This window comes from Castanea sativa, chromosome 2, assembly GCF_040712315.1.
Source record: "Castanea sativa cultivar Marrone di Chiusa Pesio chromosome 2, ASM4071231v1".
Classification (NCBI taxonomy): Eukaryota; Viridiplantae; Streptophyta; class Magnoliopsida; order Fagales; family Fagaceae; genus Castanea; species Castanea sativa.
The window spans coordinates 26,510,583-26,577,863 of record NC_134014.1 but is presented as its reverse complement, the minus strand read 5'-3'; the positions used below and the strand labels follow the sequence as shown (position 1 = coordinate 26,577,863).

General features: G+C 36.0%; 4 protein-coding genes across 9 annotated transcripts; all 4 read right to left on the bottom strand.

Moving 5' to 3' along the window:
- Positions 1-1,559: 1,559 nt before the first annotated feature.
- LOC142623912 (putative magnesium transporter NIPA2) lies at positions 1,560-12,916 on the bottom strand. Its single transcript, XM_075797392.1, has 9 exons — positions 12,628-12,916; positions 12,234-12,412; positions 11,916-11,972; positions 7,477-7,567; positions 7,168-7,328; positions 6,512-6,639; positions 6,285-6,422; positions 3,429-3,521; positions 1,560-2,097 (listed from the first exon to the last, which is right to left on the bottom strand). Exons 2-9 carry the CDS (start codon positions 12,358-12,360, stop codon positions 1,930-1,932), a joined length of 963 nt encoding a protein of 320 aa, XP_075653507.1. The 5' UTR covers positions 12,361-12,412; positions 12,628-12,916; the 3' UTR covers positions 1,560-1,929.
- A 14,941-nt stretch (positions 12,917-27,857) lies between these two features.
- On the bottom strand, positions 27,858-44,067 carry LOC142623671 (uncharacterized). 6 transcript variants are annotated; one of them, XR_012842184.1, is made up of 9 exons: positions 43,922-44,067; positions 43,130-43,820; positions 42,175-42,615; positions 41,455-41,974; positions 32,636-34,173; positions 31,987-32,531; positions 31,439-31,535; positions 31,025-31,190; positions 27,858-28,080 (listed from the first exon to the last, which is right to left on the bottom strand). XR_012842184.1 is itself a non-coding variant. In XM_075797113.1 (6 exons), exons 2-6 carry the CDS (start codon positions 43,671-43,673, stop codon positions 32,308-32,310), a joined length of 3,267 nt encoding a protein of 1,088 aa, XP_075653228.1. In that variant the 5' UTR covers positions 43,674-43,820; positions 43,922-44,067; the 3' UTR covers positions 31,871-32,307. The 6 variants fall into 6 exon arrangements, 1 of the variants encoding a protein (XP_075653228.1); XR_012842182.1 differs by lacking the exon at positions 27,858-28,080 and adding an exon at positions 30,833-30,918; XR_012842183.1 differs by lacking the exon at positions 27,858-28,080 and adding an exon at positions 30,833-30,918 and having other exon boundaries at positions 31,439-31,530.
- Positions 44,068-52,060: 7,993 nt separating this feature from the next.
- On the bottom strand, positions 52,061-53,405 carry LOC142625135 (uncharacterized). Its single transcript, XM_075798836.1, has 2 exons — positions 52,797-53,405; positions 52,061-52,507 (listed from the first exon to the last, which is right to left on the bottom strand). Exons 1-2 carry the CDS (start codon positions 53,403-53,405, stop codon positions 52,061-52,063), a joined length of 1,056 nt encoding a protein of 351 aa, XP_075654951.1.
- Positions 53,406-66,009: 12,604 nt separating this feature from the next.
- LOC142625134 (uncharacterized) lies at positions 66,010-66,570 on the bottom strand. The gene has a single exon (XM_075798835.1). The coding sequence runs from the start codon at positions 66,568-66,570 to the stop codon at positions 66,010-66,012; it is 561 nt and encodes a 186-aa protein (XP_075654950.1).
- Between the last annotated feature and the right edge of the window lie 711 nt (positions 66,571-67,281).

The following is a 67,281-nucleotide window of genomic DNA, read 5'->3' as shown; positions in this document are numbered from 1 at the left end:
CATCCACTATTTCACATTTCTTTTTTCACAACCACTTTTTGATGTTGCAATGATGACATTCCTGCATCCATTATGGATACTAATGTGTAGCATCATGCATATGCACGAGAATAATTAAAAATAATTACAATTATACATTTTTTTAGAAGATGTTCAAATTATACATGGTATTAGTTTATACTATTTTAAGCCATACATTTTTAAAATTAGGGTTATACACGGTGCGATGCGGCCAGTTTTGGGAGGCTTTTTTGCACCGCACCTACAAGGGCGGTTTTCCCTCATCCCTGACCGCACCTCATCTATGGAGGGTTGGGAACCGGTCTACACAAGGTGCGATGTAAGATACTAGTTCGGTGCTGTTAGTTCGTTAATTTCTCATATAAACAAAAAAAAAACGAAAGAAAACTACAAACAAATTCACAATCTTTTCTCAAACATAACCCATTTCCAATCACAAAAAACCCAAATAAAAAACTAAACCAAACCCATTAAAGATCAAACAAACACCATTGAAAATAAATTACATAAACAAACTTGGTAGAAAGCTTTGCATTTGTAAGGAGAAGAATCTGAACTTTGAAGTCAGAATATCACTAGAAACTGATGGAAGCTGAGGCGAGAGAGAGAGGAGTTGTGAAGATTTTGTTGTTGGGATTGGGAATTTGAGAGAGGGAGACTAACGAGAGTGAGGGAGAGAAAGAGAGGAGATGGGTAAATAACCCTAGGGTTTAAAATTAAAACGTCGTCGTTAGTGGCTTACAATAGTTTTATTTTTTATTTTTTATAATCTGATGATAAAACAACGTTGTTTTGGAGTTGGTATTAAAATTTAATATCAGACACAAAAACGACGTTGTTTTAGTGCCAGATTATATATATATAAAACCTAACTTTTTTTCTTAACTTACCTAGCACTGTTTCCTTGTTCTTCTTCTACCTTGCTCCTTTATCTTTCATGTCTGCTTTCAATTTTCATCTCTTTACACTGATACATATTTTAAATCATAGTGTGTGTGTGTGTGTATATATACCGGTGCAATGTAGTGCAATTTCTCGTTGGAGTGCAAAATAGCCACCGCTTGTCACATCGGTCGTCTTCGGTTTGCCCATATCATCGCCGATCACCGCGCCGGACACCTACGATGAGGCTTGGAAGCAGTTAGATCGGTTCGGCACCAGCTGGTTTCATCGGCATCGGTCAGATCTTGAATAGGCCTATCTAAAATATGTAATGATTTTTTATATTATATTATATTACATTATATATATATATATATATATATATAGAGAGAGAGAGAGAGAGAGAGAGAGAGAGAGATGTGTGTGAAATAGTGGATGTGAAAAACTATGAAATAATATTTCTCGTTACTGAAAATCGTATAACATACCTACACATATAGACATGCACAAACACAAACGCACATATGGTCAAGTAAAATGGAAAAGACAATTGCATTCTAAATTTTCAATGATCTACCTGTATAATTTTGTAAAAGCTCACCCTAGAAGAATTATAATCTTTGGCGAACATATTCACATGCTAAAAGTTTATTCAGAGAAAGTAAAGAAAAATGATTTTTTTTTTTTTTCTCTTCAGTGTAACTATGGTAGAATCCCTAAAAATTTTAAGAAAAAATTCAAATCTTCGCAAGAATTATGTTTTCCTTTTCCTTCCACAACCGCCTGCCCCCCACCCCCCCCCACCCCCAACCCCCTCTTTTTTCCCACCCCTCATTTCCCCCCAAAAACCAATGTTGCCATGTCACAAGCTTTACAATTAAGAAGTATCTTCTACTAAAAGCTTGTCCCCTGATTTTCCCTTCTCTGCATGCCATCAAGCTTCTTTCAATTTCAAATACCTTTTGCCAAGGGGATACAGCAGAAAGATGTCCGTGGGCTGCTTGAATTTGAAAACAAAAAATGTTTTTATGCAGAATTTGAACTGCGGTGGCTTGGGCTTGAAAAAACAGGGGGTTCCATATGTGTAATATTACCCATATCCTTGGTTTTATGAAGGAGAAATGTCCCTGATAATATTGTGACAAAGCCACACAACTCAGTTGCAATTTGTGATGCATTTTGTGAGTCCCAATCCTGTAATTGTAACAAAACAGAGGAGAAATCAGAGTAATAACAATTTTTTAAAAAAATTATTGGTAAGTTACACATGCACCCTAGTGCATCTTGAATCAAAGATCTCACCCTCCACCTGGCACTTACAAGGGGAGGAGGTGCCAGTTGAGCAAGAGTTCATTGGCCAAAGTAAGAATAGTAAAATATTATTTATATGTGTCTGTGTGCAAGTGCATACGCTTGCGTGCCCAACTATTGATCAACTTCACATTGAGTGAAAGAAAAATCCATTACCATCAATACTCTAAATATTGCAAAATCATTGACAAAAACTTCCAAAATTTTTCAAATGTTTCTAGATTTTTTTTATTAGTCCGTGTCACACAAACCCAATAGGTTTTTAATTTAGAATCTCACTTTCCACTCATTCTTATAGAAGAAGGAGCCTCCACTTGAGCATGAATTACAGTATAACCTTCTTTTCCCCTAACACACATCTGCATTAAAGTTTCTCCAATGCAATTTTTTTTTATCAATAAATAAAAAAGGGATACAGCAAAAGAAAACAGTTACCCAGGTACACAGGGAGCAGAAAAAGTATTAGAAATGAAGTTTTAATCACGCAAGCTTAAATAAAGACAGATTGAATCTCTTATTTTTTTGCTAACAAGGTTATCTGGAACTTTTCGATCACCTGACTATTCCCCCAAGTGTGCAAGTTCCCCCCCCCCCCCCCAAGGTCCCACAAACACTACATAATTGCATGGAGAGGAATCCTTGAGGTGGCTCCAAGATTCTGGTTAGGGGTTTTGAACCCAGGACCTTGTGGATTTCATGAGGCCTTATAAACCATTAGACCAACCCCTTGGGGTTCAAAGAGTGAATAACTTGCATGACAGTAATTGGCCACAACAATTTGCCAGAATACAAGAAGATCGCATTTTAAGGGTTCCCCGTGCAAGGATGTAATCATGTAAAGTGAATCCAAGAATGTCGTTCTTCTTCTTTTTTTGGGTATTATCTGTATGACTTATTATATTTACATGTAATCATTGACCAAATCTAAAGCCAGAGAAATTTTATATGATTAGTACTAATTATGGTTATAAATCATGAGGACCACTATCTGGATGATAAATTTTGACCGTCATACATTGAACAAAACCATAGTGGCACCAGTTTTTTTCTATAGAACTACCAGAAGCGTTCTGAGATTTTATATCATCTAAGGACAACAGTATTCTTTTGACATAAAGAAGCATAAAGTTCAAAACATAAATGAATGGAATGTATTGAATCACCATAAACACGATCAATTCTTTTTTTCTTTTTTTTTTTCTTTTTTTAATCACCTTAAACATAATCATGCTGGCAAGAATGGTGAGAGATGTAAACATGACATAGTAAACTGGAGATACGACAGCAGTGTTGAAGGTATCCAAGGCCTGCAAAGATGGCATCTGATTAAGATTAAACATTCTACTGATTCACAATTAGAGAAGCTTTAAATAGACTAAAGATTGAACATCAGACACAAAATAATAAATTTTCCAATTTTCGTATACTTTGTAATGTAAAATTTCATTTAGAAGAGTGACAGCATGAGAATAATCCCAGCCAACATATAATTGGGATAAAAACAAATTAACCAAGTTAGAACCATATCAAATTAAACCCTAGAAGGATATCTTTGAACATGAACCATAAGCAAGTTACACAGCTTACCCAGTACACCAAATGCATGATAGACTCACAATGCCTTTGTTCAGAAAATATTAAAATTCCTGAATCCTTTATGCAAGTTACACAACTTACCCAGTCCTTGGTCTTGCTTAACAGTTAGATACAAAAACCCCACCCAACCATACAGCACAAAATGGAATGATTTAAAATGTGTAGTTCAGTGTTAAATATTTCTATTTAAAATGGTTTACAACATATGTACTTCTTAACATGTAAATAAGATATCTTCAAAATCCTGATCTCAGCAACTATCATGAAATTTGGGTCAGCTTAGTTCTGGCTATACCAAATCACAAAACATGAAGGAATGCATTTATGCCATACAACTTATATGAGTTGATTACTAAGAATCTAGGACAAAATAATGGAATTGAACATAACACTGATCTCCATCTCATTTGGAAAAATATAAACATCATCACATGTAATCAAGTTGTTGCTTTATTTTGGGAAGAACCATTTCTATAAACTTGATCATATAGTGAAGAATTTTCATTTTATTTTATTTTTGATAAATCATGCAGCGATTCAAAACTACTCTCTCTCTCTCATCAATGATTTTTTTTATACAAGTACCAAAAAATTTTATTTAAAAACAAAGCAAACCCAAGTAAACTGGGAATGTACTATGGGCACAAAACAATCAAGATCCCAAATTACAATGATCAAACCAATTATGAAGGGAAAAACATGAATATGTCTGTACAATTAAACTCCACTCGAGGAAATTATAAAAGAAAAAAGACTTAAATCTCGAGAGTAGACTATTCACATCCATCAAAGCTTCTAGCATTATGTTCTTGCCAAATACACCAAATTATGCAATGTGACAAAAACCTCCAAATAGCTATGTTGCCCTCTTGTGCCAAAAACTATTTATCATACTATCAAGCTATTATCTCAATACTATTGTACACTAGGAAAATGGAATACAAGGTCAGAATTAAAGAAAAGAGGGGGGGGGGGGAATTCTTAAACAAAAGATTATCTTTCTTATTTGCCAAAGAGCCCTAGCTTAAATGGAACCTCCTCCCATTGTGTGAGTAAGGTGGAGGGTAAAGTCATGGGTTCAAAACCTAGTGGGTGTGTGTGTGTAAGGCGTATAAAAATAAATCTTTCTAATTATCCTATGCAGGGTGCAGGCCCTTTGTACACCACAATATGTTTTAGCATTTTAGTCTAGAGAGAGAGATAAGGAATCCTAAGGTGTGATGTCCTTAATTGACAGTTGTTTAGCTGTTTTATCTGAAAGTAGATTCTAAAGTATCTATTTGGGAACAACAGGGACACATAAATCCACCCACCACAATTTTCAGAAAAAAAGATACCTGAAAATGGCATTATGAAAACCCAAAAAGTAAATTCTTAAACCAAGAGCATTGAACACCATTCAAAGTTTCAAACAAAAATTGATTTTTTTTTTCAATATGTGGGATGCAACTTTGAGGAAAGGGTGGACAGAGTGAGCTTATTTTATGTGATAAAAATATCAACGATGGCTAACAAATCACTAAGATATGCAGCTGCATCCATGGGAGCATATTCATTGCAGATTCCATATCCCATAGAGACATATGGATGATTTCCAGATATCCTGAGCATGGATGCAGATAGTGCACAATAACAACAAAACCTTAGTCCCAAATTTTTGGGGTCGGCTATGGATCCTCAACGGATTAGTTATAGTTGGCTTACATGTATTCGTTTCCTTCATTCTACTTTACCTGAAGTTAAACTCTCTTTTACTTCCCTAATTGATATGTCATTTTTTTTTATTACTTCTACTAACGTTATTTTTAGTCTTTCTCTTTCATTTTTTCATTCCCTCAACTTGGATAACTCACTCTTTCTTACAGGTGCATTAATCACTCTCCTCTAATAATGACCAAATCATCTCAAGTGACTCCCTCATCTTTTCATCAATAGGGGCTAATCCTATCTTTAAGGATATTTTCTCATGAACCCAGCTATATTTTTTATGATTTAGATAGTGCACAACTCAGCAGTTTTCCTTACGAGGGGAGGAGGTGCCATTTGAGGTAGAGTACAATGGCTACAAATCTGCAAGTTGAATGTCTTCTAGGCTACTCAGGGGAAAAAAAAAGTCTTTTAGGCTATGTTGACCTAGGAAGAAAAAAAAAGTAAAAGGGAAAAATGGTGTTTGACTAACCATTTCTTGCAGAGAAATCTTGGTGTTTCATAACTTATACACCAAACACACAAAAAGACTTTTACCAGACTTGCATGTTTCATATATTAGTATAATTCAACAATATCAGAAGTATAAAAAATAAATAAATAAATAAAAAGCAAATGGGAGGAGCAGACAGATGACAGCTAATATCAGGTTTTGGCAATCAAGCATTATTTCTCAAGAAAACAAAGAGAGTATTATATAATATATAGCCAAGACCACATCAAAATCAGTTGTATATGCATTGAAATTAAAAAGGTTGAAAGTTTACCTTGTTTAAGTAGTTGATCTGCAGAAGACAACAAACTGCTACAACCACCGTGAAAAACCATGTCTGGAAGTATATAAATTGATTCATTCCAGAAAATGTAAGCTTCAAACCAATCCCTAGTGCTTTCACACTCATAACCTATGGATGAAAAGTAAGAACATTAGAACTACAGGAAGTAGAATCAAAAGAGAATAACATGTAAGAACTTCAAAAGAGAATAAACAGACCGTAAGAGAGCCCATAAGAGAACAAATTCCAATGTAGACCACCATATGGGTTTGCCCATAGCGCGGCACATACCGAAACATGAGGACAGCAGCCAGAATCACAACTATGCAAGCATAGACAATGAATCCTGTTGATAACAAAAAATTATTGTTTGTTTAGTCAATCCACAGCTGTCATACATCAGATGATACACATTCTCTGAATTATTATGTAATTCCATTTTATTTGAACTAGACTCATCAACTGAATAACATTCTACATCTAGCAATACCATATACATACTAGTAACACATAATTTTATTCCAATGTAATTTATTATAAATCAACATCTCCAACATTAATCAATAAAAAAATATTGATTTTCAAATCACAGTGTGCAAAGGCTCATGTACATAGGTCCTACCACTTTTTAATAAATACAAGTCAGACTAATTTCCTGGTCCATTAAATCAAGAATAGCAAAAAGAAGCTTAAGATCTTCCTTTAAATTAAAAAGCCACCACCAGAAACCAAGCAGAAATATGAATATTTATATACTTCCTAAAAGTCATTTAGGGTTTTTTTTTTTTTTTTTTGGGTGGGGTGGGGTGGGGGTGGGCGGCGGGGTATAAGAAAATATAGAAACCGAGCAACTAAATTATAACTTCTCAAATACCTGGCTCTGTAGCTAGTTGCCACACTTCCTTAACAGAATGTATATTTCTCTCTTGAGGAGCATGCAAAACAATAGTTGTCGAGCCAACCACACAGAGAACACATCCAAGCACACCAAAGATATGCAATTTCTCCTCCAAAATAAAATGAGCTAGCACTGCACTGATTAGAGACATTTTCTTAGTTATATGCATGCACAGACCCACAAAGAATGAGCGGTTGCACAGAAAACAGACACATAATACAATAAAATATAAAAAGAATCAAAGGGATGTTGAATTCACTGAATACAATGCTATCATAAACATACCTGAAGATAATACTTAAAGCTCCCAAGGGAGTTACAAGAATTGCAGGAGCATATGCATAAGCAGCGAAATTTGCTATCTCCCCAACAATCACTGTAAAAGAATAACAAATCATCATTAAAATGCATCAAATCTAAAAAAATAATTTCCTCAAGGACCCAAATACTAAAATGTAACAGGAAGAACATTACTTGAACCCAAATTTTATGATTCTGTAATGTCATTCAAAAGAAGATCCTAATGTTGTGGACTGTAGTACAGACATACAAACCCTGGGTGATGGCTTTTTCATAGCCAGCATCATTTTAGATAGCATACCAGAACCTTATAATTAAAAGTTATTATATCACCTAAGCCAGTGCACTTTTACAGTCTGTTACAGTCCTATAGTAAACATTTTCTTTTAATTGAAAAAATCTTATTAAAGAAATAAGAAAGAATCAGGTATACCATAGTGTATTACAACATTATAATTTGCAATCTAAAGTTCACAAGGTAAGAAAATACAACAAAAAGGAAGAAGATTGAGACTTCCTAAAGCAGTATCCAATTATACAAGACCAAACCTCCACTCAAACCTTTTATGCAACGCTAGTCCAGTTGGTTCAATAATACTTGTCAGCTCACAGTAAGAGCACGTAATGTCTCTATATTTAATTTTTCCTCATTCCCTTATACTGCCCTTGCACTTCAGGGTAACATACTGCACCTGTATTCTTAGGGTATTTTTGGTACATTAGGATGGTGATTATGAAAGGACTATGAATCAGTATTACTAGAATTTAAGAATTTTCCATGGAGTTACTATTCCTATCATCTTTTTGGCGGTGGTAACATTCAAATAGAACACTGAACATGTATAAGGAATGATTGACTTTTTCAATTTTCAGTTATGGGGAGGCAGAGAAGCAGCTAAAAGGCATGTGTCAAGTGTAAATGAGAGAGAGAGAGAGAGAGGTGACTTTGGTAGGTTGAGGAGGAGGATACTTAAATAAACTATTATAGCTATTATGTAGGTTGAGGAAGAGGTGACTTTGGTAAATTGGAAAAGATATTATGAAATGACTGAGTCGCTATTCAAAAAGAATAATAGCTCTTCCATTATGGAAAAAAAATCTTTTCCATTCACTTTGAAATAGATAGCAGCCATTGCATGATGAAGATTTACATTTTAGAAATCTAAAGTTATACATGGTTCTGTCATTTAAAATCTTTATGAAATAAGGAATGGTAACTGATTCTAAATGAAATGGCACCATATTCTCTAGATTCCTGAAATTAATACCAATCTTCACAATGGTCCATTTCAAAGCAAAAAAAATGATCCTGATCTAGGTTGTATTCCTGAGTTCTGAACACCCCCCCCCCCCCCTTAAAACTAGATCTTTTAGCCATCCAAGAACTCCCAGTAATTACCGTACCAAAAGTCAATTTCAAATATTAGAGCTCATCAAGACAAACACCCCCCCCCCCCCAATTCATCATAAAAGGAGGGGCAAAAGTAAAATAACCGCAAGTATACACAGTATCATAATGTCTAGCAGATCATAAATTCCCTCACAAGTATCATTCTAATGCCAATCCAAACATTGGACATCGCAATTCTTCTCATTCAAAAGATAGAACAGGGCTTTATCAAAACCCTATTTGCTATTTCTCTCATATTCCACAAAATGAGGAATGGCCACTTGAAAATCCCTAACTGCCTTGCAGCAAAGTAAACCATCAAAAGATCAAGGACAAAATAATTTAAAGCATATATTTTTTTTGATAGGTAAAAATATGTGCATTCAAAAAAACACTACCTTATGCAAAAGACATAAGGCAGAGAGATAAGTACACAGGGAAGAGAAAAAGAAAAAAGAAAAAAGAGGAGAAAAAACTAAGAACACATAAGAGAACTAAGAAACGTAGGGAGAGATTCACTAGAGGTGAGTCCCCAAGCCCTAGACCAATCAAACAGAGTGCCACTAAGAGAGGCCAAAAGCTGGTCGTCTGAGCTTTCCATGTCCTCAAACGTCCTCCTATTGCGTTCCCTCCAGAGACACCACATCAAGCATAAAGGAGCTAAATTCCAATATTTGACTACAATATTTCTTCTTACCTTGAAACCTATTTTTCCTTATGCTTTTAATATTAAAGAAGGGTATGAGATCATATGTGCCACCTTGACCTCTTATTTTTTTTTTTTATTTTTTTATTTATAAGACCTTGACCTCTTATTCAATGCTTATGAAAATAAGATCAGCAATCTTCTATTCCTAAACCAAACTTCATAATCTACACACCCCTCAGAGAGTTTCTTTCTGTGTGGCTTGGGGAAAAAATCTCACTTATGAATAGGGGAGTCCATGGGTCAGTTAGGGAAGCAGGCGGTTTGGATTTGAACAAATGTGGCAGGTAGGTCAGGTTTCTAGGTGGCTTGGACACCCCTACCTATGAGAATCTCATCAAGAAAGGATTTTCTATGGTGAGCTGGTGTTGTATGTGCTGTTGTAGAGTGGAGACTATGGATCACCTCTTGATTCCCTATAGCATGGATTTCGAGTTATGAAGCTTTCTTTGTAGGATGTTTGGGTTCAGTTGGTTTTACTGGAGAAGGTTCTTGATTTGTTATATAGGTGGCAATGTTGTGGACCAAATTTGCATATCTGGAATCTAGTTCCTTCATCTTTGATGTGGACTATATGGAGGGAATGAAATTAGCATATTTTTGAAAATGTGGAGTGCACGTGATCTCAATTGCAAGCATCTTTCATTAGTTCTCTTCATGAGTGGTCTTTTGCATGTAGATATTTTTCCCATTGAAATTTGTTAGGCCACTTCATATTTATTTTCACAACATAGTCCCGTTTCAATAATACTGTTTTTACCTTCAAAGAAAAAAATAATAATATCTTCACATTGATCCTCAACAAAAAGGTTTCGAGCAAGTTTCACTGTGGATTATTTATTTCTTGACTTCTAAATATGCCAATGTTGTATGCTCAGTGAAACAGACATCTAGTGTCAGGCAAAAAGAGTAACTAAAATGAATGAGCATATGTTGCAAACTTCAGTAAAATGTCACAACCCAACTGGGGAGAAATGTAGGAAAGTCTTATAAGGTTCAACCAAAATACCTTATAAAACTTCAACGAGAATGTTTCAACTCTCTTAATTGAAATAATGAATGTGCTCAAAAAGTACTAAATGACTTTTTGCATGAAGGCAAGCTCATTTCTTCTCAAAGCCTTTGCACAATTTTAAGACAAAAACTAACCTTGAATCAAAAGACTAAGCTTGAGTGTAGACTTCAGCTTGAGTATCACATCATACTATAGGCAATTGTAGTTCTTGGATTCAAGCTTGAGATGCTAACTAGGACTCAAAAGAGAATAAAATACTTACATCTTTGAAACCGTTGCAATAAAAAGGACGAAATAGCAAGATGAAACCTACATCTCAACCACTTGAGATCAGATACACTTAACTCTGTTCATCATTCAGCTCTTTCTAGCTTCATGCCCTAATGTTACATCATTAAGAATGCCTTCTAATATAAAATTGCAAATTTGTTTGGTATTCATATTCATACTAGTATAAAGGTTTTAACGATTACTAGCTTCCTTCATACTCTTAAAGTGCAAAAGGTTTTAATGATTACTAGCTTCCTCAAAAAATTAAAATTAAAATTACAAAATAATAATAATAATAATAATAATAATAATAATAATAATATCCTTACTTGGAGAGAGGGAAGAATTGATCAAATTTCAAACACTAAACATGAAATAAATTGGCTTGTTAACTTCAACACAGAAGCAAAAAGATTATAGTGAATACTACAAAGAAGTGAAGAGCCATGTGAATGGCTTATCCAAAATGCGATATTTAATTAATCCCCCCATCCTATTTTATTTTGCTATCCTACAGAATCTCTTCTCAAAGAAAAAGCATATGTATTGTCTTTGAAATAAAAGGTTGCCATTTCCAAAATTATCCTTCTCAATTTAAATACAAATAAAACAAAAGGTAAATGAGTATTAACTTTCAAATAAAATAGATGGTAGGTGAGCTAGTTCCCAAAAAAAAAAAAGGTAGGTCAATATTTTTTTTTAAATTGGTAAATTAGTAAATTATTCATGCACTTGGTTCGTTTTAAACCCACAACCTCACTCTCCACCTTGCTCTAATTAGGGGATGCGGTGCAATTTGATCTAAAGCTCATTGGCTATGACAATTGTGTGCATTAACTTTTCAAAATGGAGAATATTTTAGGACATCCTGAAATGGAAGAGTGAATAGATAAAATGGTACTGAAGGAGCATAACTCAATAGTAAAAAATAACAACAGAATACCCAAGAAATAAATTTTAAAAAATAAAAAAAATAAAAACATAAGGTCCAAAAGTGAAAATTACACAAGGCTCATTGAAATACAAGTGTAAGAATTACTTACTAGTTAACATTCCAGCCCACCACCAAGGTTCATACAAGTACGAATACCCTCCCGATCCTGATTATGTTAGAGCCAAGCATTCAGTAATCAAAAGTAATACTTATCAACTAATAATCTAATTACTATAAAACAACAACAGTACTGATTCAATAGGCAGTACAAATGATAGTTATAATTGAAAAAAATAGCCAAATTTACACATACATAAATGCATACATTTGTACGTGCTTATATATATATATATATATATTCAAATTTAATTTTTGGGGTAATCAAAATAAAAATGAAAGGAATTAGAAGAGGAGGAAGAAGGAGAACCTGCTCTGGTTCCTGTAGTTCCTGCCTTTTTAAGACCTTTCTTCTTGATTATAAAACTAGACCCAATGAAAACGCTTGATGAGACGGCCAAAACAAGTCCGTGAACATTGTCAGATGATATCCCCATTGATCAGAAAAGAGCAGCTAATTTAGAGGGCCAAGAAATCAAATCCAAGTTCCTACAATCATCAAATCCGATAAAAAGCCAATCACAAACTCAATTCTAAATACTAAAAAAGATAACCACATACCTGTACATGTACATGTATAAATGTCATATAGATTAATATGAAATAAGTAATCAGATTAGACTTTTTTATATATACATTTAGCCAAAAATAAAAATTAAAAGGACAAAAAAAAATGTGAATCCAGATAGAAGAACCAGACATACCTTCTTGGCCCACTGCTAAATGGGGATGAGGCTAAAATCTCACGAGACCATCATTTAAAGAAAATATTAATTTAGTTGCTTTGATTCAAGAGAGAGAATTGTTTGTTTGATTTCTGGGACAGGGTGCAGATGATGATGATGACGTTAGTAAAGTAATATAATGTTTGGTTTTAGGATGCGTTGATGTACAGAGAGAAAGAGTTGTGTGTGTGTGTGTGTGTGCGTTTGTTCACTGTTTGGGGATTGGAGGCGCAGAGATGCAACGGTAAGTCCGTTACATTTACGTCTCAGAAACGAATGGAAAACAGCACCCACAATTTAAGATGGCCTCCGCATCCCGCGTTCTCTCTTTATTCTTCAACCCTCTAAATAAATTAAATATCATTACTATTACTGTTAGAGTAATGCTAGAGCCAAGTTTCAAAAAAAATAATAATAATAATAATAATACTATAGCCACAAACTATTTTACAACATTTTTACAAAATGTTAATATAGCCATTCTCTCATTAGTTTTCCTCTAGATCTACCATTAATACCACTTTTTATTTACAAATAATTACTTACCACATCAACAATTTGTAAAATAATTTGTATCTTTAGCATTATTCTTACTATGCATTTTTACCCCTCTTTTTTTCCCATATTTCCCATTATGCCTATTTAAATTTCCTCTCATCAATTATTATTTTCTGTGAAAAAGTTATACAACTATTAAATTTAACACATTACAATTTACACTTTTAAAAAGAATTTACAAAGTATTTAAATATTTTTTAATAAATAACTTTTTTTAATAGTTTCAATCTATGGCGTCCGCTCCTGATGATAACTTTTTATCATCAAACCAAAACACCAATCAATTTTTGGCGTAGGAGGGAATTGAACTCCAAATCTCTTATTTATCTACCAAAGAATTTACTAGTTGAGCAAACTAGAACTCATTTTTAATAAATAACTTCATTGAAGAAGAAAGGGGGAAATTTTTTTCTTAAATTAAGTCCACAAAATTGTGGATTTGCCCCATCTCATTCCTAAAGGCAAAAGCGAGAGTTTAAGACAAAAAAGAAGGGGATCAAACCCTCTCACCATAACAATAGGGCCTAGCAATGTTATGGATAACAAAATCAATTTCTCAAAATGTATGACCAATAAACCACTCAAAAAATATATTAAGGATTGACATTGGAGTGTCTCAAGCCCAATCTAATGCTAAGTCAACCTAGACGTATTTTTTGAAGTCCAATAATAAGCCCATTATTTTTGAACGAAATTCAGAAGTTATTTAAGTTATTATGTCTAAGAAGTCAAATAGTCTTTAATCAGTAATTATTAGGGAATTTATCAGACTTTATGTTTTAGTTCACATAGGCAAACCAATTCTGTTTCTAGTTCCCATGAGTCTTGTTTAACTTTGTTCTAGAAATTTAAAGTTCTATTTGCTAATTTCGTTTTCCCATGCTTAGAGGGTTGTTCTAAGCTTGTACAGTCACTATAGACACCTCATTTTGTACTTTTTACGACTCGAGCTCTCGTTCCCCAATGACGATAACACTAGAAGGTCTAGGGCTAGTTATGGAAACTCTGTAGTTGAAAGATGCTTTTGGAAAAAAATAAAACTTGGCAAGAACCCTAAGGGTGTGTACGCGGCCTTGAGCCTGCATACGCATCCTTAACCTCATGCATAAGCAGCCACGAGCATGTGTTCGCAACTAGGGTTTTAGGATTTCTGTAAGGAAAGTTTTTTACTCAAAATTGAGGCAAAGGCAGTCCCACATTGCTTGGATTTGCCTCCACCCCTTCTCTTTGAACACTATAAAAAGGCCCCATGACCCTTTTCCCAAAAACACACAGAATCGACTCCAAAAAAGTGATTCAAGAGAAGCTTTTTACTTTGAAAAGCCTCCTAAACTAAAAGTTTCTTGCCTTGGACTTATTTTAGTCAAAAACCTTCTAGTTAAACTTACTAATCCTCTAGGTATTTTGTTTTGTAGATTGATGGAAGGGAACAATCAAAATCAAGCTTTAGAAGATTTTGTGTGAGGTACTTATTCTTGCTTTTATCTCTTTCCATTATTGTTTTTATACTTTAATTTTCTCTGTGTTGCAAGATACAGATGTTAACAATTGACAAGATGATAGTTTGCAAGATGAAGATATAGATACAGTTTATAGAGCGTGTGGTTTTCTTTAAGCCTAAATAATGTGGATGAAGATAATTGCAAGAATAAGAAGTACATGAGCTACAAATAAAAGAAAAAGAAAACTAACCTTAAGAAGCTTCCAAGGCCCCACCAGTTGGTGCAGAGTCCCTCAGCTGAGCGTGTCCAAGGAAGAGCGTAGACAAGACATGCTAACCCCCGGTTGGCCTCTTGAGCCTCCCCGAAGTAGCGGAAGAGGGCTAGCCACCTCAGAGATACCATCTGCCCTCCATTGGCGAAGAGATATAACCCTAGAAGGTACAATAAGAAGGCCCTAGCCATCCAGGCGTAGTCATCGGTCGTCACCTATGGGAGAGGCCTGTAATCCACCTCAATGTTGAAATAGTGGACCGTCTCGATGGTGTACCTTCTCCCGAGCAAGTCTATGCCTAGCTGAGTGCCTAACTCACCCTCCAAGTTTATGAGATCCCCATCGCACCAGTCATGAAATGGAAGTCATGAGGAGTCACAGTCATCTCCCTATCAGCAATGTGGAAGGTGAGGGTAGTGTCCCACCACCTCTCAATTAGACTGCACCAAAATGGCATTGGCTAACCTCCCCAGTAGTAAATGAATGATCGGCTCAAAGCTCGTTGCACGAATATGGGCCCTTGTTTCCACAGTAAGGACCTTGTATCATGTCACCACACAATTAGTGCTTCCCCTACCTGAAAATGGGGGCAAAGTCCACAAGAGGATGAAAAGAGGGTATTAGACTTGCATTTGGAAAAGAAACAAATGAAACAGGAGTTAAAATAGGGTTTCTGCCAGGCGACGCGAGCATGCAGGCCTATATCTACACACGCAGGCCCGTGTTTGCGTACGCAGGCACTAGGTACGTGTACGCAAGTTAGAAATCCCGTCCATAGAAACTCAAGAACAAATATGCGTACGCATGAACAAGCCCGTGTATGCATAATGACTAGCTGCATACACATGAATACAAGTCACATACGTAGGCTCGAATCCGCGTACGCATAAACACAGACAGAGAGTTGTTCTTCGATACTTTCAAACACATTTCGATCAAAGCTCATCCTAAACATGTTCCTACCCCTCCTAAGGTGTCAGGTTTTCATCTAAACCATCCCACAGCAAAACCCAAGCATTTGCATTTCCAAAAACATATTAAAATGGAAGATTAAAGAAGAACTCGAAAATGAGAAAAGTTTGAAAAACTTATCAATCTAGTGTTCACACCCTATAAGAGATGATCTTGTGGCCTGTATGTCAATGGAAGGGACTTGTTTAGCCTTATCACTCCATTCCAATGCGTGAGGTTGAAGGCATCACTAGAGAGCACGTAGGAAGTTTTCTTGGACTTGGGTGCCGTGGAGAAGATGAGAGAGTTTCAGATAAGAAATTTGAGAGAAGAATCAGATTATGAGAAGAAGTTAGAGAGGAGCAAGGTTTTTAAAGAGAAAGAGGGAAGTGAGGAGTTAGAGAGTATGTGAAGAGATGAGAGAGATAAAGAGAATGAGGAGAAAAGAAGAAACACTAGGTAACCGTTGAAGAAAAATGAAGAGGCGGGAAGGCATCTGATGGCAGAACTACATGTAGTTTATGCCCCCACTAAACTACGTGTAGTTTAGTAAAAAAACATTCATTTCTTGAAATATCCATAGTGGGTTCCTAAAAGGTAGGAAATACAACCAAAAAAAAAAATCAAGAATGCATCGAAAATTACTGAAATACCCTAAGTTGGATAAAAGACACAAAGACCCTCATAGCATCTCCAGTGGATCAAAAACATCAAGAATATCCCTTAGCGAATCAAAAGTCGCCAAGGAAGCTCCCCTATGAGTTCAAATCATCAACCAAATCCCTAGTAAAGTACATTATCATGGAAGGACTTCTCCACAGGTCCAAGGCATAAAGGTAACCCCCTCGTGAGTTGTGAAGACCAACTTCCCCAAAGAGTTGATAAAACCCCCTCATGGGAAGAATTAACACAAGTTCCACAGTGAGCCATGAAGAAAAAGAAAAATCTTCCCCAGTGAACTATATACCAAGAAGACTCCCTTGTGAGCTGAGTACACACCTTTAGGTTTTCTACTAGGTTTTTCTTTCTTACAAAAGCATCTTTCAACTAAATAGTTTCCATAGCTAGGCCCTAGATTAGTCTTAAACCTTCTAATGTTCTCGTCATTGGGGAATGGGGGCTCAACTTGTAAGGGGTACAACATGAGATGTCTACAATTTTTTCTTGCTTTCCTTTATATTTAAATGCATGTTTTAGCTCCTATTTAAATAGATTTTTCTAATTAGGTCTTAGAACCGTAGAAATAACATGTTTTACTTGCTTTAGCTTAGATTACATGATTAGGGTTTTAAGCTTGATGAACACTATCAACATGCATATGAAAATGAATATGCATTGATGCATAGGTGCTATAGTGCAATGAGGTAGGTCATGCATGCGAATATGAACATGCATTTAATTGTTTAACATGAGTTGTTGGATGTGATAGGCCAAGAATGAATTGACTCGTGATGAATTAACCAATTAATTAGCCAAGTGAATTAATTAGGTTCAATTACATGCAATGAGCGTAGTAGTACAAACAAATCACCAAATAAAGTATAATGCAACGGAAATTAAATTTTACGAATGGGGAAAACCTTCGAGGCAAAAACCCTACCGGGTGATTTTAAGGCCACCATTCCCGAGAATTCACTATTATCACAACAAGTGGTTACAAATAAAGGAATCTCAGTACCTTATACCAACCTACAGTTGAGCCTTTACCCCAATACCCAATTGGACTTGTTCTGTAGTGATAATCTCTCCTTTTCAATGCACGGCTCCCAGTACGTGACTAACCAATCAATGCACAAATTCCAGTACGCGGCTTCCTCCTTTGCACGAATCCCCGTACGTGACTAACACCACAACAACCCTTTGATTGTTGTAGTTGATTTCCAGTAGGTTTACATAAAAACACCAATAAGATCTTCAATGTTGGTGCAAGAGACTTTACTTTGATTACAGAACCCAAAGGCATACAAGAAACACAGCAAGAACTCTTTCTTTTGTAGGAGGAGGTTAGGGTTTCAAAAAGAAAACCTTATAAAGTTCTCTAGGGTTAGGTTTTTCTTTTTCCACCTCCTTTAAATAGGAGCTTAATGGGCTCTCCTATTCCAAATAGGTTTACACAAACCTTGGGCTTTCCTAGTCCAATAAGGATTATACAAACCCACAAACTTTGGGTTTTCCTAAGCCTATAAGGAGTATACAAACTTATAAATAAATAGCCTTTTAGAATAAAAATGTTGCTAGCTATAGACTGAATCTTGTAAGCTCGATAAATCGAGACATCTGTCGAGCTTTAATGAACCTTGACAGATCGAGCTTCTGTCGAGGAGGTATCGAGACTTGCAGATTGCACTTTTCTTGAGCAGTCCTTGAGTAATCTTCATGTCTTCAATTTAATCACTTGTAATGATCCTCTTGAACCTACTTAGATTTACCCAAATACAAGTAAAGTGCATTTTGTCAAAAGATATGCTAATTACATAAAAATGTCCCTAACAATCTCCCCATTTGGCAATTTGTGACAAAACCACAAGAGTACATTGAATGTCCTAGAATACATTCTACTCAAGATTACAGAATAAATAAGTCTAGTCTAAAAGATCTCAGACCTTGGAAGTTGCTGCAAGAAGAAGGTTCGGAATCTTAACTTGGCTTTAACTTGTTTTTCCTGAAAGGCACTAAACAAAACACATCAAGGTACCATGTGGAAAATAATAACAAGTCAAATAAACAAGAAACATGTGTATAAAGAGAGAAAAGAAACAACACATGTGAGATAAAGAATGAAACACATACATCATCATCAAATATAGAAACAACACATGATGTATGTAAATGGTTACAAAACCAAAAGATACACAACACAGAATTATATCAATATCAATGTGTATCAAATTAACTCTCCTCCTAAGTTAGTTACAACAGAAATTTTCTTCCCTTTAACATGAAGTTCTCCCCCTAATTCTATTACTCCCCCTGAGGAATGACATTCAATTCTGAAATTTCTCCCCCCTTTTTTACACAATTGTCAAAAGGCATAAAAAGCCAAAAGACTTGACCGGAGATAGATAGAAAATTGATAGAGAGGGAACGAGGACAACAAGAAACCATAGACCTACATGAAGAACAAGATGCTATGGACACAAAGGAAAAAAAAATGCAAAACAAGGAAAAATGAAATGCATGCAAGGGTATCTCCATTGATTGAGAGGTGTCGAGAATCTCTCGAGAAGAAGCCAACCTCAATGGATCGAGAAGTTATCGAGCATCAATCGAGGAGACATAAACTTTCTTGATGGATCGAGAAGCTGTCGAGAAGCTATCAAGATTGCGATAAAAAGAAGCTGAAGAGCTCGATAGATAGCCTAGTTGTCGAGAGGTGTCGAAGAGCTGTTGAGATTGCTTAAAAACAGTTTTTCAAAGAAGAGAAAAACACAGACATGAATGCAATCAAACATGCAACTCAACCAAGGATCCAACCAGCATTTTAAGCTCTCAAAATCATCTCTCTCAAAAAAAAAAAATGTAAGCACATAGATCCAAGACACACACACACACACACACTAAACAAGTCTAACCAATTTTATATTTCAAAAACAAGTTAAGACAGTTTAGTGAGTATACATTAACACATGTAATCCTTGTGATGACCAAATCACATTGTACCTGCACATGTATCATAAGTAGCAAAGAATATTGCGTGTTGTATGTGAAAAACATTCCAAGATCGCATAAATGTCTACATGTTATGACGATTTGAGATATGAGTAAATCAATTTAACTCATACAAGATCATAACTGCTTGATGGAGACTATCACCTTCGATGTACATCCTATAACTCCCACATCTCCTAGAATACAAGCTTGCAATCATGTTTTAAAGCATTTTGATTTATTTGCTTTAATTTTCTTTGCATATTTTTCTTTTATTAAGCATATCATGCATGGGCATACAAGAGAGAGAAAAGAAATACCCAATTATGTTAAACTTTTTGACTTTGCACTTTTGCTATGTCGAAGCATACTAATGTCATTTCATGATTAGCAGGCAACAATGGTGAGATAGTTATTTATGCCTTTCTCTTAGGATTTTTTAGTCTTTTCCATCAAAAAGAGTGATACAAGTGTTAAGTACAAGAGATAACTTAATCTTACTTATCACAAACAAAGAGCCAGAAAGCTCACTTGCTTAGTTGTGCATAGAGATACTTATCAAAGTTACAAGAGATACAAAGTTTAGAAAACTTTGTTTTATTGGCCATTCAAGGTACACAAGTACCAATGTACACAAAACACAAATTGTTTTTGTATTTTTCTGATTTTTCAAAAAAAAATTATTTTTATTTTTGAAAACAAAACAAAATAAAAACTAAACAACCAAACAAAAACAGACAAACAACATGAAAGCATGAAAGAAAGATGCAGATGCATGAAAGTATGATTCCAAGAACAGATAAGAAATTAAGCAAAGAAAGTCATACTTTAGATAGAAAGAATTAATGCAGAGGACAATAGAAAAGTCAATTAAGTCTTAGGCTTCTTTCTCAGCCACACAACACGAGTCTTCGGCCGTAAAGATGAAAAGGCACGTGTCCTAGTATGTCTACTAAAGGACATAGAAGAATTAAGATTCTCCCGAAATTGAGTTCAAAAACTCAAAATTTTTAATAACTTACCATGAATAGGTACAGAGCCTTTAGTCAAAGGATGAGACTTATTTGACACTCGCTTATAAGAAAACAACTTGAAACAATTAGGCCGAGTGTGACCAGAAACACCACAATGGTGACAAACATGAGCAGTTTTAGAGCTAATTGGCTTCCTAGAAGGAGGTCTAACCTTTGAGATTGACAGAGACCTCAACTTAGGACAGTTTGGCCTAATATGACCAACAATATGACCATGATAACAAGTGGGGACAAATTCAAAAAATTTATTCAACCTAGGAGGGTTTTAGACATAGGTTTAGAAACTTCAACGTTAACATCAGATTGCTTACCTTTGTCTACCCTAGCAATATTAGCCTTCAACTCTTCATTATTCCTTTTAAATGGAGGAATATAAAAACTATTTTCTTTTGAGTTAGACTCAACAACAAGTTTGGCACTAGTTAATTTTTCAACTTCAGTTTTAAATTCAGCTAGTTGCTCTTCCAAACTCTTAATTTTGTCCACCTAAGATGAAATTTGATTTTTAAATTTCTCGTTCAAATTATTTGCTTCATCCGATTTTGCAATCAATTCATCTCTTTCAAGTTTGACCTTTTTAAAATTAGCTTTTAATTTTGTAGAACATTCAAGAGATTTCATACAAAAATTATAAAGCTTATAATAGTCATCTTGAATATCATCATCATCATTCAACATAAGATCATGCAAATCAAAACAATCAAGAGTTTCCATGACAACGAGGGTCAATAGATCACACAGCAAAGATTAAAATCTAATTAGAGTGTGCCCGCTCTGATACCATTTAATAGGCCAAGAATGTATTGACCCCTTATGATTAATTAACCAATTAATTAGCCAAGTGAATTAATTAGGTTCAATTACATGCAATGAGCGTGGTAGCACATACAAATCACTAAATAAAGTATAATGTAGCGGAAATTAAATTTGACACGGTGATTTGTTTACGAATGGGGAAAACCTCCGAGGCAAAAACCCCATCAGATGATTCTAAGGTCATCACTCTCAAGAATTCACTATTATCACAACAAGCGGTTACAAGTAAATGAATCTCAGTACCTTATACCAACCTACAATTTAACCCTTACCCCAATACCCAATTAGACTTGTTCTGTAGTGAGAATCTCTCATTTTCAATGCACGGCTCCTTGTATGTGACTAACTAATCGATGTACAGATCCCAATACGCGGCTTACTCCTTTGCACGAATCCCGGTACGTGACTAACACCCCAGCAACCCTTTGATTGTTGTATTTGATTTGCAACAGCTTCACATAGAAACACCAATAAGATCTTCAATGTTGGTGCAAGAGACTTTGCTTCGTTATGGAACCCAAAGGCATACAAGAAATGCATTAAGAACTCTTTCTTCTGTAGGAGGAGGCTAGGGTTTCAAAAAGAAAACCTTATGAAGCTCTCTAGGGTTAGTTTTTTCTTTTTTCACCTCCTTTAAATAGGAGCTTAATGGGCTCTCTTATTCCAAATAGGTTTACACAAACCTTGGGTTTTCCTAGTCCTATAAGGAGTATACAAACTCATAAACAAATAGCATTTTAGAATAAAAACGTTGCTGGTTATAGACTGAATCGCTGTAAGCTCGATAGATCGAGACATTTGTCGAGCTTTAATGAATCTCGACAAATCGAGCTTCTATCGAGGAGGTATCGAGACCTACAGATTGCACTTTTCTTAAGCAATTCTTGAGTAATCTTCATATCTTCAATTTAACCACTTGTAATGATCATCTTGAACCTACTTAAATTTACCCAAATATAAGTAAAGAGCGTTTTGTCAAAAGATATGTCAATTACATAAAAGTATGTCCCTAACATGATGAATATGAAGAATATGTTTAATGGATGCCATGCTTGAATACTTGACTGTTTGTGTTAATGCTTTTTTGATCCTACAATATTGTGATGTGCCTGCTGCCCTTGAATAAATGAATATATGAATGCCACATAGATGAATGCTAGGTTCTTGGGATGATATGTCATGCTGTGTGTTTAGATGCATGTTTGTGTGTGTGTGTGTGTGTGTATGAGAGAGAGAGAGAGAGAGAGAGTTTAGAATAACTTGTTAGAACCCTCTGAGGGGATTAGGATTTGGATAACAATGAATGGAGGCCGATCTACAGGTCGGATGAGGTTGGGTGCCTAACACATTCACATCCCCATACCTAAATTTCGGACACGTGCTCTGGTAAAAATCAATCATTCTACAACGACACTATATGTATGGTTCCTAGACCTAATCTAGGTGGCACCCCATTTTCACACTCCACCTAGTCCACCCTAGGTCAAGACGTACTTCTCACAAGGAGACAAACTCATCACCGGCGCTTGCACCCACAATGGCGACTCCACTGGGGATAGAGAAGTTTGACTCCAATGTGTTCCATTTCCTAATCTTAAAAAAGGCTTTTTTTAATATGGTTTCGCACACACTCTCACTTGGGTCTTTGTCCCTTTACCATGGTTAGAGATAAGTAAGGAAGTGGAGGCTCCATTTAGGGCCAAAACTTTTCAAAATTCATCCCACCAACTCACAATCTGTGTCATTGTCTATGATGGTCTTTGAGTACACTAAAGATTTGTCCACCGATCCAAATAGGGTCCACTTAGGCCCAAGGTTGGAATAATGGCCGCCTAGTTATGAGTAACCTACTAATTTATCCCTTTAGCTTTATAAAGCATAGCCACACATAAAGAGATCCTAAATCCAATCAAAAGAAGATATATTTTATATCTCTTGTTTGTTCAACCATATATCTTGTGATCACCTAATTCTAAAGTACAAATAAAATATTAAAATTGGAAGGATGACCCAAAAGTTATCACATACCTTAAGACTTTGGGATGAAAAGAAAAGAAATATCTCACATATAAGAGGCTTACCTCAAAGCCCAAAGGTATATCTTAACTTAAAAGGACTTCATAGGGTCATAGCTCATATGCTATCATATGCCCAAATTGACACCTTTTGAAAAGAAAGTCTTAGGCTTAAGGTAACAAATATGTTATGGGCCTACAAAATCCTACAAAGTCAATGAACCTCTCTAGTCTTAGGCCTCTTTATTGTATGTAAAGGCCAAGATGATGTGAGATTCTTGGACCTTGAGAGGAAGGTCATGATGTATTCTAACTAGAAGGCTACTTCAAAAGAAAAATGAATGAAAAATGAAGAGCCCAAAGGTGATGAGTGCATTGTTGGCCCTTATTTGAGAGAAAGGGGTGAAAGTCTATAAGCACATTCTAATAGAAGTCCATGAGTGTAAGATGAGAGCATTTTTAAATGGACCAAGCCCTATGAAACTAGGGGCAAGGCTCATGAGAGGAAAGGGAGTGAATTTGTAATGGGACCTTCATTAAAATGGACTTAAGATTTTCTTAAGAACATCTAAATAAAAGAAAATTTTAATTTCGTACTTTTTTTTTTATCTTGAAGGTGTCTTGTAGGATTTTAATTTGGGACTTCTTTTTTATCTTGAAGGTGTCTTGTAGAATTATTTACGTACCACAATGTCTAACTACCCAACTCAAGAGGAGACTGATCACACTTTGATTGACCATTGCTGACTAAATCCTAATCGAGATTGGTAAAAAACGTTGCCTTTTTTATCCAACAATCTAATCGAGGTAAATTTTAAACCATCTTAAGAATCATGAAATTAACAGGCCAAAATCAAAGTTAAAACGGATGAAATATCAAGAAAATACCAAAAATCCTAATTAAATGTATTTTGTTCAAGTAAAAAGAGCTATTTTAGGGGCATTTTTGTGCACTGAAATGTACCAATCCAGCCACAGCTGGTGCAATCCACCTAGAGCAAATTGAATTATGATGAGTTATCTAATTTTCATAAAAAGGGATCGGCGATATCTGCTACGGATTGGGAGAAATGAATTTTCCAATAATAGTGCTATTAAATTTCTTGCACTGTGTCATCTCCCTTCTAGATGTGATATCTCGACAACTGTAGCTCCAAATCATATAAGGTCAAAACTTATGGAAAATAGACATCCAAACCTTTCCAAGGACACCAAGTTTGTAGAAATCCAAGCTCTGGAAGGACTCCAAACAGCAGCCCGAAAACAGGATCAAGAAAAAGACGAAAACCAAAATTGAGTGAGCATCAAGGCATAATTGGTGAGATATTTCGGAAACATCTCACCTCAACCTCCCATTTCAAGGGGCAACTGGGGTGAGACATTCCCGAAACGTCTCTCAATCCCTAAAAATAGGATCACTCTCCCTCTTGGACAAATAATGAACAAAGATGCACAAAAATCCCAAAAATTCTCCTCTCTCTCTCTCTTTCTCTTTTAGGAATTTCTTTAGATTTAGTTTCTCTAACCCCAACTCAAACAGAAACTCCAGCCCTTTTCCACCATTTTTACACCTCCAAAGTTCTTAGGTAAGCTTGGTAAGCTTTGTGATAGAGATATGGATTAGCTTTGTTCATAACTACACCATTCTCTCTTTGTAAAATACATCATTCTATATATTGAAATGCTCTTTTTTTTATGTTGTTCATCTACTCTTTATTTCTCTTTACATATTGTTCTATATCCCTCTATTTGTGTATTTATTGTTTATGCTCTTTATACTCTTTAAAGCTCTATTTATACTTGTAAAAAAATGTTTTCTACTCTTTTCTTTGTTGTCTTCTCTCTTTAAATCTCTTGGGTTTAAAGAGAGAAAACAACCCAACATCTTTCATTACACCTCATCTTCCTAACTAGAAGGCTTGTGGAGAAATATCCTCGTGCACGGCCAACCTTAGTGGGAAGATAGTGATTTACCATAGATGGATTTCTCTTAAATGGGTTCTAAAGCTTGTTCCTAAGGACAATATGGGTATGCTTCTAGGAAAATGGTTGAGGTCCCCATAAGCTTGGATGTGACAATATTTAGGGTTTGTTATGAGAAATTTTATAAAAAAGAATTTTAATACAAGCTTTTACCTTATGTTTGCTCTTAAATTCCTTTAAATTCAAGTTTTTACATTATTTTCTTGATCTTAAATTCCTTTAAATACAAGCTTTTACATTATGTCTTGCTCTTAAATTCCTTTATATTCAAGTCTTTAAATTATTGCCTTTACATTTAAGTCTTTAAATATTATTCTCCTTTAATTTATGCATTTTGCCTTTGAGCATGCTTTATCTTCCATCCTTTCTCATGGGTAAAAGGGTTTAAGGGTGCTATCTCTCTAATTAGCACCATAAACCCTAGATTACCAAATAGCATTAGCTTGGGTAAGCAAACCACTAAAAAAATAAGATTTCAAAAGATTAAAAAAAAAAAAAAAAAGCTTCAATGGCCATCCCTTTTTCTTAAAATGAATCTTTTTCAAAAGAAAGCTTCTCTTTAATTTCAAAATCTTGTTTGGTTCTTTTTCTTTACATAAAAAATGAACAAAAATTATGGTTTCCATTAAAACCATGGAAACTCTTTTCTCAAAAACTTTTTTTCTTAAATGGTTTTGATTTTTGTTTTGGGGAATCTTCTTCCTAAAAACATGGAAACTCTCTTTTGAAAAACAAAGTGGTTTTCATCTAAAACTTTTCCCCTTTAAAATCTCCCTTTTCTAAATTTAAGTGTTCTACCCAAAAAATATTTATAGAAAAAATAAATATAAATATAAATAAAAACCAGGATTCTTTATTTCAAAACCTTTTTTTTTTAGTCCATGAAAACCATTTTCTTAGAATCAAACTTTTTAAATGTTAGATTAGAGTTTCAAAACATCTTTTTTCCAAACAAGTTTGTCTTTCCCTTTGTTTTTACTTCTTTTCCAAATGATTTTTGAGCTTAAATCACGATTTTACAAAAACTTATTTTCTTTACCATTTCAAAACATAAGACTTAATTTCCTTTGAAAGATGAACAAAAACCATGGTTTTCCAATAAAACCATGGAAACCCTGTTCTTAAATCCTTTCTTTTCTTTAACATGATTTTGGTCCAAGTTTTGGGTTTCTTTTTTAAATGTTTGGAACTCATTTTTTTAAGTGGCTTCAATCTTAAAACTCTTCATTTTTTGAAACCAATCTTCTCATTACATAAAAATGAACAAAAACCAAGATTTTCATCAAAACCATAGAATCCATTTTCTTAAAAAAACCATTTCTTTTTCATAAATAACCTTGTTTATAATTTGGGTCTCTAAAAATTCTTTTTCTAAATAAGCTTAGATTCTTACTTTTACAAAAACTCTCTCAAATGCAGCCATAATTGTCAAAATCTCAATTTAGATTTATGATTCTACGATTTTATGATCTCACCTACCCAAAACAATCCAGATCTTTCAAGGATTTTTGCGATCATTCAAATCGGTAGAATTGTACAATTCTGACAATCCCAAATAATCATAGTTTCTTATAATCTTCTTTAACTTAATGGAAGACTCAATTAAACCCAAATGAAAAATAACATCCCAATAGACCAAGTTATACTATTCTAAGAGATAGAGTGTCAGTTACTCCCAAATGAAAAATAACATTTCAATAGTGTCAAGTTTTGAGGTTTTTGATCTCTTTAAAATGATGCTTACGGATGCAAATTTTCTGGTTTTTTATGAATTAATGTATAATTTATGTGATTATTTAAGATACCAATGTGTTTTTCTTTTTGTTTTTTCTTAAATAATGTATGATCTTACGATCCATGATCCGATCTTTCGATTCACGATCCCACTTACCTCTCACGATACTACGTAGAATCCCCCGATTTTGACAACCTTGAATGCAACCCTTTTTCCAAATGTTTTAAAACCAAGTTTTGGGCAAATTTTTTTAAAAAAATTTGTTCTCTCTCTTAAAAAAAGGGAAGGTAATTTTCAAAAGTTTGATCTCTTTAGAGTCTTGTACATAAAAATGCTTTTATTTTTAGCACCTTGTTTATGCTGTTTCATTAAAGAAAACCCCTCTTCAGGAAAAAACTACGAGAAACCTTTTTTTAAACCTTAGTTTCAAAATAAATTTTTTCCAGAGAAGCCATGATTTTTAACAAAATTATTACATCTGTCTAGCATTAACTGTCCATCAAAAAACTCTTCAATTTCACAACTATTTGAACTTCTCTCTATTTTTTTCCCCTTTTTCTAGATCATATCCAACTCATCCTCAATCAACGTCTACAAATACGTTAATCCAATGCTTGATAGCAAAACATACAAGGTGGAATTAACAAGGTAAATGTAAATAAACGCAGTAATGCTTAGAAAATTAGCACACAAGCTTATTACAAAATGATATATTATGGGGATATGATCCACGTTATAAATACAAAGACGGTAGTTGCACAATTATAAAGAAAATTTTAAAATTTCTTACGTAAAAAATACATTTTTCATTGAAATTAATATACAAAATTGAGTGCTTTGACCTTGATTCCGTAGGCTTCAAGCTGTGCAGGCAATTATATAAAAACAAAATTAAAAATTTCTTACGTAAAAAATACATTTTTCATTGAAATTAATATACAAAATTGAGTGCTTTGACCTTGATTCCGTAGGCTTCAAGCTGTGCAGGCAATTATATAAAAACAAAATTAAAAATTTCTTATGTAAAAAATACATTTTTCATTGAAATTAATATTACAAAATTGAGTGCTTTGACCTTGACTCCGTAGGCTTCAAGCTGTGCAGGCAATTACCTCATCACCGCTTCATACTCGATGCAATTTGGTAACAACTTTTTGAAGCTAATTCACCCCCATGTTCAATTTTCTATTCTCCATTCCATTTTCCAAGTCACAAACCTATTTTTTATTCTCAAATTGATTTCCAATCCCTTCCACCTAGGTATTGTCAATTCATCCCCAAACTCACTCAGTTTTGAAACCCGAGCCGTTCAATAAACCATAAAAAGAAGAGATTCAAGGTTTTTAAAGTTAGACCAAAATTGAACTAAAGTCGAACCGTAATGACATCATAATTAATTTAATAATTATTTAAAATATAAATAAATATTAAATTAGTAAAAAAAAGAAAAAGAAAAAAGAAAAAGAAAAAAGAAAAAGAGTATAATAGTTCAAATAAATATAAATATTTATCTTTCAAATATTTTCTTTTATATATCATAACATTCATAAGGAAAATAAGAAATACTAAATTCTAAGCAAACATAAATAAATTTTGTTAGGGCTTAAAATTATGCTCTTTTTATAAGAGCTTGTGTCTAAATTATCTTAAATCATTACCAAGCCCATTTCACTACCCAATAATTTGTCGTTCCCAAGCCCATTTGACTAGTTCATTTTTGAAAATTTTTAAAATAACAAATAAACAAAAACAAAAGCCAGAAGAGTACTAGGCCAATCCATTAAAATATTTGATTAAATAAAGAACAAAACCCAACAACATTTTCGAAAGAGACTGGTTGACAGCAAGAATTTAGTGGGTGACAGGAAAGCAAGTTGTTCATCATGCAGAGTAGAGTCAATAGACCGAAAGACTCCAGAGTGCTAAGGCAAAAGCAAAACGCCAGGGAAAAGAAAATGCAGAAACAGTCCAACCATGATAGAGAGAGTGAGAGTGAGAAGAATAAGAAGAAATGATGTTACGATCTGAAAGTGTGAAGGAATAATTTATTTAGTTGAAATTAAATTTTTTTTTGCTAAAAGTACTATAAATAAATATAAAAGTTAGCTAAATAGTATGGTAAGACTCATGAATAATACTCAAAAGTGTCGTGAAACCAATGAATAATAGCAAAAATAAGTTGAAATTGCAAATAAGTTATAATTTTCAACTTGTCCCAAACGGACACTAATTATTGGGTGAAAAGTTGGATGAAGTGCGATTTGATGGAAAGATTTAGGTACGTAGATCTGGATTTAAGTAATTAAATTTCATATATCTTGTTTTAAATAGTTTTAAAATAGGCAAGAATTTTCTACAAATCCAACAAGAATTTCTAATCTTAAAATCGTTGAAATTTAAAATAGCTTCTAAACCCATATAATTTTAGAAATCCATAAAACATACTTTAATATTTATAGAATTGGCATTAATGCATTTCAAATCCATCACTACAAAGTTCAAATTTAAGTCCAAATTCAAGTATCCAAATGCAACCTAAATGTTCAATGAAAATACTACATGATATATCAATCTTCTGTTTGATTAAAAAATAATCACCTGTCTTCCTATATTCTCATCTTTTTGTTTGTGAGAAAATGTGTTATACTACAATTAACTAATTTCCTAGAGAATTTTTCCCACAAATCTCATCTTAAAATTTGTTACATCTTTATACATCATGAGAAAGTGGAAATTAGTTTACTGCAAGCATTTTTTGCAGATCAAACTATAAAGGAAAGCTTGTGCAAGTCTAACAGGAACTATTTCAAAAGTTACTGTTGGTGTTTGGCCACAAGTATCATCTATCATGCACCTAAAGGTTTTGCCGATTATCAAAATTGCTGGTCAAATTATCAAAATCATGACAAGTAAGCATTTTTTCCCCAGTTTTTTTACAATTCAATAGTCAGAGAAGTTGGATTTGAAGCCTTGACATCTTCGTTATAAGCACTAAGGGGTGTTAGTTAAGTTACAAGGCTCTTGACGACAAGCCTTACATTTAAGTTTTAAAAAATGGACAAAACCCACCTGCAATAGTATACATAATTTGAACCTAAACCCACCTGTAATAGTGCTAAACTCCTACGCTCAGCCTGTTCTCTTAGAGCACTACAACAATTTGGGGAGGAGGATTTTAAAAATTAAATTAAACGAAAAACAGGAGGGAGAGGGGAGGGACAGATATAATTAGTTGGCATCCACTTCACGTAACTCCTACCAGCGTTTAGACCCAAAGGGTGCAGCCCTTAAAGCATCCACAGCTTACACTAAAAGAATATTGGGGTGGGGAGAGAAGAAGAATGAATAAACATAAAACAAAACGGAGAGGAGGCCAACAGGAAAATGACAGGTTTCAGACACTAACTAATCAAGCAAAAATTAGTTCCAATTGTCCCTAAGAGTTAGGAAGAAAAAAAAAACCACCCTCTGTATGTCTCCAGCATTTCTCACTAGTGCTATTTCTCATGGGGCATGTTGTCAAATTCTGTAAATAGACATGGCAGAAATGCATTCACTTGCAAAGAGACATGAAGACACGAAGATAAAATCCACTCCTGCCCCAGCCCGCCACCCAGCCTCTTTGGCATCCCTCCCTCCCCCACCCCGAAGTCCAGAAAAAAGTCAAAATGCCAATAAGACTATAATAACGTTTTGGCTCTAAACAAGCAAATGCATAAATAAATAAGCAATAGAGCAAAATACTATTTTGGATTAGTTCCATAATATAAGATCAAGATCAAGTACAAAATTCCAGTGATCCACCCAGATTGAGTCACTGCAGGGCACAGTTAAAAACCCTAAGGAGTAACCAAATGTGCAAACTTAAATGAAAGCTTCTATAAAGAAAATGAACGCAACCCAACAGTTGCTTGGAATATTACCTGATATAAATCAATATTTGGATTTCACCATAAGTTTTAGCAAGGACTGTAAAGTGAGTCAGGCAATCTGCTCATACACAACACTGGAATTTCGATGCAATTCATCCCAGCAACATCTGGTTTCACACTTGACCTTAAGGGTACCCTTACCTAACCAAAACAATTTCTTGGGAAGGGAAGCAAGAATAAGAAAAGGAAAAAAAGTATAAAAAGGAAGAAAAATTGGGGGAGTAAGACACCAGGTTTATAAATTATTGCTAAAAAATATTGACAAACATTATCAAAAAAGAAAAGAAAACATGTTTATTCCATACTGCATTAACCAACACTCTCAACAACTTTCAGAACTTGGATGGAAGATTAAGGACAGAAGCTTGCCACCATAAACAAACTAAATCTGTGATGACTGCATACCTCAATTTATATCAGAGAAAATCAATCCTGCCAAATTGAATGTCAGAAAGCTCCAATGAAAATCACCATGATACCTGCATGTGCTGGGGATACTATCCTAACCCACAAAAGGAGGGGGAAAAAAGGAAAACAAAAAAAAAAACAAAAAAAACAAAAAAGATTTCTGAATGATTACAGTCCCACTACAAGAAATCTATACGAAAGTGGAATCTATTATATCATCCACATCAACCAGAAAGTTCTCATTTTTTTTTTTTTAAAGAGTCAACAAATAGAAATTGCAAAAGAAAATGCAGGCCAAAGGGATAGATTTGACTAGAAGGAATGAGTTTAGAAAGAGACCAACAAAAAACGTTTAAGAACTTAGATCACAGCGACACAATTCTTTACCTAAGCTATATTGTAAAATTTCATTAGTGTTCAGATTCGGTATTTCTTGATAAGAAAAATTATATATATCCTAAAAGGTGCAGAGTGAATAATCCTTTAAATAAACATTTTAATCAAGAAATTCACTATGCAGTAATAGAAATAATAGTCCAACATACATCAAGCAGTAAAAGAAGCTCGCTACAAACATGCATGGCCGATTGTGGTTGAAAGCATGAAACTTCTTCAAATACTTAAACCACAGGAAGACCAGCTTCAAGACTATAGTCCCGGTCAAATCCATAAGGACCTGCAAAGAAATAAACAAACACAAAGCATATTTGTGAAGAGCAAACAACCGGCAGAAAATTCCGAGCACCAAAAGTAACATTAAGCAATCTTTCATGGAAACCAGACTGAGCCCTTTTCGGAGAAATTGCACCCATCACTCAGCATGAAAAATCTTGGAAAACAGCAACCCCATGGTCCACGATATACTTCTAGCATTGGTTTACATCTTCTATACGGAAGTCACCAGGAAACATATCTGCCTCAGGTGAGATAGAGCTTCTTGGTTGAGCCTTCAGCATTGGGGAAATTGAAGACCTATCTCTAATCACAAACTCTGATTCATCATTAATGCAATCCACGGGCTGGTTTGAGCCAGTTCTGTCACTATTATCCACTTTGGTAGACATCTCAAAATTATCTCGATCTTCCATTCCTGTAAACCAGGGGAGGAAAAAAAAAGGATATAGAGCTACTTTCAGCATCATTAACACTGAAAAATCAATTATTGTTTAGGTTTATAGCAATTACTAGCTGTACCTAGCTCTATATGCCCAGTTAAAGATGCTTCATGTTCCCTTAGCTCCTCTTCAACCAAGGAGATTCTACAACTTGGTAAAAATGAACCTCCTTCGCTGTTAACATTTGTCAAATATGCCTTTTTTGGATCCTGGTCATATTCAATTGCCATATTTTCCACCACCAATTCCTTTGAGTTACAATCCTCAGGTTCTGAAATAAACATCCCATTATCATTCATGCTCATCAAATCCTTCAAAGTGGAATCTGCTTCCTCTTTTGCATCTTCATGATGCTTTGATATTTCATAACTGTTTTCATCCCTCCCATCATTGGAATTAAGTTTCCCTTCAGCAAATTCTGACCTAGATAGGCTTACATGATTTGATTCATTTTCCTCCATACTTATCGGTGACAAACTACTGCCTCTACAATGCTTATGTTCTGCAGATATTGAACTGGACGGTGATTTCTCATGATGCTTTGATTTTTCAGCTCTACTTCCCCCTATTCTACTATAGGAGTGATGCTTCCCTTCAGCAGAATTAGATCTAGAGCGCCTTCTGTGTTTAGATTTACCAGGGGATGACCTGTTTCCTCTATGGTGCTTAGCTTCCACAGACACTGACCTTGACCGTCTTCTGTCACGATGCTTTGATTTTCTGTCCCTGCTTTCATCCACTTTTTCCTTGGGGTGTCGCTTACCTTCCATGGACCTTGATCTGGACTGCCTTCTATCACGATGTTTAGACTTCTCATCTCTTGTTTCATCTACTTTCCTATCAGAGTGACGCTTCCCTTCCAAAGACTTTGACCTGGACCGCCTTCTGTCACGATGTTTTGGTTTCTCTTCTCTAGATTTGTCTACTTTCTCATTGGCATGGTGCTTTCCTTCTAAAGACTTTGACCTGGACCGCCTTCTATGTTTGGATTTATTTTCATCCATACCTCTTGGGGTTGACCTGCTGCTTCTATGAAGTTTATCTTCTCTAGATAAGGACCTGGAACGCCTTCGATCATGAAACTTAGATTTTTCATCTCGAGACTCCTCTGTTTTCTCACCAGACAGATGCTTACCATCAACAGATTTTGATCTAGAGCGTCTTCTGTGTTTTGACTTGTTTTCATCAGCAATTTTTGGAGATGACCTACGTACTCTGTGATGAGTTGGTGATCTTGAACGAGCACGAGATGATTTCCTTGCTCTATATGGTGAACTTTCTGGATGACGTTTTGGTGAGACTGAATCAGCTCGGTATGATTTTCTTGCTAGAGGGCTTGCACTCCTGCTCTTATGTCTTCTCGAAGCAGATAAATGATGATCATGTGATCTTTCTGAATCTCGCCTTCTAGTTCTGTCACTTGCATCCCGAATGTCTCGATATGACCACCATTCATTGTCATAGCCAGACTGATGGTGAGATCTCAATGGTGATCTAGATCTACGATCCCTAGGGTGGCGGGATGGAGGTGAGTAAGAACGAGACCTCCGCTTTCGACGATACATGACTGGCGATCTAGACTTTGACCTTGACCTCGCACGAGTAGTGGATGGCGATCTGTAAATTAGAATAATAAAAATAAACTTTTTAAGAATCAAAATCTCAAAAATAAATAAATAAATAAAAGATGCCCTTAGAATTAGATAGAACAATATAAAATTGTATCACAATTATCTTTCAATCCTAACTCTATAACTGTATCAAAGTAATTAACATCTTACACCAAAAATATTTATCTTCTTCAAATTTTATACACTTTTAACTAATTCAATCAATAGCCAGACCTCATTAAAGATCTTGACCCTTATTAAAACTATACTTCTTTTTTAATAATATAAGTTTAAAGGCAGAAAGCCTACGATAGGCTCTACCAGATATATCTCCATCATAATCTTAGAAACTTAGGACAAGTACAAGAAAAGTTTAGCTCAAAGAAGCCATGACATTTAAAATAACACTACAATCCTAGATCAATTAGGCAAATATTCAGAGGAATATTAATACTATTAATAAGACCACCGATAATAACCACTTCTTTAATCATCTTCATTTTGAATCTTACGCATTCCTTGACCACAGTTCACCAGCCTCAATTAGACATTCTCTTAAGGCCATGGTCTCTGTCATAGGCACAAATAAATTCCATTTACAACCCTAACCCATCACTCCCTTATTTAGGGTCCAAAATCCCATTGAAGGTCCAATTCCTCCCCATTACAGCACCATAAAACTTAAATTTCATGCTAAATCAATTTGATACCTTTCTACTTTCCTGCATAACTACAGAGTATATATGCATGTCTTTCCTATCCTTTTCACCGTAACCTCTGAAACATTCGAATCTCTGAAACCCAAAAATTCCTGCAATGCAAATTTTGTTTGCCTTTCCACTATTAATCCTTTACCATTACCATCCCCCAGTAAGTATATAACGCTAAAGCCTCTATCTTTCATCCTTCAAACAAAAGACTAAAATATTTTTTGTTTTTTGGAAAAAATACAATTCACACCCTATAAGTTTGGTGAATTGTCACTCAAGTCCACTACAAGTTTAAATTTCGTAATTTTAGTTCGCTAACTTTAACAAAGCGATCATTTTAGTCTTTCCGTCATTTGCCATTTGAAAAATGCCGTTAACTCTCTTAAAATAATGTTGTGTCATGTTTCTAACATTAAAAATTTTATTTAAAGATTATGTTATTCATTTAATTAAACCCAAAAAAAAAAAAAGTTTCAAACTCTTGTTTTGGCTATTCGACTTTGCATGGTTTTAGGAGATATCATTTCAGCACCTTAGAATGCCTTTGTTCTAAATTGGCAAATTCTTGATTCCGTTCTTATTACTAATAAATGTCTTGATAGTAGATTGAAGCCTGGTCAGCCAGGGTTGTTATGTAAATTGGACATAGAGAAAGCCTTTGATCACGTGAATTGGGGATTTCTTACACACTTTTGCTTGAGCGTTGTGGCTTTTCTGATAAGTGGAGGCGGTGGATTTCATTTTGTTTATCAATTGCTCGTTTTTCTTTCCTTATTAATGGTTCTCCCTATGGTTTTTTTAGGAGTTCAAGAGGGTTGCGGCAAGGCGATCCTTTGTCCCATTTGTTATTTGTGTTGGTTATGGAAACCATTGGTAGAATGTTGGATAAGGTTGTCCATGAAGGTCGTCTGTCAAGTTTTTGTGTAGATGATTCTACCAAAAGATCTTTGGTGGTTCCCCATCTCCTTTTCGATGTTGATAATCTAATTTTTTGTGATGCTAATATTGATCAAATGCTGATTCTCCGTATGGTGCTCATTTGGTTTGAGGCTGTGTCGGGTCTGAAGATAAACTTGGGTAAGTCTAACCTGGTGGCTATGGGGGCAGTTCATAACATTGAGCTTTTGGTGGCTATCTTAGGCTTTATGCAAGGGTCTCTTCCAATGAAATATTTGGGTCTTCCTTTGGGGACAAAATTCAAGGACAAGACAATTTGGAATCCAATTCTGGAGAAGATGGAAAGAAAATTAGTAGGTTGGAACAAATTATATTTATCCAAGAGAGGTAGAGTCGCATTAATTAAAAGCACTCTCGCAAATCTTCCTACTTATTTTCTTTCTATATTTCCTATTCCTACTTCAGTAGCTAACCGAATTGCAAGACTTTAGCGGAACTTTCTATGGGGTGGCCTAGGGGATGAGCCCAAATTTCATTTTGTTAATTGGACAACTGTTTGTGCTCCACTTTCTGCAGGTGGTTTGGGGATTAGGAACTTGAGAACTTTTAATGTAGCTTTATTAGGGAAGTGGTTATGGAGAGTTGGGCAAGAAAGGGATGCTCTTTGGCAACAAGTGATAGAGGTGAAGTATTGTTGTGATTGGGGTGGTTGGTGTTCTAGCTCATTCTTTATCTCGGTTTTTTTTTTATGAATTTGGAGATGGATCAAAAGTGTTGTTCTGGCTAGATCAATGGTGTGGAACACCTTCTCTTGCAGACTGCTATCCTGAAATATATAGGATTTGTTGAAACAAAGAGGCAAGTGTGGCTAATCTAATGAGGTACACCAATGGAGTCCTTCATTGGGAGATATTTTTTTGTAGGGATGTGCATAATCGGGAATTGGAAGCTCTCTGGAGCTTCATTAATACCACTTATTGCACTCTTGTAAGGGGGATTGGGGAGGATAAGAGATATTAGCTACCTTGTAAGGTAAGGGGCAGGCCTGTTTAGGATTTGACCAGCACCGATGAAACCGGCCGGTGCCGAACCGATCCAACTGATTCAAAGCTCCACCGTAGATGCTCGAAGAGGTGGTCAGCAAAGATCTAAGCATACCGAAGGCGGCCAGTGCGGCGATCAACTACCATTTTTCACTCCGATGAGAAACCGCACCACACCGGTGTGTTATATATATAGTTACTATAGGTTTCAGACTTTCAATAGAGAGAAGATGAGAGTTTGAGAGAGGTAAGGAAGGAAGGATGAGGAAGAAGGGGAAACGGCGCAAGAGAGAATGAGATAAGACGTAGGGTTTCTAAATTTTAACTCTAAAATACCAAAATGACGCCGTTTGAGCCAAATATTAATTTTAATATCAGTTCCAAAACGACATCGTTTTGGTATTAGATTAAAAAAAAAATTGTAACGTTGTCATTTTATAAACTCTAAATATTTTTTATCCCCATCCCAATCAGTTCCCTACCTCTCTTTCTCTCTCTCTTCCCATTAGTCTTTCGTACCCAAGCATCTCCGCCTCTCCTCTCTCCCCTCCCTCCACTTGCTGTCAGTCTGTCACCATACTCTACTGCTTGATGCTTTGTTCTTGGAATTTCACCCATGCCATTGTTCTTGGAGTTTCACCCTCTCCCCTCCCCCTTGTTCTATTATTAGGTTTGTTAATCTATTTTCCTTTGATAGTTTTTGTTTCATCTTTTATGACTTAGGTTTAGTTTAGATTTTTTTTTTTTTTTTGTGATTTGAAATGGTATATTTTTTTAGAGATTGTGAATTTGTGCATATTTTGTTTGTTTTCTTTCGTGTATGTTTTTTTTTTTTTGTACAGAATATTTGGGTTATCTAATGATTATGTTATGGTTTGGGAGTGTTAAATGCTGTGTTTGGATTCTGAGAAAATTGAGGAATTCACAGAACTAATCTCACCAAACCAGTATCTTGCACCGCACCTTGTGCAGACCGGTTTTACTACTCCACTGGTGAGGTGCGGTCAAGCACTTGGGGAAACCGCACCTTATAGGTGCAATGCTAAAAACACTCTCATAATCGGCCGCACCACACCATGTACAGGCCTAGTAAGGGGTTTATGGTTAGAGTAAGGGGTTTATGGTTAGTGCGTTCTACCATCTTCTAGTTGACCATAGTGGGCAGTTTTTCCCTTGGAAGAGCATTTGGAAGTAGAAGATTCCTTCTAGAGTGGCTTTCTTTGTATGTATTGTTGCCTTGGGGAAATGTCTGGCGATTGACAATTTAAGGAAAAGAAAGGTATGCATTTTGGATTGGTATTATGTATGCAAGTGTAATAGTGAAATTGTTGACCATCTATTCTTTCATTGTCCGGTTGCTTTGGAGTTGTGGGATATAGTTTTTAGTTTATTTGGAGTTTGTTGGGTTATGTCAATGTCTGTTGTTGAGATTCTTGCTTGCTGGCAAGGTCATTTTAGTCACTATCGTAATAAAGATATACGGATTGTTCCCCATTTTTTGATGTGGTGTATTTGAAAGGAAAGAAATGGTAGGTGTTTTGAAGATAATGAGTGTTCTATTATTGGACTGATTCTCAGTGTTCAATTCAGGCCTTTTGTCCAATTTCGTTCGAAATATTGCCATTAAATATGCAATTAACTAATGAAAAAAAGGTTTTTTGAAAAAATTCTCACATAAAAAATCTATAATATATTTTTATTAATTTTATAGATTTTTTCGTGTAAATAATTTTTTTTTTATGGGAAATTTTTTAACAAAATTGGATAGAAGGCCTGAATTGAATAATTAAAATTTAGAGGACTCAATGGAATGAAAGTAAAGTTAAAGGACAAAAATGAATTTCAGCCAAACTTAGAAAGTGCAATTTCCGTTTTAGCCTTCTTTTAATTTTAAATTTTTTATAGAGGGTTGTTGCAATTGTAAAACCTATTATTAGATTAATAATTTAAAAAGACATGTTATAAAACCTACTGTTAGTTAAATTAAATTACAAAAGTTTGTTGTAAAACTTATTATTAGATTAATTAATTTTATATAGAAGCTTGTTGAAAAACCTACTGCTAGAATAACTAATAGAGCCTAAACCAGGTTAAACATATTTTGAATTAATTTGATAGACCTAACTTCTTCATACAACACATTGAAAAACACTTCATTATAATATTTCAATACACTAGGTACATGTGATTTAAGTTCCATTAGTATAATAAATATATTAAGAATTTGGCTAGTGCCTTTTTGTCGCCTTAGGCCTTCGGGTGAGACAAGGCCTTGGCGCCTTACGATCGCCTTTCACCTTTGACTACCCTGGCCTAGGCACAAAGCGGAAGTGATTGAAGTGAAGTGCACATTTCTTAAAAAAATGTAATAAATTTAAAAATAATTATTAATGGCAATACAATAATCAAGAAATCAAAAAATCATATAAGTTAAAATATATCATTTTATATCATTCTCTTGAACACTTATTCACTTAATGAGTAATAATCAATATAAATCTATGTGCACAGTTCATTATATGTTCAACATCAACTACTATTTTTTTTTTTATGAATAATGACTTTATTAGAGAGCAAACCATACAGAACAACAAACTTCCTTCCTCATAACATCACCAAAACAAGAAGGGCAACTACCCAGCACAAAAGAACCAAAACTTTAAAATTAGGGAAAATTACAATTTACCCACATGTGGTTTGGCCGAAATTTAAGTTGCTTGCATGTGGTTTGAAATTTGATACTTTACCCACCTGAGGTTAGCTTAGCTAGATTTCAATAACCCACCTCTATTAAAAACAGAGCTAAATATGTAATTTTGCTCCACTTTTATGTTTCTCCTCCAAAAACACAAAAAACATAAAAATACAAGATCAAAAACTATCCATCGGGATACTTGCATCATGGAATTTCAAATCACAAGTAAGCAACTTAAATTTTGGTAAAACCTCAAGTAGGTAAAGTGTCAAATTTTATACCACATGTAGGTAATTTAAATTTTAGTCAAACCACATGTGAGTAAGTTGAAATTTGCCCTTAAAATTAAGAGACCATTTGGCTAAGGAGACCATTTGGCTAAAGTGCGGGTAGCTAAGTTAGCCTGCCTAGGAACCCAACATAAACTACAAAAGTAACTAAATATTAAATAATTATCACAAATAGATTAAATCATACATTTTTTTCCATGAATAAATTTCAGGACACAACAATCTTGGTACCAAGCAGAAAAGTCAAGGGTACAGATAAAGGTGGAAGGGTTGGGCTTAAGTGTATTGTAAAATACCATAAAATTGACTTTATATACCAAATCAACAGTCTATTTCAATAGTATTAAGATCAGATGGCTAAAATTCATATTTGGTTCATTTTTTAAAAAAAATTAAAAAGCACAAAAGGCAAGCTTTGAGCTTATTGAAAAAAGCTCCAAAAAGAAAGGCTCACTTTATGCCCACTTCTTCAACAAATGCACCTCACTTTAGATGTGAAAAGTGAGGGGGCTTTGGCGCTTTGCGCTTCCCGCTGAAGTGATTTCAATAAAAATTTTGTTATTTATAAATAAACAATAAATAAAATAAAATAAAGAGGTTTGGGCATTGTCATTTCAGCAATGCTGGTAAAAGTGCTGGGACTTTGGTGGCGCTTTGCACTTCCCTCAAGTGCACTTTTACCAGCATTGCTGAAATGACAACTCACCAAACCTTTTTTTTTATAACAAAATTTTTATTGAAATCAAAGCAAACCCAAAGCACATTGGGAATGTACTATGGAGGCAATACAATAAAGATCTCAAATACAATTCACCAAACTTATAGGGCATAAATTGTATTTTTTTTCCTTCTCTTTTTTTTCAACAATAGCCTCCCCACATCAGTGTTCATAGATAATAAGTTTAGGACTGAAGCAATCCATACTATATGAGTCCAATTCTTGAACCCATGCTCAACCCATTTGCCAAAGAAACTTGATTTATCAACCCTAACCCAGCCACAAACAGAATAGATTAATGGAATTAGAAAGACAGTCAAATTTGTCGCTGGCTGGCAGGTTGGAATAGAAATAGCCACCATATATTAAGGCCATAAATACGGTTTTACTTGCATTAATAATAAAATATCATAATAAACTTGAATAAAGAAACAGTTTCACAAGCAAACCTAGTTGAAACTAAAGACATTTCCAATTAAAATACAAGCTCATAAAGAAGATAAATAAGAGCATAACTGAAATCATCAATTTCAACCAAATGAATACGACAATACGTTAAAAGATGGTTTTCTCTATATTTCCACCAGAAACTAAATGCCAATTTCAGGAATAACATACCTAAAACCTAAATTCAGCAATATCATGTACTAAATCTAAAGAAACCCATCCCAAAATACGAGCAAATTCTAGCCAACCTAGCTTTCCTACTCTCTTTTTTTGGTTAAATAAACCTAACTTTCCTACTCACTCATCCAAAAGTGCAAATCCACCCCCCCCCCCCCAATCCTACAAAAGCAAAAAAGTAGACTATGGTGAAAACTCAGCATCATGACAAACAGATGTTTAACATGTCCAGCATAATGCCTTTCCAAGTTTGACAATTCACAAGCTTAAATATAATCAGTAATATTCTTAAAGAAATTTGGAAAATGTACCTTGATTTTTGTTTCACTTCATTCTCTTCATTTCCAACTCCATCAGCTTTTAATTTCTTACTTATTTCAGCAGCTCTCGCTGCAGCTAACTCTGTTGCCGACTTCATTGTTGCAGCTCGATTTGCTGCCTGTTGTGCAGTCATAGTTTGTTGCATAAGCAAAGCCTGCTGGAATTGCATCTGCTGCATGGCAACAGCTTGCTGCATCATCAGTGGAAGAGAAGAGGAAGCCAGTGGAGAATTCAAAAGAGGTGGTTTTTGTGGAAGAGATTTTGCCATTTCAACATTCAAAGGGCGACCTCCAACATCCATATTATTCAATGCCAAAGCCGCAGTTGCTTCTTCAGGTTTTAAATACTCTATGTAAGCAAAATGTTTTGAATCAGTGATGGTACATTCAACAACTGTGCCATAAAAGCTGAAAAGTTGTCTGAGCTGTTCCACTGTAAGAAGTGGACTAAGGTTGCTAACTTGAAGTGTTTTCTTCAGTGCATCAGACTTCCCAGCTTTATCAGGTGAACCTGACAAGGAAAGAAACATTCAGTGGTAAAAAGCTGAGGAAGAATAACAAAAACAAGAAATAATTATGCCATTAGGAAAGCCACAAACAAGAGAACCCACATTCTCAAACAAGGGTAAACCAGAAGCAGCATGAGATGAAAGAAACTAGCAAACAATTAACCATATGGTATGCACAAGAGAATGCAACAAAACATTATACCAGATGATTCTTTTGCTGACTGAGCTTGTGCTTGCACCTGAGCTGCATGGGCTTGTAGGGCTTGGGCAGCAACAATTGCCTGAGCTGCAGCCATTGCAGCTGCAGAGGGTGCCATAGGAACTTGACTGACTGTCCCCATTGAGGTCGTTGCAGCTAATGCAGTCATTAGCAAATTGTGAGGCGGGTGGTTCAACTTACAATCAGTTTTGGCACAACGACCATTAAGGTATTCTCGACAAACTTCCCCAAGAGATGCACCAATTCCAGGCAAAATAGCGCCCCCAGAGGCACCAGGAACAATGCCTGGAATCATTCCCAATAATCCTGGGAATGCCCCTGAAACAGACCCTGAATAGTTTGGCATATTGGGCATGGTTTGGTTAACTAGATTTGGAAATGTGGATGCAGGAGCCAAACCCAGCAGTCCTCCACTACTGGTACCTGCATGAGAACAAATCAATTTCTTAAAATTAGCAATGTAGGGGTTGACTTGTAAATAAATCTATATGTTCAGTCAAGAATATAGCTAATGAAGCATAGAAAGATGACACTATGGGGAAATTAAGGACAAAAACAATTTTCCTTGGCCTGAAATCACTAACTTTTTCTTTTTTAACCATTTGCAAAACCTTTCTTCTTCTATTACTTTTTATTAAATTTTTTGCCTTCAATTTTTTGTTTGATTACCCTTTTCACCTAGGGGAAAAAAAATGTTTTCATGTGTAAATCAAAGTGGGCCACGTGAAGGATTAAAAAACTTTACATATAAACCAGAGATTACTCATACCATTCTATAATTCAGAATTAGATGACCGACGCATAATGTATAATTTTATCATAAAAATAAATAATAACATTAAAAGAAGAATATTCACTGAAGTCAGGTCATGCTTAATTAAAAGAGAAGATATTCACATATCTAAATTAAAAAAATGATAACGATGATGATAATTACCTGCACTGAAAAACACCGGGAAGGGGCTACCCATGATGGGTTTCCCATTGCACTCAATAGTAACCATATAATTCCCTCTTTTGGGGACAACATAAGTAACTGTGTAGGTCCCGTCGCCCATGTCCTTGACAATCCCTTCTTGCTCCGATCCTCCAACACCAACCCCTGGTGACACCTTCACCTTAATCTGTGCTCCCCCATTGGGCACCTTCCTCCCATCAGCATCCTTGGTGACCACCATAAACGAAGAGGATGCACACGCGGTGCCACCTGCTATGCCAGCCCCAGCGGCTGTGCACTTGGAGGGGTCCACCGGGCCAATCGGTTTGTTTGCCAAATCCTCCTCATCGTCCTCAGCTTCTTCATCGGATTCAGTATCAGCCGATAAAGCTGGTTTCTTTTCATGATTTTTGTCTACATCTTTAAAAGTCGCTTCAAAGGCAGCTTTTGCAGCAGCGGCTTTCTCAGCCTCACTCTTCAGCTTGGCCTCTTCAGCTTGCTTCATCCATATAGGCTTAGCAAGGGCAGAGTTTCGATCCGCCATTAATTAAACCCTAGTTTCCACAAACTAACTACTGAGACTCACTCACACAAAGCGCCCTTAAGAAGATGCTTCAATACCAAAACCCTAATATAAAAAATCAATCAAGCAAAGCCTCCATTGATACCGTAGTTCGAATCCTTGACAACCCTAATTTCAGTAAAGCAAAGCGATAACAAATATCAAAGCACGAACGAAAAATCAAGATGGAGCAAGAAAAACAAAAACAAAAACAAAAAATTGGAGCTGACCTGCTGGGACTGGAAGAGGGAGAGAATCAGAATTCGAATCAGAATAAGATGCGAAGAAAGGTAGGTAAGAATGGTAGGGCGATTGGGCTATATAGGGGCGTGGAGGCCTACTTGGGTCTAGGTTATATATCGGTTTTGGGACGGTGTTCTCTTTTCGTGTTTTTTTTTTTTTTTAAGAAAAGGAGTTAATTTGCAAAATGTATACTCTGTAAAATTATCTAATTTTTGTTTATATTTGGTCGTAATTTTAAATAATTTGAAAAGTAATTTATAACTTTTCTGTTTAACTTATTATGGAATAGAGGTTTTTTTTTTTTAAGACAGTTTTAACCTATTGCGTCCGCTCTTGATGATAGTTATCTTTTATACAACCATTAAAGACTTTACCAGTTGAGCTGACTGGAACCCACCATTATGGAATAGAGTTATTTAAAAACAAATTAGTGAAAAATCATTTCTAAAATAAACCATACTTTTTTTTAACCAAATATAGTTTTCATTTAACTTATTTTTTGTGATACAACTAAATACTAAAAAACACAAAAAATTATTTTTATATAAAGTTTTCTATTGAAACAAATAAAATGTCAATGACTATTCGACTCTATCCAATGCCATAAATACCGTTTTGGTTATATCGAGCCCTTCGGTTGGCCTCTAATATTATGCCACCGTAAGCTTTGCTACTCCCACAATTTTCCACCTAAGCAACTTTTTTTTTTAATTGTTTACATTTTATTAATTATAAATAAATAAAGTAAAATAAAAAACTTTCTTTAGAAACAATTAGGGCCCGTTTGGTATACAAGTTTAAACACATGTTTTCAGTTTTTAAACAACATTACACATATTTCTATACACTTTTTCACCCACACGTGTTTCCAAAAAAACTGAAAACTGTTGTTTAAACACACATACCAAACGGCCACTTAGACTCTCAAAACATTTTACTCGTCTTTCGACTTCAAACACAGTCTGCCTCTTAAAACATTAGACTTTTTATCCTGAAGGAAGTCCTCTTCTTGGGTACTTAGCTAGCATCTTGATTGGACACTATGAGTCTCTGGCCTCCCAATTATTCGTCATGTGCACAGGACAAAGGCAATTGCTGAATCTAGGATTGTTTTCTCATTGTTAAATATTGACCTTGGGCTCTCTGCTGAAAGGTTAATGTTTACTTTGATGGGGTTGCAAAATATTTTAATGCTCCTATAAGGCTTGCATTTTTTGTTCTTCATAAATAAGTTTATAACCGCATGTGTAGTTCTTTTACGCTTGCAGTTACATGGTGGGTTATTCAATCCGTTCTCTTTTTCCAATGTTTCTTGAAGTTCATTTTGGTTGAAAATTGGATTCTTATTGCTTTTAATTGTTTTGCCAACAAGGAGTTGGCATTCTATTATCGGTTATTTGGAACTGTAAATTGATCCTTTATATTTGTGTAAGATTCTTAATAAAGAACAACTGTCCTACAGTTTGAACAATTCAAAAACTGCAAGATGAGAACAACCCAGGTATTTACCGATCTTCTCCTTTATTCTCTATTGTTTCTTACATATTCTTTGGTAGTATTTTTCTAGAAAGAATATGAAACTGGACCTATTTGTGTTTCTAAATTAACTTGACCTCCTATAGAAAATATGGTTTTGTATCTACTCTATGTAGATATTTATTTTAACATGCTCAAGTGTTTAATTTAAACATTTTCTTTTATCTTCCTATGTCTAACAGCATAGCTACAATGAGAGTGAGTTGTGACGCCCAAAACATTGAAGAGTGACTTCATCTTCAATCTCTTAAAGTATTTTTTGCCCCAGTTGATGTAGTAGTCTCATAATTAATTGCTTTTAAATTTGATGATTTTTCTACACAAACCCGATGGGCTATTTTGTTTATTGTTACTAATCTTGACTCAATTCTGTTTAAAATCCCAAGTTTCTTGATTTGTGGCTCTATCAACCTTTCATATGAAAGTCCATAAACTTTGAAATTTTAAATTAATAACATAAATCAAATTTATTTTTATGTCCTTCCCATTCTTCTCTCTCATTTTAGATAAAAAAAATTTCTTGGAGAATGATTATAATCTGTATGGCAGATTGCCTGTAGCTTTACACTGTTGTTGACTACAAGTATTCTTTACATAGGCTACCAATGGACTCTAATTAGTATCTTCACGTATTATATGAGGTTGGTTTCTTTTAAACCCTCTCCCTCCCTCTGTTTTGTGCCGTTGCAAACTTTTTTTTATTTATAAATAATGATTTTTGTTTGGTTACTGATGATGCAAGATGAAATCTCGGATTTGTATTAAAACACAAGAGCTATTTAGACCCCAAATTAAAAATTACGGCTCGGTTGATTTTACTCTAACTTATCTAAGTACAGAATAAGAGTAAATGAATCGCAAACAACCGATACTACTCTAGTGCATAAACATGAACAACAAACAATAAAAGTAAAGCACAAGAGTAATGGAAGAGATGCAAACACAAGATAATACAGCAATGTGTTATCAAAGAGGAAACCGAAGAACTCGACGAAAAACATCTCCGCCGCCCTCCAAGCGGTAATCAATCCACTAGAGAATAAAGTTGGAGTACACAAATAACAAAAGACCCTCCAAGCCTAGTCTACCCAATGTACTTGAGCCCTCCAAGCTCCTGCTACCAACGGACTTCACAGAGTTATGTCTTCTCTAGCTTTCCAGATCCCGCAATACGCCCGATTGCATCCGCCAAGCCACACCGACTTCTTTTGGCAAATCTCCAAAGCTTCTCAATCTCCAAAACACTCTCTATACTCTAAAAATGTGTGAGTTGTGTTTGGGTACAAATCTCCTCTCAAGGTATGACAATGGGAAAGGAAATGAGAAAAGGCTAGGATGATCTTTCACTAAGGATTAGTAGCTCTCTCTCTAAAAAATGGGTGTGTGTGTTGTAGAAAACCTATCTAGGGTTTTTCTCTCTGAATAGCCTCTCATACTTTTATGGGTAATGAGGGTATATATAATATGGGTGAAGGGTAAAAAAGTCACACTTAAAAATTCTCCAGGAAAAGAGTTTTACTGGTATCTCATGGGAAGGTCTTACCCACAAAATACTCATGAAATTGATAGTCTGGCACGACTCTTCAGCTTCCAGTCATGTGCTTCTCACATGCCCTTTTCGCAAGAACCCTTCTCACGAACTTCTCGTGAGCCAATCACGAAATGCATTGATCTTCAATTAAGCTTGAGTCTTCACCAACTTAATACTAAACCCAATACAATAAAACCCCACAAAATACAAGGAGCAAATACAATATTTTTTTTCATGGAATAAAGCCAACATAAAACATAGTTGTTAATCACAACTTTACACAAGAAATTAGCAGTTAAGCTCCTCGTCGTAATGGATGGACGAAGCTGTGATTGGGATCGTCTCTGTTGGAGGAAAACCTGCAAAATAAACTAGGTGAAAGAGTAACATGCCGGTGTGGCATTAGCCAAACCGCCTCCGATGCTTAAGTTAGTAAGGGAGAAAGATTTAAGAGAATAGACTAGAGACTGATTTTTGTAGAGTATTTGTGTGCACCTTTAACTTCTGTGTTTTCTCTTTTATAGTTGTGTACCTCATTAATAGGCAATGAATAGCTGTATTTATGCTTAACGGTTAGTGCGTTACAAAATTTTTGTCTGAAGTTCACAGCTCACTTTGTGGTTGTTGCTCCATCCGTTACACTTTGTCATCAATGAGCGTAATAAATGCGTAACATCTTCTCTTGGTTAATGACGATCTTAGCTTAATAACGGTCATAAATTTTTGACTCATCAATTGCCCCTTATTTGAATTTTCGCCTATTAGACGAGATGAAAACATAGTTGTCTAACACTTCATATTCCATGTAATGCACATTTATGACGAATTGATGTTTGATTCGTTGATAGCCACATGTACGGTCAGGATGTGTCTGATGTGCAGACTTTTCTCGGCTTTCCCACGCACATCTTGGCCGCTTATTTCGCATTTTTCCCTCCTGTTTCCTTTTCTTTGTAATGTTTCCTTGTTCAGTTGGCATTTTAGGGTTTGTCTCTTCTTCAAGCTTTCTTTTTCAGTTCTACATTTCTCGGTAAGTGCTTCATGCTCCTCTTTTTTTTTTTTGTTCTTCCATTGTAAATTACTCTTCTGTTAGAGTCGATTGTCCCTCAGTAGCTTTTCTTTTTGCTTGCTTAGGTTGTTTGCTTGAGGTTGTAGAGGGAGAATGCCTCAAGTAGGTTAGTTTCTTTATGGGGGAAGACCATCCGTATAGGTTTGTCCTTTCCTCTTTATTTCCTCTGGTTTCATGTTCTGCTAGAGTGGCTAGGTCTCTAAAAATGTCTGGGGAGGTTAGGTCTAGTGAGTTGGAAATGGGTTTATCCTCGTCTGATGATCATAAGGTTCCCAAGGTTACTTCCCCCTCTGCTCTTTATAAAACTTGGAACGTTCCATGTGCCATCTTAGGAAAAGATGAGTAGCGAATCAAGGATAGGTTTCAATTTCCTGATTCAGTTAGAATTAGGATTCCAAGTGACGAGGATAGGGCCCGTCACTCTTATGCTAATGAAGTCTGTTTCTACGAGGCATATTTCACTAGCGGTCTTCGTCTTCCTGTTCACCCTTTTGTTAGGGAACTTATTGCGTATTTGCACCTTGCTTTGGCACAATTGGTGCCTAATTCTTGGTGAATCGTCATTTCTTGTATGGTGGTGTGGATGTCCGCCAATGATGGAGATGTCATCAAGAAAGAAAAATTTCTTTACTTTTACTGTCTGAGAAAGTCCAAAGACCCTGGCTACTACGAATTTAAGCCGTGGGATAGGGTTTCTAGGTTAATACTTGACTAACCATCCTCCCTCCGAAATTGGAAACCAAACTTCTTCTTTGTCTGGGGCAATGGTTGGAAGTTTGTCCCTAGTGAGGACCTGGACAAAGTCCCCAAGTTTTTTCGTAGTTGGGGAACCCCTGTGTCTGGTGCGTCTTTCTCGTCTATTCTTTCTGTTATTTATTTGCTCTTCATGAGTGACAATGATATGTAATACACTTGCTTTTTGCAGTTCCGCAACGCCCTCGTCTGAAGAAAAGATATCACAGTCGTGTTGAGAAGGTGAAAGAATACTTGGAGACCATTAAAGATTTTGACAAACTTGTTTCTCCCCAATCACTATTCCTTCATTTTCTGGGTCCAGAACTGCCTAGTAAGGTTCAGAAAAATCTTGAAGTTATGAAAAAGAGTGAGTGTTCCATCTTTTTTTTTTTTTTTTATAGTTTCTCTTTCCTTTCAAGAATGACGACTAGGTTCAGTAAGCAAAAGTTGGCCGAAGCTCAAGAGAAGAAGGCCAAAGGCGGCCTCATCAGTGGCCTCTAGTGGAGGAAACGTTCGAAGATAGGTGATGCCTCTAAAGACGACCCTGTTATGACTCCTCCCTCTGCCCTTTCACTTGCTAAGCGTCCCGCCTTCCCTACCTTATCTTTGGAGGTGATTGCTTCAGGGAAGGAAACCAAGAAGAAGAAAAAGGTTGCTGGCAAGTCTTTTCTCCCAACTTTTTGGGATGATGCCGATGCTGCTGCCCTGAAGGCTCACGAGGCGCTCTTTGTGGACGGCCTAAGTCCTTTGATGGTGAAGTCGTCCAGTGAAGTGATCTCGTCTCATATTCAAAAGCTCGTGCAAGTATATTTTGATAATGTAGGTTACTTTTTCTTTTTTACTTTGCTTTCGCTAAGAGAGATTTTTTGTAGGCTTTGGGAAAGTCCTTGTTCGTCTCTGGGAAGCTTCTAGATTTGGAGAAGAGGGTGGCCATGTTTGAGCCTATGATCAAATTCCTCTCTGCTGAGAATGAAACGCTTAAGAACAAGGTTGTCATCCTTACCGTCAAAGCTAAGAATGACAAAGAACGTGTGGCAGCTTTGGAGAAGAGTCTTCAAGTGGAAAAGGACTTTTGCAAGCTAAAAGACAAACAGATGGGTGATTTGCAATTAAAGCTACAAAAAGCTGGGGCTACGGCAGTGCAGGAGTTCAAGGACTCCGACTCCTACTCAGACGAGCTGTGTGAGTATTATGTGGAGCATCACCCGAATTTGGACCTCTCTGGCCTTGTTATGGGTGAGGTTGAGAAGGAACTACTGAATGATTTTCCTTCTGAGGCCACAACTGAAAATGTGATGGAAAAGGCCACAACTACAACTAATGTGATGGGAGAGGCCATGACCATAGCTCTTGCAGATTCGGTTTTGTTAGCTCCTCAGGAACAGTAACTTTTTTTTTAGTTGTTATTTTATTTTATTGTAAGATGAAAACAATATCTTTCATGGGCTTGTTGTTTTGAGCACTTCTTCTGAACAATTTCTTTAGGCACGTGTGTTTTGGGCAATAACTTTCTTTCTGACAATGACAACTCTTTTTATGAACTGTTGACATATAACTTTTTATAAGTAAATCTTTGCTGTGTTCGTATGATGACTGTGGTTGTGTTTGGGATACCTTCATGCTTTAGTTGTGTTTGAAATAATTTTTTCATGCTTTCATTGAGTCATGTTTGAATGACGATGGTAACAGCTTTTTTACATTCAACTGTGCTTGAACAACTTTTTGTTGAGTCGTATTTAAATGATGATTTCAATTGTATTTAGACAAATTTTTTTATGTTTGGCTATGTTTGAACAACTTTTTATTGTGTCACGTTTGAATTACGATTTCAGTTGTGTTTAAACAACTCTTTTATGTTTAGCTGTGTTTGAACAACTTTCTATTGAATCATGTTTGAATGATGATGTTAGTTGTGTTTGAATAACTTTTTATGTTTAGCTGTGTTTGAACAGTTTTTTATTGAGTCATGTTTGAATGATGATGTTAGATGTGTTTGAACAACTTTTTATGTTTAGCTATATTTGAACAACTTTTATTGAGTCATGTTTGAATGATAATGTTACTTGTAACAACTTTTTATGTTTAGCTATGTTTGAACAGTTTTTTATGTTTAGTTATGTTTGAACAACTTTTGTTGAGTCATAATTGAAGGACGATGTTAGTTGTGTTTGAACAACTTTTATGTTTAGTTGTGTTTGAACAGCTTTTTATGTTTAGCAGTATTTGAACAACTTCTTGTTAAGTCATGTTTGAATGATGATGTTACGCTGTACATATGACTTAGAGTCATGCTATTAGAGTGTCTTTAGGTTAACCATTTTTTTATTCGTTCATGTTGGAATGACTATCATAATAGTTGTGTATAAACAACTTTTCATTTAGTCGACTTTGATAGTTGTGTATTAATAACTTTGATGGCTATGATGATGTTGGCTATGTATAAACAGCTCTTGATTTGGAGTGATAATGACGGAGATTCTTGGGACGTCTCCCAAGAATGACCTTCTAAATATTACATATGCTTTTATTGGTAAATAATTCATGGATGATTATTGATAAATATGCATGGATAATGCTCTTGGGTGTCATTGATCTATGAATGACAAAAATAATAACTGATGTACATATTGAGATGAAGATTGGGCATCTTAAAATGTAAAAGATTGCTTACTGGTAGTACTTCTTCAAATGTTCTCTGTTCCAAGGTTGAGGCAACTCCTAGTCGTCTAAAGACTTTAGGTAGTAGGAGTCTTCCCTAGAGTAACAGATTACTTTGTAGGGGCCTTCCCAGGCTGGTCCCAGTTTCCTTAGGATGGGTCTTTCGTTGCTTGTGATGTTTTCTTGAGGATGAGGTCTCCTGTGTTGAACCTTCTTACCTTGACTTTTCTGTTGTAGTATCTGGCCATTGCTTCCTTATGTTTGACCATTCGCTTCCCGACTTCCTCTCTGACTTCATCAATTAGATCCAAGTTGCTGTTAAGCTCCTGTTGGTTCTTCTAACCTTCATAGGTTTTGACTTGGAGGCTCGTTAGTCGCACTTCCACTGGTATGACGGCTTCAGTGCCAAATGTTAGTCTAAATGATGTTTCTCCTATTGGAACTCTTATGGTCATCCTATATGCCCAAAGGACATTTGGTAGTTCTTTAAACCATGCCCCCTTTGCCCCCTCAGGCCAAGTTTTGATAATTTTGGTAGTATCCTGCTCTAAGTGTCATTCTTGCTAAAGACCTTGCTTCGGTATGATTTCCACAAATTCATTCGTGTATCTCGTGGAGCACATAATTCATTTCTTCTAAGTTAGTAAATCTTAAGTATGGGAGTGAATAACCTCGTTTGTACAGTATATCGTCAATAATGACAAAGCGGGCTGCTCTGATTTGTATCTTCCTTGCCTCCGTTTTATCTTCTGGGAGCCATTCTTCTTTCAAATAATGGACGATAGGAGTCATCCACTCTTCTTGCTCTTTTATCTTTAGAACCTGCTCACCTTCTATGCTTGGTTGCCCCCTTATCTCTATACATAGCTCAGATGGCACATTGTAGTCGTCTGACAAGGTCAAGCTGGCTAGGAAGTCAACTTCTATGTTTTTGGCCCGAGGGATTTGCACAAAGTCTAGGCTGTCAAAGTGCTGCGAGAGTTGTTCGACGATCTTCAGGTACTTCTGTATTCTCTCTTCTTTAGTTTCATAATCTCCCTTCGCCTGTCCAATTATGAGCTGAAAATCAGCTTGGGTGATAAGATTCTATGCTCCAAGAGCTTTTGCTAGACTTAATCCTATTAGCAATGCTTAATACTTAGTCTCATTATTCATTACAGAGAATTGTAGTTTAATTGCATATTTCAATGTTTCTTTTTCTGGAGATATGAGCACTATTACTGCCCCTCCTTCTTTCTTCATGGCAGACCTATCTGTTTGAATTGTCCATGTTTCCATGGGGAGTTCTTCCTTGTAGGGGTAGGTGAATTCTGTGAATGAAGTCCGCTAGTACTTGTGCTTTGATTGTTGCTCGAGGCCAATATTTGATGTCGAGTTGGCCTAGTTCGATTGCCCATGGGATGAGTTGTCCTGCTGCATCTATCTTGTTCATCGTCTTTCTTATTGGTTGGTTTATCATAACGACGATGGAGTGTGATTGGAAGTAAGGACGAAGTTTCCTAGAAACGACCACTAATGCGAAAGCTATCTTTTCCATCCTTGGGTAATTTGCCTCTACTCCCTGGAATGCCTGGCTAGTATAGTAGACCGGCTTCTGGACATTTTCTTCTTCTCTGATCAGTGTCGAACTTACTGCAGTATTAGACACTGCTAAGTAGAGGTACAGTTCTTCTCCCATCACGGAGGGACTTAGCAATGGTGGCTTCGTCAGATACTCTTTTAATTTTGCAAGGGCTTCTTCACATTCGTCAGTCCACTGAAAGTTCTTTTTAAAGACCTTAAAGAATGGCATGCACTCATCCGTTGCCCTGGAGATGAATCTGTTTAGAGCCGTGACTTTTCTTGTCAAGCTCTTAACCTTCTTCACTATTTTTGATAATTTGAGCTCGATTATTGCCTTTACTTTGTCTAGATTTGCCTCTATGCCTCGTTGGGACACCATGAATCCTAAGAATTTCCCTGAAGAAACACAAAAACACACTTTGCAGGGTTTAATTTCAAGTTGTACTTATGTAGTGTGCTAAAGGTTTCTTTTAGATCATCCAAGTGGTTGGCTTCGTCCTTGCTTTTCACCAGCATATCGTCCACGTATACTTCCACATTCCTTCCAATTTTATGAGAGAACATGCGGTTCACCTATCTTTGGTATGCGGTCCTTGCATTCTTCAATCCAAAAGGCATAACTTTGTAGCAGCACAACCCTTGGCTAGTGACGAACGAGGTCTTCTCTTGATCTTTTTTGTCCATAAAGATTTGGTTGTATCCAGAAAATGCATCCATGAAACTTGAGAGCTTGTGTCCAGCAGTTGAGTTTACCAGTTGATCAATCCTTGACAAAGGGAAGCTATCCTTCAGGCAGGCCTAGTTCAAGTCTATGAAAGCAACGCACATCCTCCATTTGCCATTGCTTTTTTTTTTTACCATTACCATGTTTGCTAGCCAATCTGGGTAGAAGACTTCCCTGATGAAACCAGCTTCCAGTAGCTTCTTTACTTCTTCAGTTACTGCTCTATTACGCTATGGTGCAAATATTCTTTGCTTCGACTACAGAGGTTTGCATTCTAGGTTGACGATGATGTATGATCTTCCTATCAATCCTAGGCATATCCTCGTGTTTCCACGCAAACACATCTTGGTTTGCCCTCAAGAGGGAAACCATCTTCTCTTTTTCTAAAGTCAAAAGTGCTGATACTATTTTCAATACTTTTGACGAATCTTCTAGGATGACTTTAACTTCTTGTAGTGTTTCTGACAGTACGGAGATGGGCTCTGGTTCATTGATCACCCACATGTGGTTCTCCCCAAATGTTAAGGCAGCTTGGTAGCACTCTCTTGCCATAACTTGATCTCCTCTTATTTCTCCTACCTCATGGGCTGTTGGGAATTTCACCTTCAAGTAATATGTTGACATTGCTGTTTTTAGCCTATTGAGTGTAGGCCTTCCCAAGATGATGTTGTATGTTGAGGAGCAGTCAACTATGAGGAAATCAATTTCCTTGGTGATTTGTGCTAGGTAAGTGTCTGCAATCATGGTTAGAGTGATGATGTCCCTGTGGACGATTCTATCCCCAGTGAAACTCACCAGAGGAGAGGTGAAAGGCCTAATCCTTCTCTTGTCCAGTTTCATCTACTGAAACGCAAGTAAATAGATGATGTCTGCTGAGCTTTCGTTGTCAATAAATACCCAGTGAATGTTGAATTCTTATACTCTGAGCATGATTACTAGTGGATCGTCATGGGGTTGTCTAATGCTACAACCATCTCTCTCTGAGAAGACGATATCAGGTTCGTCACTCTTTGGCATTTTCATTGGAGGGAGCCGTGAATGGACACTATTTATTTATTTCTCATGAGCTTTTTTCAAGGACTTCAGCATTCCGCCTGCCATTAATCCTTCTGAGATTGTCTCTATCTCCCCTGCAGGAGATTTGCTATCTCCCTTGCAGGAGATTTGCTATCTCCTACTTCTCAATTTTTGTCTTTATCGTCCTTCCGTTGGTACCTGTAGGGCTCCGTTTTCCTGACATACTTCTGTAACTTCCCTTGCCGGATTAAAGTCTCCACCTGGTCTTTTAAATGTCTACACTCGTCGGTGCAATACCCATGGTCCTAGTGGAATCTACAGTACTTGTTCTTGTCTCTTCTTTCTACTAGAACACTGATTAGCTTCGGCCATTGCAGGGAGGGATCGTCCCTTATCTGCATTAATACTTGCTTAATTGGCATTGTTAGAAGGGTAAAGTTAGTGAACTTTGGACTCTTATCTGGAAGTTCCTTCTTTTTTTCCTATGGTTTGCTCAACACTTCGTGCCTCCTTCTTCTTATCGCAATTGCTGCTTATTCCTTCATCTCTCTTCCTCTTTCCTTTCATTTCTTTTGCAAGCATCGCATCTTCTGCATTCATATATTTCTGAGCCTTTCGAAGTAATTCCACGAACTGTTTTTGTTGGGCTTTTGGTGATGGAGAAGAAAAAATCTCTGGGTAGCAACCTTGCTTAGAAAGTTGTTAGGATGACTTGATCTTTAGCTTCATCTACTTGAAGTAGCTTCTAATTGAATCGAGTTATGTACTGTCTTAGTGACTCTCCTTCTGCCTGTTGAATGTTGAGGACGTGGCCAGTTGGCTTCTTGTGTCTTTGCCCCCTAATGAAATGACTAACAAAACCTTTGTTGAATTGTTCAAAATTTGCAATAGTTCTTAGGGGTATCTTGCTGAACCATACTCTGACTACTCTTTTTAGCGTCGTTGGGAATGCCCTGCACATCAACTCGTCTAGGGTCATCTGCATCAGCATCAGTGTCTTGAATGATTCAATATGATCCAAGAGATCCTTAGAACTATCACATGATTCCAATTGTGGGAGACGGAATTTCGGTGGGAGGGGACGGTTTAGTACTTCAGTGGTGAATGGTGAGTCCGTCTTTCAAATCATCCCATCCGAATTCTCCCTGCCTTTGTCCTTCATGGCACTTCTTAATTCGTCCTTCTCCTTCCTTATGTTGCAAAGCTCATTCTCCACCCTGGAGGAATCTCCTCCTGAGGTCTTGTCTCGCTTGTTGGCTTGGGAGTTTGGTTCTTCATTGTAGTTTTCAACTGTTCACTGAAGTTCTACATTTTGGGATTCCATTATCTTTCGCAACTCTTTATTCTGGCGAGTTAGCTCTTCCACATTAGCCTGGAGGGCCTGGATTTATTGTTGTTGCACAGCTTCTAGCTATTGTGCAGCCTCTAACTCCATCTTGTATTTCAAGGAACTCTTTTGTCACTAGGAAATGTGGCCTGAATGATTAGCAATTCTCACAGACGGCGCCAAACTGATGATGCAAGAAATCAGCAGTTGAGCTCCTCGTCGTAGTGCATGAACGAAGCTGTGATTAGGGTTGTCTTTGTTGGAGGAAAACTTGCAAAATGAACTGGGTGGAAGAGTAACACGTTGGTGTGGCGTTAGCCAAACTGCATCTGATGCTTAAGTCAGTAAGGGAGAAAGATTTTAGAGAGAATAGACTAGAAAGTGATTTTTGTAGAGTATTTGTGTGTACCTTTAACTTCTGTTTTTTTCTCTTTTATAGTTGTGTGCCTCACTAATGGCCAATGAATAGCTGTATTTATGCTCAATTGCTAGTGCATTACCAAATCTTTGTCTGAAGTTCACAACTCACACTGTGGTCGTTGCTCCGTCCATTACGGTTTGTCATCAATGAAGAAGAATGGTTAATGACGATCTTAGCTTAATGACGGTCATAAATTTCTGACTCATCAGTTACTAAGAAGCAATAGAATGCATTTGAATGGTTTTTGGTTTTTATTTAGATTGGTTAGGATATGGGCATCTTCTTTAAATAGCTGTTTGGGTTCCCCCCTCCCCCGCCCCCCAAAAAAATAAAAGGTTTTATATGGTTGCTAAAGGAAACCAAGGAATGTAGTTGCTAAAGTTAATCTTTCAAATTAGAATCTCAAATTAATTACATTGTTGGCTATCTTGATGCTAGGAAACAACAAATTTGAAAGTCTTTTTTGGATGTCACGAAAGTGGTGAAGAAAGAGAAGAAATATTTAAATTTTTTTGACATTATTATATTGTATGCATGAGATCTCTTTTATCATTCTCTCAAAGTTTTACACTGTACTACTAAAATATGTGGTGATTATTGACAACATCATTGGCATTGGGAAAACGCCAATTTGACTTTGAAAATATATAACAAACTCTTGGAGAAAAGACACCATTGTCTAATCCTTTAAGCAATATAGGTTCTAATTCAAAAGTGGTTTGCATATTCCAGTCATTTTGAAAGGGTGTTGGTGATTTTGCTTTAAATTATTGGGACAATTATTATAATTGAAGGGGTTGTTGATATTTCCTAGAAGTATGAAAGGTTTGTTTTATCATTGATAAAAGGTAGATAACTCCATTAAATTATGATCCTACGTCATGGAGGAAATGAGAACAAGAAGACAAACATCTCATGTTTTGTTGATAAGGTTAAGGTTCTTGCTTAGTTTCTAGCTTACCCATTGCTACTTTAATAAAATCATCTTCTGTTAGTGATGAGTTTCACGCACACAGTTGCAGAACCAGTTCAGGACTATATGGTGTTAATGTTCACTTACACAATGACAAAACAATAAACCATAGAAACATGGACTAATATGCAAATGGACGAATGTCTATGTACAATGACAGATTTGCTACAAAATGTTCATAACCTAGTTTCTACCTTAGTTAGCTGCTCTTTTGTTTGGGTTAGGCGATCTTGTAATGTTCCTGCACATACTGTTGCGAAGGTAGCTTTAAATTCTATTTGTTCCTTTTGTCTTGACCATGATAATCAGCCAATGCCCCTAAGGCTTTCTTGTATGGTAGATTTTCTTGCTATTTCTTCCATTTTTTAATGTTATTGAAGTGTATCAACAAAAAAAAATGTTTGACTTGCATTGATAATACCTACTCTTTATTGAGGACCAAAATGCAACAAGGAAACGAATCCTTTAAGAGAAACCCTAGAAGACCCTGAGAAGGACGTGGACAGCTTAAAAGACCCAGAGAAGGACATGGGCAACCTAGAAGATAGAACAAACCACTCACATGTATCCTTGAAAGAAGGAAAGATTCGTTAGATGTCCTGTTGAAATCAAGAAGCAGAGAGAAGTGAAAGGGACAAGTAGAACCGAGGGATCTTGGTCAGGACAAAGGACATTAAGCAAAGAGGAAGGTTAAGAGCCTTTTCGGATACATCATTAGCAAGAGGGAATTTGTCCCAATTTTTGAAAAAGGCCAAACCAAGAAAAGTCAACGTCAAGGCCCTAGGACCTTGATGTGTCCTTTTAAAGCCTTGAGAAGAGGACCTTGGCTGACACATGGGAAAGCCAAGGTGTATGTTCAGATTCTGTTAGGAATGCTATAAGCATATGGATAATAATTGTTGTATTGAGATTTAGTTAGTTACAATTCCAAGCATGTTAATCACATTTAGCATATGTTGGAATTATTAATGCACATGAGAAATAATAGAACCAATAGGATGAGGCCACGTGGGCCAATGAGATTAGAGCTAGTCTCCTATATATATATATATATAAATGATTGTAATTCAATATTAGATATCAATGGAAGAATAAACCAATTTCTTAGTGCATCAGTACATCTCTCTCTCTCTTAATCTCTCTCTTTCTCTATAGAGGGTGATTACCTCAAATTAAGTCAATTTCCTTACAATTCTCATTAATCCCCCTATAATTCCTATCCATCCCTATTAGGAACCATCGAATTCCTAACATTTGGTATCAGAGTTGTCAATCTTGATATGGACTAATATGACCGAAGAGAACTTTGGAAAGAATTACGACAAATGGTGAACAAAGTTTAAGAGGATGTCAAGACTTTGTATGAATCTCACAATACCGTTTTAGAAAGGTCAAAGCCTTGACTAAATCTAACAAGGTCATGAATGAAGAGCTCTAAAGATTGCAAGAGGGTCTCGAGAACATAACGGAAGAAGAGTTACAAGAATCTACTATGATCTATATCTTTTGTGACTAAATCACATACTATGCATCTCACGGGCTATATGATAATATCCAATATTCATGTTACCATTATTTTAGATAATAATAAAAATAACTTTATTAATCACAACATAATGTCATACATAGCATCATACAATAGGATTTAAGAGCACTAATCCTAACATTTTCAATCTTCAAGGTCTCATTGGTTCTTTGAACTTTGGAACGTTCTTGTATCCTCAAGACCTCATTTGATTTTAGATTTGGATCACCGACACTTAGATTGTCAATTCTTGAATCATAGACTCTTGAACGGGAGCTTCCATTGGTACATTAAGAATTAGTTCTTGGGAGATCATCATCACATTTTTTGTTAGTTCTTTGGACTGAACTTCAAGGGCAACGTGTACGTATATCATCATCCACTTTGACACAAAAATCAACTTCCTGGCTTGCAAAAATAGCAGTAGATTCTTGGAACTTGATTTGTTCTTCGAGTTTCATTGAATCAATAGATTGTAACTTCTCTTCCGTCACAAGTTCTTTGTAAACTAAGAATTATAGTTCGTAGTCAGTAATGAAATTGGGCATTTCATCTACGAAGACTATAACATATTAACTAAGATAATTTATCTTGATCATGGAAGTGGAGACTTCTAGTTGACACGTTGATATGTTTTAAGAATTAAGACATATTGAACTGGATAGCTGTGAGATTTATTATTCTCCTAACGACTGTCAAATAAATAATAAATCTCATTACTCTATTTACATGAACTCTTAATCTTGAGAGGATAATGGACCTGATCATGAAGTGTATGTTACTTTGATATATCAAGAGTGAGATCTAAAGTCACGATCAAAGTATCAGTATGTTGGATAGCCACATTTAGTGTTGATGGAACATATATTCTTAAGATGGAATTCATAATCTCTTAACGGAGATACAAAATATTCCTTGGAGATACAAAATATTCATTTGAGATAAGTTTAATGAGTTTGGTTATTCAGAGTGTTAAGCCTAACCACTTTAGTAAGAAGTTTCTAAAGTATATATTTATGAAATTGGATTTCATAAATATATGATAAATGACTTAAATGATTAAATCGGGTACTCAAAGATTAAAGATGTAGTAATCTTCAAAATGACAGTTTATTTTCATGACTTTGTATTACTACAAATATTTTATGAAGGGTTGCATGTACAATAAAGTTTTGGGATATAATTTATAAATAAGGCCTAGAGTGCAATTATATTTATATAGTAGTATCAAATATAATTAATGGTAACTTTGGACTTGTTAAGAGTTGACAGAAGCCCAAGACCCATTGGAACTAGAGTCTTATTTGTTCCCTTTTGTCCCATTCCAAGTCACACACTAAAACCCAATTGGGAAGACCCAAAAGGCCATCCCAATTAGATAATCAGTTAGATACAAAAGGAGAAATATACAGAATTTTAGAAGTGGACATCACTTGTGAAATGGTGTGTATGTGAGTGAAAGCCACTCTCTATTCTCCTTTGAAAACTGATTGAGAGACCACACTTCTTGGGCGTAAAGTGGAATTGGAGTGAAGATTAAAAGCGTTCCCAAATACTTCTGATATTTTGTTTTGAATTTCACCATACCAAAGCATGTTCTTTTGTTCTTAAATTCTGAAATTTACATAGTGCATGTTATCAACCATGAATGAAGTAGATTCATTCATGTTCCGCTGCGTGTATTTGTATGAGATACAAATCTGTTATTCCATGTGTTTTTCCAACAGAAAAACCATTGAAGGCTTAAGAATTCGAGCAAAATTTGAAGATCTACGAAGAAGAAACCTTCATGTGCATGGGACCACTTGTCAAAGAGAAATGCATAAATATGGTGATCAAAATGTCACTAAAGTGTAGACACTCGATTTTGCACCCATGATTTAATTAAAGAAGATGATTAGTTTCAAAAGCATTTTTCTTTGCACCAAAATGTCTTCCTCTTCAAATGGACCCTCTTTTCTTATTTTCCATGGCAAGAAATATGATGTCACATTTGATTGGAATGAAAAGGAGGGGCTTCTTCAAGACCCCAAGACCTATGCTCCATATCTTTACATGGATATCAATGTGAGTTTTTCTTTGGTTTCTTTGATTGGAAAAAAGTTGTTTCATATTTCATTGAAAGTTTGATGGTGAGACATTGTCATTTTGTTGTGTGTTCTTGTTGAAATTTGGGGCATTACATAATTGATCATGTTGTAATGTTGGCTTTGGAGGATTTTTGAAATGTTTTTTTTTTGTAGTGTAATTTGGACAATGTTGATGGTTTATGGAATTTTGACAATGTTGGTAATTTTTGATGTGGTTGGAGGAATTTTGTTTGGGTTTTGGGGGCATTGGCTTTGTGAAAAATTTGTGTTGTAAGCTTGCATGAACATATTCATGATGCATGTGGGAAATTTGGTTGGCATGCATAAATTTTGTTTCATGTACATGACAAAATTTTGTAGGCATGTGTATGGACAAAATTTTGTGGAAATGGAAGGATTTTAATGGGCATGAGATTTTGGTTATGGACAAATTTTGTGATGTTTAGTCATGGAACATTTTATGGTTATGCTTTTGAATATGTGGGGATTTATTTGTGCATGGGCATGAACATGTGGAAAACTTTTTTTCGATGACTATTTTGGGTATGCGGAAAAAGAAATTTTTAATTGTGCAAGGTTATGGGAAAATATTTGGTAGTTGTACATGGGTATGTGAAAAAAATTTGTTTGTGGTAAAATTTTGGTGGGGAATTGATTTTTTTGGTCATGAGAATTTTTTTTGGACATGTGGTTTTGGTCATGAGAATTTTTTTTTGGACATGTGGTTTTGATCATGAGAATTTTTTGACATGTGGTTTTGGCCATGAGAAATTTTTGGACATGTGATTTTTGTCATGGGCTGATGAGCCAAATTTTTGTGTTGCAAAGCCTCAAGAGTCGAGGTAGTCTCCAAATGTTGAAAAGCATGTGGGAAGCATTGTCTCCTAACATAAAAAATATCATTAATGACACGGGCTTTGGCACCTTCTTTGAAACTTTACTAAAACAAGAGACTTATGAATACAAGGACCTTCAGTTACTCCTTACCTTGGCAGAATGCTTCTGGGACACCACATGTACTTTCCATTTCCCGGGCATTGGTGAGGTAATGTTAACACCTTACGACTTTTCCGTCATCACTAGCCTGAAATTAGGTGTTGAAAGAATCCATGTCCATGACTCCCTTACTCCAAATGAAATCAAGCAACTCCTAGGCGTAGTGCCTTCCAAAATGAAGAGTAAAAATGTTCCTTTGTCGTGGCTGTGGGAAAATATTTCAAAATGTGATACTGTGGCTAGGGGTACTCGCATGTTCATGCTTCTTTTCATTGGAACGTTCTTGTGTCCAGACCTAGGTAGTAAAGTGAATCTGCATTATTTATGGAGCTTGAGAAACATTGAGCAAATCAAGAATTATGACTGGGGTGATATGGCTTATGCTACCCTTTTGCATTTCATGACTCAACTTTCCAAGCCCAGCCTTTTAAGCTTGGGTATGGCTCCATTTGTATGGCAGGTAAGGTTTGGAATTTTCGGCTATGTGTGGGTTTAGAAAAATTATTCTGGCTATGTGGTAAGGGTGTTGTGAATTTTCTTTTTTTTAGGTCTGGATGTACAAGTATTTTAGAGTTGGTCTTGCAATTCGGAAGGAGGTTAATGGTATTTTTCCTAGGTTCCTCTGGTGGTTGCCAAATATGTTTATCAGTGCCCTCCAAGCGTTCCTTGGAAATTTGGTACTTAATGATTGACAATTTGACTGCTGATGATGTGAGTCCTTCTTGCCCCTTTTTTTTGTGTGCGGGATCTTTAGTGTTTGATTATGGTTTGGTCTTTTCTCATTCTGGGTTCCTTTGTGATTTTTCAGTTGTGTTTGGATCCTTGGGCTGGATGTGAGGAGTATGCGAAGTGTGAGCAGGCTTTGAAGCTGAATGGTTGTCAGGCATTGTTTGAATGTGGGCTTGGAAGGTATTGGTAACTTAGTGATCGGGTGTTGCCCCAAGTTTAACGTACATATCCTCCTACAACCATTCTAGTTCCTCCTTATCCCTCCGTCCGGTTGGCTGACCTTCTGACTAATGAAGAGATTGCTCAGGCCCATGCGGGCTACATTGTTCCAGGAACAGCAAGAACTTATTTTGAATTTGTTCGAACTCATCTGCAACGTTGCTTGGCTGGCATATCAGTACTTTTTTTTCCCTATCTTGAAGTCAAACTTTCACCTTGTATAGTCCTTTCCATATTTCTGCTTGGTGACAATATTTACATGTTGGATTTTTTAGGCTCTATCCTCTGAAGGGGAGGAAGAGGGAGATGAAGAGGAAAAGATTCCCTCTCCTCACCATGCTGGTAACTCTTCGAGTTCTTTCATGGAGACCTATCCCTATTTTCCGACATGGCAGTATGATGTGATGAATCCTGATGGAACGTATAGTTCCATGCCTTTGGATAGGCCAAAGCATACTCCAAATGTCCCTTGGCCCAATCTAGTGTGTTCTTGCACTTTTATTTCTTTGTCCTTATTTCTTCCTAGCTTATTGAATGGCTCATGATTTGGCGGATTTGTGCTTCAGGTTGATGTTGATCTTGTTAAGGAAAGCATGCGAATGATTGGATGCTTGTAGTCATTGGCTCGTACCCAGTCTTCCTAATATATGCTTAATGATGCGAATTAGGTATGCAATGATGCTTTTTGAGTGTCTTTTGCTTGGATCTTTCTTGATGATGGAATTGTCACTTGATTTTGCTGACTTTCAGGCACATCGAATGGAAGCTGCTGATTTTACCAAAAGAACTCTGGAGGAAAGCATCAAGAATCTTGAACTAGAGAATCGTTATAATGATCCTCGATTTTATGCAAGCCAAGAGGGAAATACTAAAGGCCGTTCCTCTAGAGGTGGATCAAGGAGGTCTTTTTGCAGGCAAACCCGGAGTCCTTAGACAATCTTGTATCAATTTCCATGTTTAGCTCTTTGTCGTTGGAATGGCCTTGACCATGGAGAAACTTTAACCGAGACAAGTTTAGAGTTCACCTGATGAGGTCTTGTGGTGCCGAATTAAACTTATCTTGATTGACTCTGATGGAATCTGCACTTACTTGAATGAGGCGAAGTCGAATGCCTCTAGTTTAAAAAATGAATACACGGTTTTTTTTTTTTTGAAATCTTAACAATGATGATTTTTTTTTTTGAAATGATGGTGATGTTTTTTTTTTTTTTTTTGAAAACGAATGAGGCATGGTCTAATGCCTTTAGTTTGGGACAATGATTTTGATTTTGATTTTTTTTTTAAAACAATGATGCAAGTGATGATTTAAAAAAAAAAAAAAAAAAACAAATGGGTTAGGCATATCAGAATGCCCCAATTTAATAAATAAAAAAAATTTTTAGTGTTTAATGGTCTAGAAAAATGTCTGAAAGCACAAAATCGCATGGAATTGCATGAATAAGTGATGGCAGAGCTAGGTGACATTTGGCACTTGAGGAGTGCCATTCGACACTTTTAGAGTGCCGAATGGCACCTGGTCATGCCCTCACGCTTACATTATGGTGGGCCAACTCCTCATACTTTTTGGACGCGTGTTTTGCGTTTTCGGGATTTTTGAAAAATATTTTCTTCGTTTATGCTCATGAAACACTCTCCTACTTAACTACAAACTCTAAGAAATCTATTTAAACCTGACCAAATACTGATGTAGCTTATTTTAGTAATCTTCACTGCAAAAACTCTCTGCATAAAAGTTAGCAAAACACAATATTCACACACAAAAGTCATCCATGGCTAGCAATCACAATTTTTCTTAGTCAACAATTCATGATATCAATACATGGATTCGTAGCTTTGATTTCAGTACCAAAACCAATTTTACAGCCTACAAATTAGAGGGAATTAAGGCTCTGGGGAATGCCAAAATCAAGAGGGATTTCCTTCATGCTGCTATGAAATTCTGGGATCCTGAAGATCATTTGTTCTGGTTTAAAACTGCTGGATTTTGTCCGACAATTGAAGAATTTTTTGCTATCCTGGGCTATGATCTAAGCAAAAAACCTGTAGTGGTTTATTGTGATCCCAGGCATAGATAGTCTTTGTCTGATGCTCTCGGTCTTCCTACTTCCATCACTAGTATGGTTAAAGGACATATGGTAAATCTTCATGCAGTTGTCTCAAGACTGATTAACAAATGCACTTATGGAGTGACTGATAATATGCATAAAAATTTTGGCTTGGCCCTATGCTTCGTGGGAAAATTTTCGCTTTGTTCTGGAAGACACGGTTTTGTGGATGCTCGAGCCATAAGTGTTGTGAGGCAAACTAAGGATGGTGACAATCCTATTCCTTTGATCTTGGCAAAAACCCTTCTAGGATTAGATTTTGTGTTTCAGGGTGGAGAATCTCAACACTTTCTTGGGAGTCCCTTGACTTTGCAGATATGGCAGATGAGGCGACTAGACATGATTGCCAAGTATAAAATTATTAATTATGGTCCTAACAGTTTTCCAAGCAGGATTGTCATCAAAACTGAGTGCTAAACTGAGAGTGATTGGGTGAAGTTTTTGAGCAAGAAATCTAGTTCTTCAATTCAATGGGACTGTTATTGGTGAAAGTGTCCACCCCCTCTACTTCGGTCTCCAAGATCAGATCACATCTTCATTGTTGGATTGCGGAAGGCCACTTTCTATAAGGCAAATAGACTATTGAGGCAGTTTCAATATAAGCAAGGAATGCCAGGTGGAAAAAGAAGAAGACGTTTCACTCCTGTAGACACAAATCCTACTTTTATAAAGAGTATGTTGTTGGGCTTGGAGATGGCCGACCGAGTAGACCAGTCTTTTGTCAAGGTTCACTTTCACAAGATGACTAAAGAATACTCTGACTAGTTGGTGGACAAGATTGTTGACAAGGAAGTTGAGAGGGTTGCTATGAGAAAACAGTTTCTTAAAGATAACCGGGAAAGACATGATGAAGACAACTATGAGTTTAAAAGAAGGGACAAGGATGATGTCATGGTATGCAATGGCATGGGTGGCATATGCTTCAGGTATCCATGGACTTGGCATTGATGACATTTTCGAACTTGAGCTGCACAGTCGGCTTTCATAGTGGTCCGGTAATAGCGTTGTCTCATTATCTTCCTTAATAGCATGTGTACATTCATATGTGGCCCATAGCTTGATTGATGAACCTTTTCAATTATTTGTTGTGCCTCCTTAGCAGTTACACAAAGGAGGTGAATTCCATCATATGATCTTTTGTAAAGCCATTCGCCACAAATAATGTAATTAATGGACAAATTTCGGATGGTCAATTGGTCATTCTTGTCTGCAGATGGTGGATATGTCCCATCTTTGAGGTATTGTAAGATATCTAAATACCATATGCCTTCCCCATTCTTTTCTTCATCTTCTTCTATTGTCATGCAATAAGCTGGTTCCTCTTTTTGTTCCACCACTATCGGTCTTGTTTCATCTTCTTTAGGCCCATTCATCATGGATGCCATTGTTGCTAAAGCATTTGCAATCTGATTCTGCATCCTTGGCACATATTGGTATTGGACCTTGTTGAATTTTGAGACCCACTTCTAAAGACATTCATGATAAGGCACCAACCTTTCTTCTTTGATCTTCAATTTATTTTGAATCTAGGAGATTATCAAGGCTGAGTCACCATATACTTCTAATTCTTTCACTCCAAGGCCTAGGGCTGCTCGTAACCCTATGATGCAGGCTTCATATTTAGTGGCATTGTTGGTGGCAGGAAAGTTGAGTCTGCCAGAAAATGGGATGTGTGTCCCTTTTGGGGAAATTTAAAGAACTCCAATACCATTCCCATTTTGGATTTGTTGCTCCATCGAAGTACATCTTCCAGGATTCTACCTCAATTCCCATAATATCTTCATCCTAGAAATCTCCTTGGATCTCCTCAGCTTCTTCTGGTGAACAATAGGCTAAGTGATTAGCAATTGCCCCCCCCTTCACAGATTTCTAAGTCACATACTTGATATCAAATTTTGACAAAAGCAAAACCCATTTAGCTGTCTTTCCATCTTGTACAGGCTTCCATTAAGTACTTCAAAGAATCCATTCTTGCAATGAGCAAGACCTTGTAAGCAAGCATATAATGTTTGAGTTTACGGGTTGCCCATATAAGTGCTACACATGTCTTCTCTAAGGGTGAATATTTTTCTTCATAAGGCAACATCTTCTTACTGATGTAGTAGATCGCATTCTCCTTTCTAGTCTCC

Bases quoted from the DNA above. Each gene is read 5' to 3' on its own strand.
- LOC142623912 (XM_075797392.1), bottom strand. From the start codon at position 12,360: ATGGGGATATCATCTGACAATGTTCACGGACTTGTTTTGGCCGTCTCA. The intron at 6,423-6,511 runs GTCTGTTTATTC...TTTCATCCATAG, and splicing joins CTCTTATGGGCTCTCTTACG to GTTATGAGTGTGAAAGCACT. The intron at 3,522-6,284 runs GTAAACTTTCAA...CCATCTTTGCAG, and splicing joins AGATCAACTACTTAAACAAG to GCCTTGGATACCTTCAACAC.
- LOC142623671 (XM_075797113.1), bottom strand. From the start codon at position 43,673: ATGGCGGATCGAAACTCTGCCCTTGCTAAGCCTATATGGATGAAGCAA. The intron at 41,975-42,174 runs GTATAATGTTTT...TTTCCTTGTCAG, and splicing joins GTCAGCAAAAGAATCATCTG to GTTCACCTGATAAAGCTGGG. The intron at 32,532-32,635 runs GTACAGCTAGTA...CCTGGTTTACAG, and splicing joins AACTGGGCATATAGAGCTAG to GAATGGAAGATCGAGATAAT.
- LOC142625135 (XM_075798836.1), bottom strand. From the start codon at position 53,405: ATGGTGTCCCAACGAGGCATAGAGGCAAATCTAGACAAAGTAAAGGCA. The intron at 52,508-52,796 runs GTACTAGCGGAC...ATAATTGGACAG, and splicing joins GAGCAACAATCAAAGCACAA to GCGAAGGGAGATTATGAAAC.
- LOC142625134 (XM_075798835.1), bottom strand. From the start codon at position 66,570: ATGCAGAATCAGATTGCAAATGCTTTAGCAACAATGGCATCCATGATG.